The following is a 72,089-nucleotide window of genomic DNA, read 5'->3' on the forward strand; positions in this document are numbered from 1 at the left end:
GCTAGCCAGTGTCTCTATCCCCTGGTATGTAACAGAGTGCTAGACAGTGTTTCTATCCCCTGGTATGTAACAGAGTGCTAGACAGTGTCTCTATCCCCTGGTATGTAACAGAGTGCTAGACAGTGTATCTATCCCCTGGTATGTAACAGAGTGCTAGACAGTGTCTCTATCACCTGGCATGTAACAGAGTGCCAGACAGTGTCTCTATCCCCTGGTATGTAACAGAGTGCCAGACAGTGTCTCTATCCCCTGGTATGTAACAGAGTGCTAGACAGTGTTTCTATCCCCTGGTATGTAACAGAGTGCTAGACAGTGTCTCTATCCCCTGGTATGTAACAGAGTGCTAGACAGTGTATCTATCCGCTGGTATGTAACAGAGTGCCAGACAGTGTCTGTATCCCCTGGTATGTAACAGAGTGCCAGACAGTGTCTCTATCCCCTTGAATGTAACATAGTGCCAGACAGTGTCTCTATCGCTGGTATGTAACAGAGTGCCGCACAGTGTCTCTATCCCTGGTATGTAACAGAGTGCCGGACAGTGTCTCTATCACCTGGCATGTAAAAGAGTGCCGGACAGTGTCTCTATCCCTGGTATTTAACAGAGTGCCGGACAGTGTCTCTATCCCTGGTATGTAACAGAGTGCCGGACAGTGTCTCTATCCCTGGTATGTAACAGAGTGCCGGACAGTGTCTCTTTACATGGTATGTAACAGAGTGCCGGAGAGTGTCTATCCCTGGTATGTAACAGAGTGCGGGACAGTGTCTCTATCCCTGGTATGTAACAGAGTGCCGGACAGTGTCTCTATCCCCTGGTATGTAACAGAGTGCCGGACAGTGTCTCTATCCCTGGTATGTAACAGAGTGCCGGACAGTGTCTCTATCCCCTGGTATGTAACAGAGTGCCGGACAGTGTCTCTATCCCCTGGTATGTAACAGAGTGCCAGACAGTGTTTCTTTCCCTGGTATGTAACAGAGTGCTAGACAGTGTCTATATCCCTGGTATGTAACAGAGTGCTAGACAGTGTCTCTATCCCCTGGTATGTAACAGAGTGCTAGACAGTGTTTCTATCCCCTGGCATGTAACAGAGTGCTAGCCAGTGTTTCTATCCCTGGTATGTAACAGAGTGCTAGCCAGTGTCTCTATCCCCTGGTATGTAACAGAGTGCTAGACAGTGTTTCTATCCCCTGGTATGTAACAGAGTGCTAGACAGTGTCTCTATCCCCTGGTATGTAACAGAGTGCTAGACAGTGTATCTATCCCCTGGTATGTAACAGACTGCTAGACAGTGTTTCTATCCCTGGTATGTAACAGAGTGCTAGCCAGTGTCTCTATCCCCTGGTATGTAACAGAGTGCTAGACAGTGTTTCTATCCCCTGGTATGTAACAGAGTGCTAGACAGTGTCTCTATCCCCTGGTATGTAACAGAGTGCTAGACAGTGTATCTATCCGCTGGTATGTAACAGAGTGCTAGACAGTGTCTCTATCACCTGGCATGTAACAGAGTGCCAGACAGTGTCTGTATCCCCTGGTATGTAACAGAGTGCCAGACAGTGTCTCTATCCCCTTGAATGTAACATAGTGCCAGACAGTGTCTCTATCGCTGGTATGTAACAGAGTGCCGCACAGTGTCTCTATCCCTGGTATGTAACATAGTGCCGGACAGTGTCTCTATCCCTGGTATGTAACAGAGTGCCGGACAGTGTCTCTATCCCTGGTATGTAACAGAGTGCCGGACAGTGTCTGTGTCCCCTGGCATGTAACAGAGTGCTAGACATTGTCTCTATCACCTGGCATGTAACAGAGTGCTAGACAGTGTCTCTATCACCTGGCATGAAACAGAGTGCCGGACAGTGTCTCTATCCCTGGTATGTAACAGAGTGCCGGACAGTGTCTCTATCCCCTGGTATGTAACAGAGTGCTAGACAGTGTTTCTATCCCCTGGTATGTAACAGAGTGCTAGACAGTGTTTCTATCCCCTGGCATGTAACAGAGTGCTAGACAGTGTTTCTATCCCTGGTATGTAACAGAGTGCTAGCCAGTATCTCTATCCCCTGGTATGTAACAGAGTGCTAGACAGTGTTTCTATCCCCTGATATGTAACAGAGTGCTAGACAGTGTCTCCATCCCCTGGTATGTAACAGAGTGCTAGACAGTGTATCTATCCCATGGTATGTAACAGAGTGCTAGACAGTGTTTCTATCCCTGGTATGTAACAGAGTGCTAGCCAGTGTCTCTATCCCCTGGTATGTGACAGAGTGCTAGACAGTGTTTCTATCCCCTGGTATGTAACAGAGTGCCAGACAGTGTCTCTATCCCCTGGCATGTAACAGAGTGCTAGACAGTGTTTCTTTCCCTGGTATGTAACAGAGTGCTAGACAGTGTCTCTATCACCTGGCATGTAAGGGAGTGCCGGACAGTGTCTCTATCCCTGGTGTGTGACAGAGTGCTAGACAGTGTTTCTATCCCCTGGTATGTAACAGAGTGCTAGACAGTGTCTCTATCCCCTGGTATGTAACAGAGTGCTAGACAGTGTATCTATCCCCTGGTATGTAACAGAGTGCTAGACAGTGTCTCTATCACCTTGCATGTAACAGAGTGCCAGACAGTGTCTGTATCCCCTGGTATGTAACAGAGTGCCAGACAGTGTCTCTATCCCCTTGAATGTAACATAGTGCCAGACAGTGTGTCTATCCCTGGTATGTAACAGAGTGCCGCACAGTGTCTCTATCCCTGGTATGTAACAGAGTGCCGGACAGTGTCTCTATCACCTGGCATGTAAAAGAGTGCCGGACAGTGTCTCTATCCCTGGTATTTAACAGAGTGCCGGACAGTGTCTCTATCCCTGGTATGTAACAGAGTGCCGGACAGTGTCTCTATCCCTGGTATGTAACAGAGTGCCGGACAGTGTCTCTTTACATGGTATGTAACAGAGTGCCGGAGAGTGTCTATCCCTGGTATGTAACAGAGTGCGGGACAGTGTCTCTATCCCTGGTATGTAACAGAGTGCCGGACAGTGTCTCTATCCCCTGGTATGTAACAGAGTGCCGGACAGTGTCTCTATCCCTGGTATGTAACAGAGTGCAGGACAGTGTCTCTATCCCCTGGTATGTAACAGAGTGCCGGACAGTGTCTCTATCCCCTGGTATGTAACAGAGTGCCGGACAGTGTCTCTATCCCCTGGTATGTAACAGAGTGCTAGACAGTGTTTCTTTCCCTGGTATGTAACAGAGTGCTAGACAGTGTCTATATCCCTGGTATGTAACAGAGTGCTAGACAGTGTCTCTATCCCCTGGTATGTAACAGAGTGCTAGACAGTGTCTCTATCCCCTGGTATGTAACAGAGTGCTAGACAGTGTCTCTATCACCTGGCATGTAAGGGAGTGCCGGACAGTGTCTCTATCCCTGGTGTGTGACAGAGTGCTAGACAGTGTTTCTATCCCCTGGTATGTAACAGAGTGCTAGACAGTGTCTCTATCACCTGGCATGTAACAGAGTGCCAGACAGTGTCTGTATCCCGTGGTATGTAACAGAGTGCTAGACAGTGTCTCTATCACCTGGCATGTAACAGATTGCTAGACAGTGTCTCTATCACCTGGCATGTAACAGAGTGCCGGACAGTGTTTCTATCCCTGGTATGTAACAGAGTGCCGGACAGTGTCTCTATCCCCTGGCATGTAACATAGTGCTAGACAGTGTCTCTATCCCCTGGCATGTAACAGAGTGCTAGACAGTGTTTCTATCCCTGGTATGTAACAGAGTGCCGGACAGTGTCTCTATCCCCTGGCATGTAACAGAGTGCTAGAAAGTGTCTCTATCCCCTTGAATGTAACATAGTGCCAGACAGTGTGTCTATCCCTGGTATGTAACAGAGTGCCGCACAGTGTCTCTATCCCTGGTATGTAACAGAGTGCCGGACAGTGTCTCTATCACCTGGCATGTAAAAGAGTGCCGGACAGTGTCTCTATCCCTGGTATTTAACAGAGTGCCGGACAGTGTCTCTATCCCTGGTATGTAACAGAGTGCCGGACAGTGTCTCTATCCCTGGTATGTAACAGAGTGCCGGACAGTGTCTCTTTACATGGTATGTAACAGAGTGCCGGAGAGTGTCTATCCCTGGTATGTAACAGAGTGCGGGACAGTGTCTCTATCCCTGGTATGTAACAGAGTGCCGGACAGTGTCTCTATCCCCTGGTATGTAACAGAGTGCCGGACAGTGTCTCTATCCCTGGTATGTAACAGAGTGCAGGACAGTGTCTCTATCCCCTGGTATGTAACAGAGTGCCGGACAGTGTCTCTATCCCCTGGTATGTAACAGAGTGCCGGACAGTGTCTCTATCCCCTGGTATGTAACAGAGTGCTAGACAGTGTTTCTTTCCCTGGTATGTAACAGAGTGCTAGACAGTGTCTATATCCCTGGTATGTAACAGAGTGCTAGACAGTGTCTCTATCCCCTGGTATGTAACAGAGTGCTAGACAGTGTCTCTATCCCCTGGTATGTAACAGAGTGCTAGACAGTGTCTCTATCCCCTGGTATGTAACAGAGTGCTAGACAGTGTCTCTATCACCTGGCATGTAAGGGAGTGCCGGACAGTGTCTCTATCCCTGGTGTGTGACAGAGTGCTAGACAGTGTTTCTATCCCCTGGTATGTAACAGAGTGCTAGACAGTGTCTCTATCACCTGGCATGTAACAGAGTGCCAGACAGTGTCTGTATCCCGTGGTATGTAACAGAGTGCTAGACAGTGTCTCTATCACCTGGCATGTAACAGATTGCTAGACAGTGTCTCTATCACCTGGCATGTAACAGAGTGCCGGACAGTGTTTCTATCCCTGGTATGTAACAGAGTGCCGGACAGTGTCTCTATCCCCTGGCATGTAACATAGTGCTAGACAGTGTCTCTATCCCCTGGCATGTAACAGAGTGCTAGACAGTGTTTCTATCCCTGGTATGTAACAGAGTGCCGGACAGTGTCTCTATCCCCTGGCATGTAACAGAGTGCTAGAAAGTGTCTCTATCCCCTGGCATGTAACAGAGTGCTAGACAGTGTTTCTTTCCCTGGTATGTAACAGAGTGCTAGACAGTGTCTATGTCCCTGGTATGTAACAGAGTGCTAGACAGTGTCTCTATCCCCTGGTATGTAACAGAGTGCTAGACAGTGTCTCTATCCCCTGGTATGTAACAGAGTGCTAGACAGTGTATCTATCCCCTGGTATGTAACAGAGTGCTATAGAGTGACTCTATCCCCTGGCATGTAACAGAGTGCTAGACAGTGTTTCTTTCCCTGGTATGTAACAGAGTGCTAGACAGTGTCTCTATCACCTGGCATGTAAGGGAGTGCCGGACAGTGTCTCTATCCCTGGTGTGTGACAGAGTGCTAGACAGTGTTTCTATCCCCTGGTATGTAACAGAGTGCTAGACAGTGTCTCTATCCCCTGGCATGTAACAGAGTGCCGGACAGTGTCTCTATCCCCTGGTATGTAACAGAGTGACGGACAGTGTCTGTATCCCCTGGTATGTAACAGAGTGCTAGACATTGTCTCTATCACCTGGCATGTAACAGAGTGCTAGACAGTGTCTCTATCACCTGGCATGTAACAGAGTGCCGGACAGTGTCTCTATCCCTGGTATGTAACAGAGTGCCGGACAGTGTCTCTATCCCCTGGTATGTAACAGAGTGCTAGACAGTGTTTCTATCCCCTGGTATGTAACAGAGTGCTAGACAGTGTTTCTATCCCCTGGCATGTAACAGACTGCTAGACAGTGTTTCTATCCCTGGTATGTAACAGAGTGCTAGCCAGTGTCTCTATCCCCTGGTATGTAACAGAGTGCTAGACAGTGTTTCTATCCCCTGGTATGTAACAGAGTGCTAGACAGTGTCTCTATCCCCTGGTATGTAACAGAGTGCTAGACAGTGTATCTATCCCCTGGTATGTAACAGAGTGCTAGACAGTGTCTCTATCACCTGGCATGTAACAGAGTGCCAGACAGTGTCTGTATCCCCTGGTATGTAACAGAGTGCCAGACAGTGTCTCTATCCACTTGAATGTAACATAGTGCCAGACAGTGTCTCTATCGCTGGTATGTAACAGAGTGCCGCACAGTGTCTCTATCCCTGGTATGTAACAGAGTGCCGGACAGTGTCTCTATCACCTGGCATGTAAAAGAGTGCCGGACAGTGTCTCTATCCCTGGTATTTAACAGAGTGCCGGACAGTGTCTCTATCCCTGGTATGTAACAGAGTGCCGGACAGTGTCTCTATCCCTGGTATGTAACAGAGTGATGGACAGTGTCTCTTTACATGGTATGTAACAGAGTGCCGGAGAGTGTCTATCCCTGGTATGTAACAGAGTGCGGGACAGTGTCTCTATCCCTGGTATGTAACAGAGTGCCGGACAGTGTCTCTATCCCCTGGTATGTAACAGAGTGCCGGACAGTGTCTCTATCCCTGGTATGTAACAGAGTGCCGGACAGTGTCTCTATCCCCTGGTATGTAACAGAGTGCCGGACAGTGTCTCTATCCCCTGGTATGTAACAGAGTGCCAGACAGTGTTTCTTTCCCTGGTATGTAACAGAGTGCTAGACAGTGTCTATATCCTGGTATGTAACAGAGTGCTAGACAGTGTCTCTATCCCCTGGTATGTAACAGAGTGCTAGACAGTGTTTCTATCCCCTGGCATGTAACAGAGTGCTAGCCAGTGTTTCTATCCCTGGTATGTTACAGAGTGCTAGCCAGTGTCTCTATCCCCTGGTATGTAACAGAGTGCTAGACAGTGTTTCTATCCCCTGGTATGTAACAGAGTGCTAGACAGTGTCTCTATCCCCTGGTATGTAACAGAGTGCTAGACAGTGTATCTATCCCCTGGTATGTAACAGAGTGCTAGACAGTGTTTCTATCCCCTGGTATGTAACAGAGTGCTAGCCAGTGTCTCTATCCCCTGGTATGTAACAGAGTGCTAGACAGTGTTTCTATCCCCTGGTATGTAACAGAGTGCTAGACAGTGTCTCTATCCCCTGGTATGTAACAGAGTGCTAGACAGTGTATCTATCCGCTGGTATGTAACAGAGTGCTAGACAGTGTCTCTATCACCTGGCATGTAACAGAGTGCCAGACAGTGTCTGTATCCCCTGGTATGTAACAGAGTGCCAGACAGTTTCTCTATCCCCTTGAATGTAACATAGTGCCAGACAGTGTCTCTATCGCTGGTATGTAACAGAGTGCCGCACAGTGTCTCTATCCCTGGTATGTAACATAGTGCCGGACAGTGTCTCTATCCCTGGTATGTAACAGAGTGCCGGACAGTGTCTCTATCCCTGGTATGTAACAGAGTGCCGGACAGTGTCTCTATCCCTGGTATGTAACAGAGTGCCGGACAGTGTCTCTTTACATGGTATGTAACAGAGTGCCGGAGAGTGTCTATCCCTGGTATGTAACAGAGTGCGGGACAGTGTCTCTATCCCTGGTATGTAACAGAGTGCCGGACAGTGTCTCTATCCCCTGGTATGTAACAGAGTGCCGGACAGTGTCTCTATCCCCTGGCATGTAACAGAGTGCCAGACAGTGTCTCTATCCCTGGTGTGTGACAGAGTGCTAGACATTGTTTCTATCCCCTGGTATGTAACCGAGTGCTAGACAGTGTATCTATCCCCTGGTATGTAACAGAGTGCTAGACAGTGTCTCTATCACCTGGCATGTAACAGAGTGCCAGACAGTGTCTGTATCCCGTGGTATGTAACAGAGTGCTAGACAGTGTCTCTATCACCTGGCATGTAACAGAGTGCTAGACAGTGTCTCTATCACCTGGTATGTAACAGAGTGCTATAGAGTGTCTCTATCCCCTTGCATGTAACAGAGTGCTAGACAGTGTTTCTTTCCCTGGTATGTAACAGAGTGCTAGACAGTGTCTCTATCACCTGGCATGTAAGGGAGTGCCGGACAGTGTCTCTATCCCTGGTGTGTGACAGAGTGCTAAACAGTGTTTCTATCCCCTGGTATGTAACAGAGTGCTAGACAGTGTCTCTATCCCCTGGCATGTAACAGAGTGCCGGACAGTGTCTCTATCCCCTGGTATGTAACAGAGTGACGGACAGTGTCTGTGTCCCCTGGTATGTAACAGAGTGCTAGACATTGTCTCTATCACCTGGCATGTAACAGAGTGCTAGACAGTGTCTCTATCACCTGGCATGAAACAGAGTGCCGGACAGTTTCTCTATCCCTGGTATGTAACAGAGTGCCGGACAGTGTCTCTATCCCCTGGTATGTAACAGAGTGCTAGACAGTGTTTCTATCCCCTGGTATGTAACAGAGTGCTAGACAGTGTTTCTATCCCCTGGCATGTAACAGAGTGCTAGACAGTGTTTCTATCCCTGGTATGTAACAGAGTGCTAGCCAGTATCTCTATCCCCTGGTATGTAACAGAGTGCTAGCCAGTGTCTCTATCCCCTGGTATGTGACAGAGTGCTAGACAGTGTTTCTATCCCCTGGTATGTAACAGAGTGCCAGACAGTGTCTCTATCCCCTGGCATGTAACAGAGTGCTAGACAGTGTTTCTTTCCCTGGTATGTAACAGAGTGCTAGCCAGTGTCTCTATCACCTGGCATGTAAGGGAGTGACGGACAGTGTCTCTATCCCTGGTGTGTGACAGAGTGCTAGACAGTGTTTCTATCCCCTGGTATGTAACAGAGTGCTAGACAGTGTCTCTATCCCCTGGTATGTAACAGAGTGCTAGACAGTGTATCTATCCCCTGGTATGTAACAGAGTGCTAGACAGTGTCTCTATCACCTGGCATGTAACAGAGTGCCAGACAGTGTCTGTATCCCCTGGTATGTAACAGAGTGCCAGACAGTGTCTCTATCCCCTTGAATGTAACATAGTGCCAGACAGTGTGTCTATCCCTGGTATGTAACAGAGTGCCGCACAGTGTCTCTATCCCTGGTATGTAACAGAGTGCCGGACAGTGTCTCTATCACCTGCCTTGTAAAAGAGTGCCGGACAGTGTCTCTATCCCTGGTATTTAACAGAGTGCCGGACAGTGTCTCTATCCCTGGTATGTAACAGAGTGCCGGACAGTGTCTCTATCCCTGGTATGTAACAGAGTGCCGGACAGTGTCTCTTTACATGGTATGTAACAGAGTGCCGGAGAGTGTCTATCCCTGGTATGTAACAGAGTGCGGGACAGTGTCTCTATCCCTGGTATGTAACAGAGTGCCGGACAGTGTCTCTATCCCCTGGTATGTAACAGAGTGCCGGACAGTGTCTCTATCCCTGGTATGTAACAGAGTGCAGGACAGTGTCTCTATCCCCTGGTATGTAACAGAGTGCCGGACAGTGTCTCTATCCCCTGGTATGTAACAGAGTGCCGGACAGTGTCTCTATCCCCTGGTATGTAACAGAGTGCTAGACAGTGTTTCTTTCCCTGGTATGTAACAGAGTGCTAGACAGTGTCTATATCCCTGGTATGTAACAGAGTGCTAGACAGTGTCTCTATCCCCTGGTATGTAACAGAGTGCTAGACAGTGTCTCTATCCCCTGGTATGTAACAGAGTGCTAGACAGTGTCTCTATCCCCTGGTATGTAACAGAGTGCTAGACAGTGTCTCTATCACCTGGCATGTAAGGGAGTGCCGGACAGTGTCTCTATCCCTGGTGTGTGACAGAGTGCTAGACAGTGTTTCTATCCCCTGGTATGTAACAGAGTGCTAGACAGTGTCTCTATCACCTGGCATGTAACAGAGTGCCAGACAGTGTCTGTATCCCGTGGTATGTAACAGAGTGCTAGACAGTGTCTCTATCACCTGGCATGTAACAGAGTGCTAGACAGTGTCTCTATCACCTGGCATGTAACAGAGTGCCGGACAGTGTTTCTATCCCTGGTATGTAACAGAGTGCCGGACAGTGTCTCTATCCCCTGGCATGTAACATAGTGCTAGACAGTGTCTCTATCCCCTGGCATGTAACAGAGTGCTAGACAGTGTTTCTATCCCTGGTATGTAACAGAGTGCCGGACAGTGTCTCTATCCCCTGGCATGTAACAGAGTGCTAGACAGTGTCTCTATCCCTGGCATGTAACAGAGTGCTAGACAGTGTCTCTATCCCTGGTATGTAACAGAGTGCTAGAAAGTGTCTCTATCCCCTGGCATGTAACAGAGTGCTAGACAGTGTTTCTTTCCCTGGTATGTAACAGAGTGCTAGACAGTGTCTATGTCCCTGGTATGTAACAGAGTGCTAGACAGTGTCTCTATCCCCTGGTATGTAACAGAGTGCTAGACAGTGTCTCTATCCCCTGGTATGTAACAGAGTGCTAGACAGTGTATCTATCCCCTGGTATGTAACAGAGTGCTATAGAGTGACTCTATCCCCTGGCATGTAACAGAGTGCTAGACAGTGTTTCTTTCCCTGGTATGTAACAGAGTGCTAGACAGTGTCTCTATCACCTGGCATGTAAGGGAGTGCCGGACAGTGTCTCTATCCCTGGTGTGTGACAGAGTGCTAGAAAGTGTTTCTATCCCCTGGTATGTAACAGAGTGCTAGACAGTGTCTCTATCCCCTGGCATGTAACAGAGTGCCGGACAGTGTCTCTATCCCCTGGTATGTAACAGAGTGACGGACAGTGTCTGTATCCCCTGGTATGTAACAGAGTGCTAGACATTGTCTCTATCACCTGGCATGTATCAGAGTGCTAGACAGTGTCTCTATCACCTGGCATGTAACAGAGTGCCGGACAGTGTCTCTATCCCTGGTATGTAACAGAGTGCCGGACAGTGTCTCTATCCCCTGGTATGTAACAGAGTGCTAGACAGTGTTTCTATCCCCTGGTATGTAACAGAGTGCTAGACAGTGTTTCTATCCCCTGGCATGTAACAGAGTGCTAGCCAGTGTTTCTATCCCTTGTATGTAACAGAGTGCTAGCCAGTGTCTCTATCCCCTGGTATGTAACAGAGTGCTAGACAGTGTTTCTATCCCCTGGTATGTAACAGAGTGCTAGACAGTGTCTCTATCCCCTGGTATGTAACAGAGTGCTAGACAGTGTATCTATCCCCTGGTATGTAACAGACTGCTAGACAGTGTTTCTATCCCTGGTATGTAACAGAGTGCTAGCCAGTGTCTCTATCCCCTGGTATGTAACAGAGTGCTAGACAGTGTTTCTATCCCCTGGTATGTAACAGAGCGCTAGACAGTGTCTCTATCCCCTGGTATGTAACAGAGTGCTAGACAGTGTATCTATCCCCTGGTATGTAACAGAGTGCTAGACAGTGTCTCTATCACCTGGCATGTAACAGAGTGCCAGACAGTGTCTGTATCCCCTGGTATGTAACAGAGTGCCAGACAGTGTCTCTATCCCCTTGAATGTAACATAGTGCCAGACAGTGTCTCTATCGCTGGTATGTAACAGAGTGCCGCACAGTGTCTCTATCCCTGGTATGTAACAGAGTGCCGGACAGTGTCTCTATCACCTGGCATGTAAAAGAGTGCCGGACAGTGTCTCTATCCCTGGTATTTAACAGAGTGCCGGACAGTGTCTCTATCCCTGGTATGTAACAGAGTGCCGGACAGTGTCTCTATCCCTGGTATGTAACAGAGTGCCGGACAGTGTCTCTTTACATGGTATGTAACAGAGTGCCGGAGAGTGTCTATCCCTGGTATGTAACAGAGTGCGGGACAGTGTCTCTATCCCTGGTATCTAACAGAGTGCCGGACAGTGTCTCTATCCCCTGGTATGTAACAGAGTGCCGGACAGTGTCTCTATCCCTGGTATGTAACAGAGTGCCGGACAGTGTCTCTTTCCCCTGGTATGTAACAGAGTGCCGGACAGTGTCTCTATCCCCTGGTATGTAACAGAGTGCCAGACAGTGTTTCTTTCCCTGGTATGTAACAGAGTGCTAGACAGTGTCTATATCCCTGGTATGTAACAGAGTGCTAGACAGTGTCTCTATCCCCTGGTATGTAACAGAGTGCTAGACAGTGTTTCTATCCCCTGGCATGTAACAGAGTGCTAGCCAGTGTTTCTATCCCTGGTATGTAACAGAGTGCTAGCCAGTGTCTCTATCCCCTGGTATGTAACAGAGTGCTAGACAGTGTTTCTATCCCCTGGTATGTAACAGAGTGCTAGACAGTGTCTCTATCCCCTGGTATGTAACAGAGTGCTAGACAGTGTATCTATCCCCTGGTATGTAACAGACTGCTAGACAGTGTTTCTATCCCTGGTATGTAACAGAGTGCTAGCCAGTGTCTCTATCCCCTGGTATGTAACAGACTGCTAGAAAGTGTTTCTATCCCCTGGTATGTAACAGAGTGCTAGACAGTGTCTCTATCCCCTGGTATGTAACAGAGTGCTAGACAGTGTATCTATCCGCTGGTATGTAACAGAGTGCTAGACAGTGTCTCTATCACCTGGCATGTAACAGAGTGCCAGACAGTGTCTGTATCCCCTGGTATGTAACAGAGTGCCAGACAGTGTCTCTATCCCCTTGAATTTAACATAGTGCCAGACAGTGTCTCTATCGCTGGTATGTAACAGAGTGCCGCACAGTGTCTCTATCCCTGGTATGTAACATAGTGCCGGACAGTGTCTCTATCCCTGGTATGTAACAGAGTGCCGGACAGTGTCTCTATCCCTGGTATGTAACAGAGTGCCGGACAGTGTCTCTATCCCTGGTATGTAACAGAGTGCCGGACAGTGTCTCTTTACATGGTATGTAACAGAGTGCCGGAGAGTGTCTATCCCTGGTATGTAACAGAGTGCGGGACAGTGTCTCTATCCCTGGTATGTAACAGAGTGCCGGACAGTGTCTCTATCCCCTGGTATGTAACAGAGTGCCGGACAGTGTCTCTATCCCTGGTATGTAACAGAGTGCCGGACAGTGTCTCTATCCCCTGGTATGTAACAGAGTGCCGGACAGTGTCTCTATCCCCTGGTATGTAACAGAGTGCCAGACAGTGTTTCTTTCCCTGGTATGTAACAGAGTGCTAGACAGTGTCTATATCCCTGGTATGTACAGAGTGCTAGACAGTGTCTCTATCCCCTGGTATGTAACAGAGTGCTAGACAGTGTCTCTATCCCCTGGTATGTAACAGAGTGCTAGACAGTGTATCTATCCCCTGGTATGTAACAGAGTGCTATAGAGTGTCTCTATCCCCTTGCAAGTAACAGAGTGCTAGACAGTGTTTCTATCCCTGGTATGTAACAGAGTGCTAGACAGTGTCTCTATCACCTGGCATGTAAGGGAGTGCCGGACAGTGTCTCTATCCCTGGTGTGTGACAGAGTGCTAGACAGTGTTTCTATCCCCTCGTATGTAACAGAGTGCTAGACAGTGTCTCTATCCCCTGGTATGTAACAGAGTGCTAGACAGTGTCTCTATCCCCTGGCATGTAACAGAGTGCCGGACAGTGTCTCTATCCCCTGGTATGTAACAGAGTGCCGGACAGTGTCTGTATCCCCTGGTATGTAACAGAGTGCTAGACAGTGTCTCTATCACCTGGCATGTAACAGAGTGCTAGACAGTGTTTCTATCACCTGGCATGTAACAGAGTGCTAGACAGTGTTTCTATCCCTGGTATGTAACAGAGTGCTAGCCAGTGTCTCTATCCCCTGGTATGTAACAGAGTGCTAGACAGTGTTTCTATCCCCTGGTATGTAACAGAGTGCAAGACAGTGTCTCTATCCCCTGGCATGTAACAGAGTGCTAGACAGTGTTTCTATCCCCTCGTATGTAACAGAGTGCTAGACAGTGTCTCTATCCCCTGGTATGTAACAGAGTGCTAGACAGTGTCTCTATCCCCTGGCATGTAACAGAGTGCAGGACAGTGTCTCTATCCCCTGGTATGTAACAGAGTGCCGGACAGTGTCTGTATCCCCTGGTATGTAACAGAGTGCTAGACAGTGTCTCTATCACCTGGCATGTAACAGAGTGCTAGACAGTGTTTCTATCACCTGGCATGTAACAGAGTGCTAGACAGTGTTTCTATCCCTGGTATGTAACAGAGTGCTAGCCAGTGTCTCTATCCCCTGGTATGTAACAGACTGCTAGAAAGTGTTTCTATCCCCTGGTATGTAACAGAGTGCTAGACAGTGTCTCTATCCCCTGGTATGTAACAGAGTGCTAGACAGTGTATCTATCCGCTGGTATGTAACAGAGTGCTAGACAGTGTCTCTATCACCTGGCATGTAAGGGAGTGCCGGACAGTGTCTCTATCCCTGGTGTGTGACAGAGTGCTAGACAGTGTTTCTATCCCCTGGTATGTAACAGAGTGCTAGACAGTGTCTCTATCACCTGGCATGTAACAGAGTGCCAGACAGTGTCTGTATCCCGTGGTATGTAACAGAGTGCTAGACAGTGTCTCTATCACCTGGCATGTAACAGAGTGCTAGACAGTGTCTCTATCACCTGGCATGTAACAGAGTGCCGGACAGTGTTTCTATCCCTGGTATGTAACAGAGTGCCGGACAGTGTCTCTATCCCCTGGCATGTAACATAGTGCTAGACAGTGTCTCTATCCCCTGGCATGTAACAGAGTGCTAGACAGTGTTTCTATCCCTGGTATGTAACAGAGTGCCGGACAGTGTCTCTATCCCCTGGCATGTAACAGAGTGCTAGACAGTGTCTCTATCCCTGGCATGTAACAGAGTGCTAGACAGTGTCTCTATCCCTGGTATGTAACAGAGTGCTAGAAAGTGTCTCTATCCCCTGGCATGTAACAGAGTGCTAGACAGTGTTTCTTTCCCTGGTATGTAACAGAGTGCTAGACAGTGTCTATGTCCCTGGTATGTAACAGAGTGCTAGACAGTGTCTCTATCCCCTGGTATGTAACAGAGTGCTAGACAGTGTCTCTATCCCCTGGTATGTAACAGAGTGCTAGACAGTGTATCTATCCCCTGGTATGTAACAGAGTGCTATAGAGTGACTCTATCCCCTGGCATGTAACAGAGTGCTAGACAGTGTTTCTTTCCCTGGTATGTAACAGAGTGCTAGACAGTGTCTCTATCACCTGGCATGTAAGGGAGTGCCGGACAGTGTCTCTATCCCTGGTGTGTGACAGAGTGCTAGAAAGTGTTTCTATCCCCTGGTATGTAACAGAGTGCTAGACAGTGTCTCTATCCCCTGGCATGTAACAGAGTGCCGGACAGTGTCTCTATCCCCTGGTATGTAACAGAGTGACGGACAGTGTCTGTATCCCCTGGTATGTAACAGAGTGCTAGACATTGTCTCTATCACCTGGCATGTATCAGAGTGCTAGACAGTGTCTCTATCACCTGGCATGTAACAGAGTGCCGGACAGTGTCTCTATCCCTGGTATGTAACAGAGTGCCGGACAGTGTCTCTATCCCCTGGTATGTAACAGAGTGCTAGACAGTGTTTCTATCCCCTGGTATGTAACAGAGTGCTAGACAGTGTTTCTATCCCCTGGCATGTAACAGAGTGCTAGCCAGTGTTTCTATCCCTTGTATGTAACAGAGTGCTAGCCAGTGTCTCTATCCCCTGGTATGTAACAGAGTGCTAGACAGTGTTTCTATCCCCTGGTATGTAACAGAGTGCTAGACAGTGTCTCTATCCCCTGGTATGTAACAGAGTGCTAGACAGTGTATCTATCCCCTGGTATGTAACAGACTGCTAGACAGTGTTTCTATCCCTGGTATGTAACAGAGTGCTAGCCAGTGTCTCTATCCCCTGGTATGTAACAGAGTGCTAGACAGTGTTTCTATCCCCTGGTATGTAACAGAGTGCTAGACAGTGTCTCTATCCCCTGGTATGTAACAGAGTGCTAGACAGTGTATCTATCCCCTGGTATGTAACAGAGTGCTAGACAGTGTCTCTATCACCTGGCATGTAACAGAGTGCCAGACAGTGTCTGTATCCCCTGGTATGTAACAGAGTGCCAGACAGTGTCTCTATCCCCTTGAATGTAACATAGTGCCAGACAGTGTCTCTATCGCTGGTATGTAACAGAGTGCCGCACAGTGTCTCTATCCCTGGTATGTAACAGAGTGCCGGACAGTGTCTCTATCACCTGGCATGTAAAAGAGTGCCGGACAGTGTCTCTATCCCTGGTATTTAACAGAGTGCCGGACAGTGTCTCTATCCCTGGTATGTAACAGAGTGCCGGACAGTGTCTCTATCCCTGGTATGTAACAGAGTGCCGGACAGTGTCTCTTTACATGGTATGTAACAGAGTGCCGGAGAGTGTCTATCCCTGGTATGTAACAGAGTGCGGGACAGTGTCTCTATCCCTGGTATCTAACAGAGTGCCGGACAGTGTCTCTATCCCCTGGTATGTAACAGAGTGCCGGACAGTGTCTCTATCCCTGGTATGTAACAGAGTGCCGGACAGTGTCTCTTTCCCCTGGTATGTAACAGAGTGCCGGACAGTGTCTCTATCCCCTGGTATGTAACAGAGTGCCAGACAGTGTTTCTTTCCCTGGTATGTAACAGAGTGCTAGACAGTGTCTATATCCCTGGTATGTAACAGAGTGCTAGACAGTGTCTCTATCCCCTGGTATGTAACAGAGTGCTAGACAGTGTTTCTATCCCCTGGCATGTAACAGAGTGCTAGCCAGTGTTTCTATCCCTGGTATGTAACAGAGTGCTAGCCAGTGTCTCTATCCCCTGGTATGTAACAGAGTGCTAGACAGTGTTTCTATCCCCTGGTATGTAACAGAGTGCTAGACAGTGTCTCTATCCCCTGGTATGTAACAGAGTGCTAGACAGTGTATCTATCCCCTGGTATGTAACAGACTGCTAGACAGTGTTTCTATCCCTGGTATGTAACAGAGTGCTAGCCAGTGTCTCTATCCCCTGGTATGTAACAGACTGCTAGAAAGTGTTTCTATCCCCTGGTATGTAACAGAGTGCTAGACAGTGTCTCTATCCCCTGGTATGTAACAGAGTGCTAGACAGTGTATCTATCCGCTGGTATGTAACAGAGTGCTAGACAGTGTCTCTATCACCTGGCATGTAACAGAGTGCCAGACAGTGTCTGTATCCCCTGGTATGTAACAGAGTGCCAGACAGTGTCTCTATCCCCTTGAATTTAACATAGTGCCAGACAGTGTCTCTATCGCTGGTATGTAACAGAGTGCCGCACAGTGTCTCTATCCCTGGTATGTAACATAGTGCCGGACAGTGTCTCTATCCCTGGTATGTAACAGAGTGCCGGACAGTGTCTCTATCCCTGGTATGTAACAGAGTGCCGGACAGTGTCTCTATCCCTGGTATGTAACAGAGTGCCGGACAGTGTCTCTTTACATGGTATGTAACAGAGTGCCGGAGAGTGTCTATCCCTGGTATGTAACAGAGTGCGGGACAGTGTCTCTATCCCTGGTATGTAACAGAGTGCCGGACAGTGTCTCTATCCCCTGGTATGTAACAGAGTGCCGGACAGTGTCTCTATCCCTGGTATGTAACAGAGTGCCGGACAGTGTCTCTATCCCCTGGTATGTAACAGAGTGCCGGACAGTGTCTCTATCCCCTGGTATGTAACAGAGTGCCAGACAGTGTTTCTTTCCCTGGTATGTAACAGAGTGCTAGACAGTGTCTATATCCCTGGTATGTACAGAGTGCTAGACAGTGTCTCTATCCCCTGGTATGTAACAGAGTGCTAGACAGTGTCTCTATCCCCTGGTATGTCAGAGGCAGCAGTGCCCCGGTAGACGAGGCTGGGCCTACCCCTGCGTCGAGGCTGCGGCCCTGGTATGTAACAGAGTGCTAGACAGTGTCTCTATCACCTGGCATGTAAGGGAGTGCCGGACAGTGTCTCTATCCCTGGTGTGTGACAGAGTGCTAGACAGTGTTTCTATCCCCTCGTATGTAACAGAGTGCTAGACAGTGTCTCTATCCCCTGGTATGTAACAGAGTGCTAGACAGTGTCTCTATCCCCTGGCATGTAACAGAGTGCCGGACAGTGTCTCTATCCCCTGGTATGTAACAGAGTGCCGGACAGTGTCTGTATCCCCTGGTATGTAACAGAGTGCTAGACAGTGTCTCTATCACCTGGCATGTAACAGAGTGCTAGACAGTGTTTCTATCACCTGGCATGTAACAGAGTGCTAGACAGTGTTTCTATCCCTGGTATGTAACAGAGTGCTAGCCAGTGTCTCTATCCCCTGGTATGTAACAGAGTGCTAGACAGTGTTTCTATCCCCTGGTATGTAACAGAGTGCAAGACAGTGTCTCTATCCCCTGGCATGTAACAGAGTGCTAGACAGTGTTTCTATCCCCTCGTATGTAACAGAGTGCTAGACAGTGTCTCTATCCCCTGGTATGTAACAGAGTGCTAGACAGTGTCTCTATCCCCTGGCATGTAACAGAGTGCAGGACAGTGTCTCTATCCCCTGGTATGTAACAGAGTGCCGGACAGTGTCTGTATCCCCTGGTATGTAACAGAGTGCTAGACAGTGTCTCTATCACCTGGCATGTAACAGAGTGCTAGACAGTGTTTCTATCACCTGGCATGTAACAGAGTGCTAGACAGTGTTTCTATCCCTGGTATGTAACAGAGTGCTAGCCAGTGTCTCTATCGCCTGGTATGTAACAGAGTGCTAGACAGTGTTTCTGTCCCCTGGTATGTAACAGAGTGCAAGACAGTGTCTCTATCCCCTGGCATGTAACAGAGTGCTAGACAGTGTTTCTATCCCCTGGTATGTAACAGAGTGCTAGACAGTGTCTCTATCCCCTGGTATGTAACAGAGTGCTAGACAGTGTATCTATCCCCTGGTATGTAACAGAGTGCTAGACAGTGTTTCTATCCCTGATATGTAACAGAGAGCTAGCCAGTGTCTCTATCCCCTGGTATGTAACAGAGTGCTAGACAGTGTTTCTATCCCCTGGTATGTAACAGAGTGCTAGACAGTGTCTCTATCCCCTGGCATGTAACAGAGTGCTAGACAGTGTTTCTTTCCCTGGTATGTAACAGAGTGCTAGACAGTGTCTCTATCACCTGGCATGTAAGGGAGTGCCGGACAGTGTCTCTATCCCTGGTGTGTGACAGAGTGCTAGACAGTGTTTCTATCCCCTGGTATATAACAGAGTGCTAGACAGTGTCTCTATCCCCTGGTATGTAACAGAGTGCTAGACAGTGTATCTATCCCCTGGTATGTAACAGAGTGCTAGACAGTGTCTCTATCACCTGGCATGTAACAGAGTGCCAGACAGTGTCTGTATCCCCTGGTTATTAACAGAGTGCCAGAAAGTGTCTCTATCCCCTTGAATGTAACATAGTGCCAGACAGTGTCTCTATCCCTGGTATGTAACAGAGTGCCGCACAGTGTCTCTATCCCTGGTATGTAACAGAGTGCCGGACAGTGTCTCTATCCCTGGTATGTAACAGAGTGCCGGACAGTGTCTCTTTCCCCTGGTATGTAACAGAGTGCCGGACAGTGTCTCTATCCCCTGGTATGTAACAGAGTGCCAGACAGTGTTTCTTTCCCTGGTATGTAACAGAGTGCTAGACAGTGTCTATATCCCTGGTATGTAACAGAGTGCTAGACAGTGTCTCTATCCCCTGGTATGTAACAGAGTGCTAGACAGTGTTTCTATCCCCTGGCATGTAACAGAGTGCTAGCCAGTGTTTCTATCCCTGGTATGTAACAGAGTGCTAGCCAGTGTCTCTATCCCCTGGTATGTAACAGAGTGCTAGACAGTGTTTCTATCCCCTGGTATGTAACAGAGTGCAAGACAGTGTCTCTATCCCCTGGTATGTAACAGAGTGCTAGACAGTGTATCTATCCCCTGGTATGTAACAGACTGCTAGACAGTGTTTCTATCCCTGGTATGTAACAGAGTGCTAGCCAGTGTCTCTATCCCCTGGTATGTAACAGACTGCTAGAAAGTGTTTCTATCCCCTGGTATGTAACAGAGTGCTAGACAGTGTCTCTATCCCCTGGTATGTAACAGAGTGCTAGACAGTGTATCTATCCGCTGGTATGTAACAGAGTGCTAGACAGTGTCTCTATCACCTGGCATGTAACAGAGTGCCAGACAGTGTCTGTATCCCCTGGTATGTAACAGAGTGCCAGACAGTGTCTCTATCCCCTTGAATGTAACATAGTGCCAGACAGTGTCTCTATCGCTGGTATGTAACAGAGTGCCGCACAGGGTCTCTATCCCTGGTATGTAACATAGTGCCGGACAGTGTCTCTATCCCTGGTATGTAACAGAGTGCCGGACAGTGTCTCTATCCCTGGTATGTAACAGAGTGCCGGACAGTGTCTCTATCCCTGGTATGTAACAGAGTGCCGGACAGTGTCTCTTTACATGGTATGTAACAGAGTGCCGGAGAGTGTCTATCCCTGGTATGTAACAGAGTGCGGGACAGTGTCTCTATCCCTGGTATGTAACAGAGTGCCGGACAGTGTCTCTATCCCCTGGTATGTAACAGAGTGCCGGACAGTGTCTCTATCCCTGGTATGTAACAGAGTGCCGGACAGTGTCTCTATCCCCTGGTATGTAACAGAGTGCCGGACAGTGTCTCTATCCCCTGGTATGTAACAGAGTGCCAGACAGTGTTTCTTTCCCTGGTATGTAACAGAGTGCTAGACAGTGTCTATATCCCTGGTATGTACAGAGTGCTAGACAGTGTCTCTATCCCCTGGTATGTAACAGAGTGCTAGACAGTGTCTCTATCCCCTGGTATGTAACAGAGTGCTAGACAGTGTATCTATCCCCTGGTATGTAACAGAGTGCTATAGAGTGTCTCTATCCCCTTGCAAGTAACAGAGTGCTAGACAGTGTTTCTATCCCTGGTATGTAACAGAGTGCTAGACAGTGTCTCTATCACCTGGCATGTAAGGGAGTGCCGGACAGTGTCTCTATCCCCTGGTATGTAACAGAGTGCTAGACAGTGTCTCTATCCCCTGGTATGTAACAGAGTGCTAGACAGTGTCTCTATCCCCTGGCATGTAACAGAGTGCCGGACAGTGTCTCTATCCCCTGGTATGTAACAGAGTGCCGGACAGTGTCTGTATCCCCTGGTATGTAACAGAGTGCTAGACAGTGTCTCTACCACCTGGCATGTAACAGAGTGCTAGACAGTGTTTCTATCACCTGGCATGTAACAGAGTGCTAGACAGTGTTTCTATCCCTGGTATGTAACAGAGTGCTAGCCAGTGTCTCTATCCCCTGGTATGTAACAGAGTGCTAGACAGTGTTTCTATCCCCTGGTATGTAACAGAGTGCAAGACAGTGTCTCTATCCCCTGGCATGTAACAGAGTGCTAGACAGTGTTTCTATCCCCTCGTATGTAACAGAGTGCTAGACAGTGTCTCTATCCCCTGGTATGTAACAGAGTGCTAGACAGTGTCTCTATCCCCTGGCATGTAACAGAGTGCCGGACAGTGTCTCTATCCCCTGGTATGTAACAGAGTGCCGGACAGTGTCTGTATCCCCTGGTATGTAACAGAGTGCTAGACAGTGTCTCTATCACCTGGCATGTAACAGAGTGCTAGACAGTGTTTCTATCACCTGGCATGTAACAGAGTGCTAGACAGTGTTTCTATCCCTGGTATGTAACAGAGTGCTAGCCAGTGTCTCTATCCCCTGGTATGTAACAGAGTGCTAGACAGTGTTTCTATCCCCTGGTATGTAACAGAGTGCAAGACAGTGTCTCTATCCCCTGGCATGTAACAGAGTGCTAGACAGTGTTTCTATCCCCTGGTATGTAACAGAGTGCTAGACAGTGTCTCTATCCCCTGGTATGTAACAGAGTGCTAGACAGTGTATCTATCCCCTGGTATGTAACAGAGTGCTAGACAGTGTTTCTATCCCTGATATGTAACAGAGAGCTAGCCAGTGTCTCTATCCCCTGGTATGTAACAGAGTGCTAGACAGTGTTTCTATCCCCTGGTATGTAACAGAGTGCTAGACAGTGTCTCTATCCCCTGGCATGTAACAGAGTGCTAGACAGTGTTTCTTTCCCTGGTATGTAACAGAGTGCTAGACAGTGTCTCTATCACCTGGCATGTAAGGGAGTGCCGGACAGTGTCTCTATCCCTGGTGTGTGACAGAGTGCTAGACAGTGTTTCTATCCCCTGGTATATAACAGAGTGCTAGACAGTGTCTCTATCCCCTGGTATGTAACAGAGTGCTAGACAGTGTATCTATCCCCTGGTATGTAACAGAGTGCTAGACAGTGTCTCTATCACCTGGCATGTAACAGAGTGCCAGACAGTGTCTGTATCCCCTGGTTTTTAACAGAGTGCCAGAAAGTGTCTCTATCCCCTTGAATGTAACATAGTGCCAGACAGTGTCTCTATCCCTGGTATGTAACAGAGTGCCGCACAGTGTCTCTATCCCTGGTATGTAACAGAGTGCCGGACAGTGTCTCTATCACCTGGCATGTAAAAGAGTGCCGGACAGTGTCTCTATCACTGGTATTTAACAGAGTGCCGGACAGTGTCTCTATCCCTGGTATGTAACAGAGTGCTGGACAGTGCCTCTTTACATGGTATGTAACAGAGTGCCGGAGAGTGTCTATCCCTGGTATGTAACAGAGTGCGGGACAGTGTCTCTATCCCTGGTATGTAACAGAGTGCCGGACAGTGTCTCTATCCCTGGTATGTAACAGAGTGCCGGACAGTGTCTCTATCCCCTGGTATGTAACAGAGTGCTGGACAGTGTTTCTTTCCCTGGTATGTAACAGAGTGCTAGACAGTGTTTCTTTCCCTGGTATGTAACAGAGTGCTAGACAGTGTCTATATCCCTGGTATGTAACAGAGTGCAAGACAGTGTCTCTATCCCTGGTATGTAACAGAGTGCCGGACAGTGTCTCTATCCCTGGTATGTAACAGAGTGCCGGACAGTGTCTCTATCCCCTGGTATGTAACAGAGTGCCGGACAGTGTCTCTATCCCCTGGTATGTAACAGAGTGCCGGACAGTGTCTCTATCCCCTGGTATGTAACAGAGTGCTAGACAGTGTTTCTTTCCCTGGTATGTAACAGAGTGCTAGACAGTGTCTATATCCCTGGTATGTAACAGAGTGCTAGACAGTGTTTCTATCCCCTGGTATGTAACAGAGTGCTAGAAAGTGTCTCTATCCCCTGGCATGTAACAGATTGCTAGACAGTGTTTCTTTCCCTGGTATGTAACACAGTGCTAGACAGTGTCTCTATCACCTGGCATGTAAGGGAGTGCCGGACAGTGTCTCTATCCCCTGGTATGTAACAGAGTGCTAGACAGTGTTTCTTTCCCTGGTATGTAACAGAGTGCTAGACAGTGTCTATATCCCTGGTATGTAACAGAGTGCTAGACAGTGTTTCTATCCCCTGGTATGTAACAGAGTGCTAGAAAGTGTCTCTATCCCCTGGCATGTAACAGATTGCTAGACAGTGTTTCTTTCCCTGGTATGTAACACAGTGCTAGACAGTGTCTCTATCACCTGGCATGTAAGGGAGTGCCGGACAGTGTCTCTATCCCTGGTGTGTGACAGAGTGCTAGACAGTGTTTCTATCCCCTGGTATGTAACCGAGTGCTAGACAGTGTATCTATCCCCTGCTATGTAACAGAGTGCTAGACAGTGTCTCTATCACCTGGCATGTAACAGAGTGCCAGACAGTGTCTGTATCCCGTGGTATGTAACAGAGTGCTAGACAGTGTCTCTATCACCTGGCATGTAACAGTGTGCTAGACAGTGTCTCTATCACCTGGCATGTAACAGAGTGCCGGACAGTGTTTCTATCCCTGGTATGTAACAGAGTGCCGGACAGTGTCTCTATCCCCTGGCATGTAACAGAGTGCTAGACAGTGTCTCTATCCCTGGCATGTAACAGAGTGCTAGACAGTGTTTCTATCCCTGGTATGTAACAGAGTGCCGGACAGTGTCTCTATCCCCTGGCATGTAACAGAGTGCTAGACAGTGTCTCTATCCCTGGCATGTAACAGAGTGCTAGACAGTGTCTCTATCCCTGGTATGTAACAGAGTGCTAGAAAGTGTCTCTATCCCCTGGTATGTAACAGAGTGCTAGACAGTGTTTCTATCCCCTGGTATGTAACAGAGTGCTAGACAGTGTTTCTATCCCTGGTATGTAACAGAGTGCAAGCCAGTGTCTCTATCCCCTGGTATGTAACAGAGTGCTAGACAGTGTCTCTATCACCTGGCATGTAAGGGAGTGCCGGACAGTGTCTCTATCCCTGGTGTGTGACAGAGTGCTAGACAGTGTTTCTATCCCCTGGTATGTAACCGAGTGCTAGACAGTGTATCTATCCCCTGGTATGTAACAGAGTGCTAGACAGTGTCTCTATCACCTGGCATGTAACAGAGTGCCAGACAGTGTCTGTATCCCGTGGTATGTAACAGAGTGCTAGACAGTGTCTCTATCACCTGGCATGTAACAGAGTGCTAGACAGTGTCTCTATCACCTGGCATGTAACAGAGTGCCGGACAGTGTTTCTATCCCTGGTATGTAACAGAGTGCCGGACAGTGTCTCTATCCCATGGCATGTAACAGAGTGCTAGACAGTGTCTCTATCCCTGGCATGTAACAGAGTGCTAGACAGTGTTTCTATCCCTGGTATGTAACAGAGTGCCGGACAGTGTCTCTATCCCCTGGCATGTAACAGAGTGCTAGACAGTGTCTCTATCCCTGGCATGTAACAGAGTGCTAGACAGTGTCTCTATCCCTGGTATGTAACAGAGTGCTAGAAAGTGTCTCTATCCCCTGGTATGTAACAGAGTGCTAGACAGTGTTTCTATCCCCTGGTATGTAACAGAGTGCTAGACAGTGTTTCTATCCCTGGTATGTAACAGAGTGCAAGCCAGTGTCTCTATCCCCTGGTATGTAACAGAGTGCTAGACAGTGTTTCTATCCCCTGGTATGTAACAGAGTGCTAGACAGTGTCTCAATCCCCTTGCATGTAACAGAGTGCCGGACAGTGTCTCTATCACCTAGTATGTAACAGAGTGCTAGACAGTGTCTCCATCCCTGGAATGTAACAGAGTGCTAGACAGTTTCTCTATCCCTGGTATGTAACAGAGTGCCGGACAGTGTCTCTATCCCTGGTATGTAACAGAGTGCCGGACAGTGTCTCTATCCCTGATATGTAACAGAGTGCCGGACAGTGTCTCTAACCCTGGTATGTAACAGAGTGCCGGACAGTGTCTCTATCCCTGGTATGTAACAGAGTGCCGGACAGTGTCTCTATCCCTGGTATGTAACGGAGTGCCGGACAGTGTCTCTATATCTGGTATGTAACAGAGTGCCGGACAGTGTCTCTATATCTGGTATGTAACAGAGTGCCGGACAGTGTCTCTATCCCTGGTATGTAACAGAGTTCCGGACAGTGTCTCTATATCTGGTATGTAACAGAGTGCCGGAGAGTGTCTCTATCCCTGGAATGTAACACAGTGCCGGACAGTGTCTCTATCCCTGGTATGTAACAGAGTGCCGGACAGTGTCTCTATCCCCTGGTATATAACAGAATGCTAGACAGTGTCTCTATCACCTGGCATGTAACAGAGTGCCGGACAGTGTCTCTATCCCTGGTATGTAACAGAGTGCCGGACAGTGTCTCTATCCCTGGTATGTAACAGAGTGCTAGACAGTGTCTCTATCCCTGGTATGTAAAAGAGTGCCAGACAGTGTCTCTATAACCTGGCATGTAACAGAGTGCCAGACAGTCTCTCTATCCCTTGCGTGTGAGAGAGTGCCAGACAGTGTCTCTATCCCCTGGTATGTAACAGAATGCCAGACAGTGTCTCTATCCCTGGCATTTAACAGAGTGCTAGACAGTGTTTCTATCCCTGGAATGTAATATAGTGCCGGACAGTGTCTCTATATCTGGTATGTAACAGAGTGCCGGACAGTGTCTCTATCCCTGGTATGTAACAGAGTGCCGGACAGTGTCTCTATATCTGGTATGTAACAGAGTGCCGGACAGTGTCTCTATCCCCTGTTATGCAACAGAGTGCCGGACAGTGTCTCTATTCCTTGGCATGTAACAGAGTGCCAGACAGTGTCTCTATCCCTGGTGTGTGACAGAGTGCCAGACAGTGTTTCTATCCCTGGCATGTAACAGAGTGCTAGACAGTGTCTCTATCCCTGGTATGTAACAGAGAGCTAGACAGTGTCTCTATCCCTGGTATGTAACAGAGTGCTAGACAGTGTCTCTATCCCTGGTATGTAAAAGAGTGCCAGACAGTGTCTCTATAACCTGGCATGTAACAGAGTGCCAGACAGTCTCTCTATCCCTGGCGTGTGAGAGAGTGTCAGACAGTGTCTCTATCCCATGGTATGTAACAGAATGCCAGACAGTGTCTCTATCCCTGGCGTTTAACAGAGTGCTAGACAGTGTCTCCCTCGCTGGCATGTAACAGAGTGCCAGACAGTGTTTCTATCCCTGGTATGTAACAGAGTGCTAGACAGTGTCTCTATCCCCTGGCATGTAACAGAGTGCCGGACAGTGTCTCTATCACCTGGCATGTAACAGAGTGCCGGACAGTGTCTCTATCACCTGGCATGTAACAGAGTGCCGGACAGTGTCTCTATCCCCTGGCATGTAACAGAGTGCTAGACAGTGTCTCTATCCCTTGGTATGTAACAGAGTGCCGGACAGTGTCTCCCTCCCCTGGCATGTAACAGAGTGCTAGACAGTGTCTCTATCACCTGGCATGTAACAGAGTGCTAGACAGTGTCTCTATCACCTGGCATGTAACAGAGTGCCGGACAGTGTCTCTATCCCTGGTATGTAACAGAGTGCCGGACAGTGTCTCTATCCCCTGGTATATAACAGAATGCTAGACAGTGTCTCTATCACCTGGCATGTAACAGAGTGCCGGACAGTGTCTCTATCCCTGGTATGTAACAGAGTGCCGGACAGTGTCTCTATCCCTGGTATGTAACAGAGTGCTAGACAGTGTCTCTATCCCTGGTATGTAAAAGAGTGCCAGACAGTGTCTCTATAACCTGGCATGTAACAGAGTGCAAGACAGTCTCTCTATCCCTGGCGTGTGAGAGAGTGCCAGACAGTGTCTCTATCCCCTGGTATGTAACAGAATGCCAGACAGTGTCTCTATCCCTGGCATTTAACAGAGTGCTAGACAGTGTCTCCCTCACTGGCATGTAACAGAGTGCCAGACAGTGTTTCTATCCCTGGTATGTAACAGAGTGCTAGACAGTGTCTCTATCCCCTGGCATGTAACAGAGTGCCGGACAGTGTCTCTATCACCTGGCATGTAACAGAGTGCCGGACAGTGTCTCTATCACCTGGCATGTAACAGAGTGTCGGACAGTGTCTCTATCCCCTGGTATGTAACAGAGTGCCGGACAGTGTCTCTATCCCCTGGTTTGTAACAGAATGCTAGACAGTGTCTCTATCACCTGGCATGTAACAGAGTGCCGGACAGTGTCTCTATCCCTGGTATGTAACAGAGTGCCGGACAGTGTCTCTATATCTGGTATGTAACAGAGTGCCGGACAGTGTCTCTATCCCTGGTATGTAACAGAGTGCCGGACAGTGTCTCTATATCTGGTATGTAACAGAGTGCCGGACAGTGTCTCTATCCCCTGGCATGTAACAGAGTGCCAGACAGTGTCTCTATCCCTGGTGTGTGACAGAGTGCCAGACAGTGTTTCTATCCCTGGCATGTAACAGAGTGCTAGACAGTGTCTCTATCCCTTGTATGTAACAGAGTGCTAGACAGTGTCTCTATCCCTGGTATGTAACAGAGTGCTAGACAGTGTCTCTATCCCTGGTATGTAAAAGAGTGCCAGACAGTGTCTCTATAACCTGGCATGTAACAGAGTGCCAGACAGTCTCTCTATCCCTGGCGTGTGAGAGAGTGCCAGACAGTGTCTCTATCCCCTGGTATGTAACAGAATGCCAGACAGTGTCTCTATCCCTGGCGTTTAACAGAGTGCTAGACAGTGTCTCTATCCCCTGGAATGTAACAGAGTGCCGGACAGTGTCTATATCACCTGGCATGTAACAGAGTGCCAGACAGTGTCTCTATCACCTGGCATGTAACAGAGTGCCGGACAGTGTCTCTATCCCCTGGCATGTAACAGAGTGCTAGACAGTGTCTCTATCCCTTGGTATGTAACAGAGTGCCGGACAGTGTCTCCCTCCCCTGGCATGTAACATAGTGCTAGACAGTGTCTCCATCACCTGGCATGTAACAGAGTGCTAGACAGTGTCTCTATCCCTTGTATGTAACAGAGTGCTAGACAGTGTCTCTATCCCTGGCATGTAACAGAGTGCTAGACAGTGTCTCTATCCCTGGTATGTAACAGAGTGCTAGAAAGTGTCTCTATCCCCTGGTATGTAACAGAGTTCTAGACAGTGTTTCTATCCCCTGGTATGTAACAGAGTGCTAGACAGTGTCTCTATCCCCTGGTATGTAACAGAGTGCTAGACAGTGTTTCTATCCCTGGTATGTAACAGAGTGCTAGCCAGTGTCTCTATCCCCTGGTATGTAACAGAGTGCTAGACAGTGTTTCTATCCCCTGGTATGTAACAGAGTGCTAGACAGTGTCTCAATCCCCTTGCATGTAACAGAGTGCCGGACAGTGTCTATATCCCTGGTATGTAACAGAGTGCTAGACAGTGTCTCTATCCCTGGAATGTAACAGAGTGCCGGACAGTGTCTCTAACCCTGGTATGTAACAGAGTGCCGGACAGTGTCTCTATCCCTGGTATGTAACAGAGTGCCGGACAGTGTCTCTATCCCTGGTATGTAACGGAGTGCCGGACAGTGTCTCTATATCTGGCATGTAACAGAGTGCCGGACAGTGTCTCTAACCCTGGTATGTAACAGAGTGCCGGACAGTTTCTCTATCCCTGGTATGTAACAGAGTGCCGGACAGTGTCTCTATCCCTGGTATGTAACGGAGTGCCGGACAGTGTCTCTATATCTGGTATGTAACAGAGTGCCGGACAGTGTCTCTATATCTGGTATGTAACAGAGTGCCGGACAGTGTCTCTATCCCTGGTATGTAACGGAGTGCCGGACAGTGTCTCTATATCTGGTATGTAACAGAGTGCCGGACAGTATCTCTATATCTGGTATGTAACAGAGTGCCGGACAGTGTCTCTATCCCTGGTATGTAACAGAGTTCCGGAGAGTGTCTCTATATCTGGTATGTAACAGAGTGCCGAAGAGTGTCTCTATCCCTGGAATGTAACAGAGTGCCGGACAGTGTCTCTATCCCCTGGTATGTAACAGAATGCTAGACAGTGTCTCTATCACCTGGCATGTAAGAGAGTGCCGGACAGTGTCTCTATCCCTGGTATGTAACAGAGTGCCTGACAGTGTCTCTATATCTGGTATGTAACAGAGTGCCGGACAGTGTCTCTATCCCCTGTTATGTAACAGAGTGCCGGACAGTGTCTCTATCCCCTGGGATGTAACAGAGTGCTAGACAGTGTCTCTATCACCTGGCATGTAACAGAGTGCTAGACAGTGTCTCTATCACCTGGCATGTAACAGAGTGCCGGACAGTGTCTCTATCCCCTGGTATGTAACAGAATGCTAGACAGTGTCTCTATCACCTGGCATGTAACAGAGTGCCGGACAGTGTCTCTATCCCTGGTATGTAACAGAGTGCCGGACAGTGTCTCTATATCTGGTATGTAACAGAGTGCCGGACAGTGTCTCTATCCCTGGTATGTAACAGAGTGCCGGACAGTGTCTCTATATCTGGTATGTAACAGAGTGCCGGACAGTGTCTCTATCCCCTGGCATGTAACAGAGTGCCAGACAGTGTCTCTATCCCTGGTGTGTGACAGAGTGCCAGACAGTGTTTCTATCCCTGGCATGTAACAGAGTGCTAGACAGTGTCTCTATCCCTTGTATGTAACAGAGTGCTAGACAGTGTCTCTATCCCTGGTATGTAACAGAGTGCTAGACAGTGTCTCTATCCCTGGTATGTAAAAGAGTGCCAGACAGTGTCTCTATAACCTGGCATGTAACAGAGTGCCAGACAGTCTCTCTATCCCTGGCGTGTGAGAGAGTGCCAGACAGTGTCTCTATCCCCTGGTATGTAACAGAATGCCAGACAGTGTCTCTATCCCTGGCGTTTAACAGAGTGCTAGACCGTGTCTCCCTCCCTGGCATGTAACAGAGTGCCAGACAGTGTTTCTATCCCTGGTATGTAACAGAGTGCTAGACAGTGTCTCTATCCCCTGGCACGTAACAGAGTGCCGGACAGTGTCTCTATCCCTGGTATGTAACGGAGTGCCGGACAGTGTCTCTATATCTGGTATGTAACAGAGTGCCGGACAGTATCTCTATATCTGGTATGTAACAGAGTGCCGGACAGTGTCTCTATCCCTGGTATGTAACAGAGTTCCGGACAGTGTCTCTATATCTGGTATGTAACAGAGTGCCGGAGAGTGTCTCTATCCCTGGAACGTAACAGAGTGCCGGACAGTGTCTCTATCCCCTGGTATGTAACAGAATGCTAGACAGTGTCTCTATCACCTGGCATGTAACAGAGTGCCGGACAGTGTCTCTATCCCTGCTATGTAACAGAGTGCCTGACAGTGTCTCTATATCTGGTATGTAACAGAGTGCCGGACAGTGTCTCTATCCCCTGTTATGTAACAGAGTGCCGGACAGTGTCTCTATCCCCTGGGATGTAACAGAGTGCTAGACAGTGTCTCTATCACCTGGCATGTAACAGAGTGCTAGACAGTGTCTCTATCACCTGGCATGTAACAGAGTGCCAGACAGTGTCTCTATCCCTGGTATGTAACAGAGTGCCTGACAGTGTCTCTATATCTGGTATGTAACAGAGTGCCGGACAGTGTCTCTATCCCCTGTTATGTAACAGAGTGCCGGACAGTGTCTCTATCCCCTGGGATGTAACAGAGTGCTAGACAGTGTCTCTATCACCTGGCATGTAACAGAGTGCTAGACAGTGTCTCTATCACCTGGCATGTAACAGAGTGCCGGACAGTGTCTCTATCCCCTGGTATGTAACAGAATGCTAGACAGTGTCTCTATCACCTGGCATGTAACAGAGTGCCGGACAGTGTCTCTATCCCTGGTATGTAACAGAGTGCCGGACAGTGTCTCTATATCTGGTATGTAACAGAGTGCCGGACAGTGTCTCTATCCCTGGTATGTAACAGAGTGCCGGACAGTGTCTCTATATCTGGTATGTAACAGAGTGCCGGACAGTGTCTCTATCCCCTGGCATGTAACAGAGTGCCAGACAGTGTCTCTATCCCTGGTGTGTGACAGAGTGCCAGACAGTGTTTCTATCCCTTGCATGTAACAGAGTGCTAGACAGTGTCTCTATCCCTTGTATGTAACAGAGTGCTAGACAGTGTCTCTATCCCTGGTATGTAACAGAGTGCTAGACAGTGTCTCTATCCCTGGTATGTAAAAGAGTGCCAGACAGTGTCTCTATAACCTGGCATGTAACAGAGTGCCAGACAGTCTCTCTATCCCTGGCGTGTGAGAGAGTGCCAGACAGTGTCTCTATCCCCTGGTATGTAACAGAATGCCAGACAGTGTTTCTATCCCTGGTATGTAACAGAGTGCTAGACAGTGTCTCTATCACCTGGCATGTAAGGGAGTGCCGGACAGTGTCTCTATCCCTGGTGTGTGACAGAGTGCTAGACATTGTTTCTATCCCCTGGTATGTAACCGAGTGCTAGACAGTGTATCTATCCCTTGGTATGTAACAGAGTGCCGGACAGTGTCTCCCTCCCCTGGCATGTAACAGAGTGCTAGACAGTGTCTCTATCACCTGGCATGTAACAGAGTGCTAGACAGTGTCTCTATCACCTGGCATGTAACAGAGTGCCGGACAGTGTCTCTATCCCTGGTATGTAACAGAGTGCCGGACAGTGTCTCTATCCCCTGGTGTGTAACAGAATGCTAGACAGTGTCTCTATCACGTGGCATGTAACAGAGTGCCGGACAGTGTCTCTATCCCTGGTATGTAACAGAGTGCCGGACAGTGTCTCTATATCTGGTATGTAACAGAGTGCCGGACAGTGTCTCTATCCCCTGTTATGTAACAGAGTGCCGGACAGTGTCTCTATCCCCTGGCATGTAACAGAGTGCCAGACAGTGTCTCTATCCCTGGTGTGTGACAGAGTGCCAGACAGTGTTTCTATCCCTGGCATGTAACAGAGTTTAGACAGTGTCTCTATCCCTGGTATGTAAAAGAGTGCCAGACAGTGTCTCTATAACCTGGCATGTAACAGAGTGCCAGACAGTCTCTCTATCCCTGGCGTGTGAGAGAGTGCCAGACAGTGTCTCTATCCCCTGGTATGTAACAGAATGCCAGACAGTGTCTCTATCCCTGGCGTTTAACAGAGTGCTAGACAGTGTCTCCCTCCCTGGCATGTAACAGAGTGCTAGACAGTGTTTCTTTCCCTGGTATGTAACAGACTGCTAGACAGTGTCTCTATCACCTGGCATGTAAGGGAGTGCCGGACAGTGTCTCTATCCCTGGTGTGTGACAGAGTGCTAGACATTGTTTCTATCCCCTGGTATGTAACCGAGTGCTAGACAGTGTCTCTATCACCTGGCATGTAACAGAGTGCCAGACAGTGTCTGTATCCCGTGGTATGTAACAGAGTGCTAGACAGTGTCTCTATCACCTGGTATGTAACAGAGTGCTATAGAGTGTCTCTATCAACTTGCATGTAACAGAGTGCTAGACAGTGTTTCTTTCCCTGGTATGTAACAGAGTGCCGGACAGTGTTTCTATCCCTGGTATGTAACAGAGTGCCGGACAGTGTCTCTATCCCCTGGCATGTAACAGAGTGCTAGACAGTGTCTCTATCCCCTGGCATGTAACAGAGTGCTAGACAGTGTCTCTATCCCCTGGCATGTAACAGAGTGCTAGACAGTGTCTCTATCCCCTGGTATGTAACAGAGTGCTATAGAGTGTCTCTATCCCCTTGCATGTAACAGAGTGCTAGGCAGTGTTTCTTTCCCTGGTATGTAACAGAGTGCTAGACAGTGTCTCTATCACCTGGCATGTAAGGGAGTGCCGGACCGTGTCTCTATCCCTGGTGTGTGACAGAGTGCTAGACAGTGTTTCTATCCCCTGGTATGTAACAGAGTGCTAAACAGTGTCTCTATCCCCTGGTATGTAACAGAGTGCTAGACAGTGTATCTATCCCCTGGTATGTAACAGAGTGCTAGACAGTGTCTCTATCCCCTGGCATGTAACAGAGTGCCGGACAGTGTCTCTATCCCCTGGTATGTAACAGAGTGCCGGACAGTGTCTGTATCCCCTGGTATGTAACAGAGTGCTAGCCAGTGCCTCTATCCCCTGGTATGTAACAGAGTGCTAGACAGTGTTTCTATCCCCTGGTATGTAACAGAGTGCTAGACAGTGTCTCTATCCCCTGGCATGTAACAGAGTGCTAGACAGTGTTTCTATCCCTGGTATGTAACAGAGTGCTAGATAGTGTCTCTATCCCTTGGTATGTAACAGAGTGCCGGACAGTGTCTCCCTCCCCTGGCAGGTAACAGAGTGCTAGACAGTGTCTCTATCACCTGGCATGTAACAGAGTGCTAGACAGTGTCTCTATCACCTGGCATGTAACAGAGTGCCGGACAGTGTCTCTATCCCTGGTATGTAACAGAGTGCCGGACAGTGTCTCTATCCCCTGGTATATAACAGAATGCTAGACAGTGTCTCTATCACCTGGCATGTAACAGAGTGCCGGACAGTGTCTCTATCCCTGGTATGTAACAGAGTGCCGGACAGTGTCTCTATATCTGGTATGTAACAGAGTGCCGGACAGTGTCTTTATCCCTGGTATGTAACAGAGTGCTAGACAGTGTCTCTATCCCTGGTATGTAAAAGAGTGCCAGACAGTGTCTCTATAACCTGGCATGTAACAGAGTGCCAGACAGTCTCTCTATCCCTGGCGTGTGAGAGAGTGCCAGACAGTGTCTCTATCCCCTGGTATGTAACAGAATGCCAGACAGTGTCTCTATCCCTGGCATTTAACAGAGTGCTAGACAGTGTCTCCCTCCCTGGCATGTAACAGAGTGCCAGACAGTGTTTCTATCCCCTGGTATGTAACAGAGTGCCGGACAGTGTCTCTATCCCTGGTATGTAACAGAGTGCTAGATAGTGTCTCTATCCCCTGGTATGTAACAGAGTGCTAGACAGTGTCTCTATCCCCTGGTATGTAACAGAGTGCTAGACAGTGTTTCTATCCCTGGTATGTAACAGAGTGCTAGCCAGTGCCTCTATCCCCTGGTATGTAACAGAGTGCTAGACAGTGTCTCTATCCCTGGTATGTAACAGAGTGCCGGACAGTGTCTCTATCCCCTGGTATGTAACAGAATGCTAGACAGTGTCTCTATCACCTGGCATGTAACAGAGTGCCGGACAGTGTCTCTATCCCTGGTATGTAACAGAGTGCCGGACAGTGTCTCTATATCTGGTATGTAACAGAGTGCCGGACAGTTTCTCTATCCCTGGTATGTAACAGAGTGCTAGACAGTGTCTCTATCCCTGGTATGTAAAAGAGTGCCAGACAGTGTCTCTATCACCTGGCATGTAACAGAGTGCCAGACAGTCTCTCTATCCCTGGCGTATGAGAGAGTGCCAGACAGTGTCTCTATCCCCTGGTATGTAACAGAGTGCTAGACAGTGTCTCTATCCCTTGGTATGTAACAGAGTGCCGGACAGTGTCTCCCTCCCCTGGCATGTAACAGAGTGCTAGACAGTGTCTCTATCACCTGGCATGTAACAGAGTGCTAGACAGTGTCTCTATCACCTGGCATGTAACAGAGTGCCGGACAGTGTCTCTATCCCTGGTATGTAACAGAGTGCCGGACAGTGTCTCTATCCCCTGGTATGTAACAGAATGCTAGACAGTGTCTCTATCACCTGGCATGTAACAGAGTGCCGGACAGTGTCTCTATCCCTGGTATGTAACAGAGTGCCGGACAGTGTCTCTATATCTGGTATGTAACAGAGTGCCGGACAGTGTCTCTATCCCTGGTATGTAACAGAGTGCCGGAGAGTGTCTCTATATCTGGTATGTAACAGAGTGCCGGACAGTGTCTCTATCCCCTGGCATGTAACAGAGTGCCAGACAGTGTCTCTATCCCTGGTGTGTGACAGAGTGCCAGACAGTGTTTCTATCCCTGGCATGTAACAGAGTGCTAGACAGTGTCTCTATCCCTTGTATGTAACAGAGTGCTAGACAGTGTCTCTATCCCTGGTATGTAACAGAGTGCTAGACAGTGTCTCTATCCCTGGTATGTAAAAGAGTGCCAGACAGTCTCTCTATCCCTGGCGTGTGAGAGAGTGCCAGACAGTGTCTCTATCCCCTGGTATGTAACAGAATGCCAGACAGTGTCTCTATCCCTGGCATTTAACAGAGTGCTAGACAGTGTCTCCCTCCCTGGCATGTAACAGAGTGCCAGACAGTGTTTCTATCCCTGGTATGTAACAGAGTGCTAGACAGTGTCTCTATCCCCTGGCATGTAACAGACTGCCGGACAGTGTCTCTATCACCTGGCATGTAACAGAGTGCCGGACAGTGTCTCTATAACCTGGCATGTAACAGAGTGCCGTACAGTGTCTCTATCCCCTGGCATGTAACAGAGTGCTAGACAGTGTCTCTATCCCTTGGTATGTAACAGAGTGCCGGACAGTGTCTCCCTCCCCTGGCATGTAACAGAGTGCTAGACAGTGTCTCTATCACATGGCATGTAACAGAGTGCTAGACAGTGTCTCTATCACCTGGCATGTAACAGAGTGCCGGACAGTGTCTCTATCCCTGGTATGTAACAGAGTGCCGGACAGTGTCTCTATCCCCTGGTATGTAACAGAATGCTAGACAGTGTCTCTATCACCTGGCATGTAACAGAGTGCCGGACAGTGTCTCTATCCCTGGTATGTAACAGAGTGCCGGACAGTGTCTCTATATCTGTTATGTAACAGAGTGCCGGACAGTGTCTCTATCCCCTGTTATGTAACAGAGTGCCGGACAGTGTCTCTATCCCCTGGCATGTAACAGAGTGCCAGACAGTGTCTCTATCCCTGGTGTGTGACAGAGTGCCAGACAGTGTTTCTATCCCTGGCATGTAACAGAGTGCTAGACAGTGTCTCTATCCCTGGTATGTAAAAGAGTGCCAGACAGTGTCTCTATAACCTGGCATGTAACAGAGTGCCAGACAGTCTCTCTATCCCCTGGTATGTAACAGAATGCCAGACAGTGTCTCTATCCCTGGCGTTTAACAGAGTGCTAGACAGTGTCTCCCTCCCTGGCATGTAACAGAGTGCTACACAGTGTCTCTATCCCTTGGCATGTAACAGAGTGCTAGACAGTGTTTCTTTCCCTGGTATGTAACAGAGTGCTAGACAGTGTCTCTATCACCTGGCATGTAAGGGAGTGCCGGACAGTGTCTCTATCCCTGGTGTGTGACAGAGTGCTAGACATTGTTTCTATCCCCTGGTATGTAACCGAGTGCTAGACAGTGTATCTATCTCCTGGTATGTAACAGAGTGCTAGACAGTGTCTCTATCACCTGGCATGTAACAGAGTGCCAGACAGTGTCTGTATCCCGTGGTATGTAACAGAGTGCTAGACAGTGTCTCTATCACCTGGCATGTAACAGAGTGCTAGACAGTGTCTCTATCACCTGGTATGTAACAGAGTGCTATAGAGTGTCTCTATCCCCTTGCATGTAACAGAGTGCTAGACAGTGTTTCTTTCCCTGGTATGTAACAGAGTGCCGGACAGTGTTTCTATCACTGGTATGTAACAGAGTGCCGGACAGTGTCTCTATCCCCTGGCATGTAACAGAGTGCTAGACAGTGTCTCTATCCCCTGGTATGTAACAGAGTGCTATAGAGGGTCTCTATCCCCTTGCATGTAACAGAGTGCTAGACAGTGTTTCTTTCCCTGTTATGTAACAGAGTGCTAGACAGTGTCTCTATCACCTGGCATGTAAGGGAGTGTCGGACCGTGTCTCTATCCCTGGTGTGTGACAGAGTGCTAGACAGTGTTTCTATCCCCTGGTATGTAACAGAGTGCTAGACAGTGTCTCTATCCCCTGGTATGTAACAGAGTGCTAGACAGTGTATCTATCCCCTGGTATGTAACAGAGTGCTAGACAGTGTCTCTATCCCCTGGCATGTAACTTAGTGCCGGACAGTGTCTCTATCCCCTGGTATGTAACAGAGTGCCGGACAGTGTCTGTATCCCCTGGTATGGAACAGAGTGCTAGACAGTGTCTCTATCACCTGGCATGTAACAGAGTGCTAGACAGTGTTTCTATCCCCTGGCATGTAACAGAGTGCTAGACAGTGTTTCTATCCCTGGTATGTAACAGAGTGCTAGCCAGTGTCTCTATCCCCTGGTATGTAACAGAGTGCTAGACAGTGTTTCTATCCCTGGTATGTAACAGAGTGCTAGATAGTGTCTCTATCCCCTGGTATGTAACAGAGTGCTAGACAGTGTCTCTATCCCCTGGTATGTAACAGAGTGCTAGACAGTGTTTCTATCCCTGGTATGTAACAGAGTGCTAGCCAGTGCCTCTATCCCCTGGTATGTAACAGAGTGCTAGACAGTGTTTCTATCCCCTGGTATGTAACAGAGTGCTAGATAGTGTCTCTATCCCCTGGCATGTAACAGAGTGCTAGACAGTGTTTCTTTCCCTGGTATGTAACAGAGTGCTAGACAGTGTCTCTATCACCTGGCATGTAAGGGAGTGCCGGACAGTGTCTCTATCCCTGGTGTGTGACAGAGTGCTAGACAGTGTTTCTATCCCCTGGTATGTAACCGAGTGCTAGACAGTGTATCTATCCCCTGGTATGTAACAGAGTGCTAGACTGTGTCTCTATCACCTGGCATGTAACAGAGTGCCAGACAGTGTCTGTATCCCGTGGTATGTAACAGAGTGCTAGACAGTGTATCTATCACATGGCATGTAACAGAGTGCCGGACAGTGTTTCTATCCCTGGTATGTAACAGAGTGCCGGACAGTGTCTCTATCCCCTGGCATGTAACAGAGTGCTAGACAGTGTCTCTATCCCTCTTATGTAACAGAGTGCTAGACAGTGTCTCTATCACCTGGTATGTAACAGAGTGCTATAGAGTGTCTCTATCCCCTTGCATGTAACAGAGTGCTAGGCAGTGTTTCTTTCCCTGGTATGTAACAGAGTGCCGGACAGTGTTTCTATCCCTGGTATGTAACAGAGTGCCGGACAGTGTCTCTATCCCCTGGCATGTAACAGAGTGCTAGACAGTGTCTCTATCCCCTGGCATGTAACAGAGTGCTAGACAGTGTCTCTATCCCCTGGTATGTAACAGAGTGCTATAGAGTGTCTCTATCCCCTTGCATGTAACAGAGTGCTAGACAGTGTTTCTTTCCCTGGTATGTAACAGAGTGCTAGACAGTGTCTCTATCACCTGGCATGTAAGGGAGTGCCGGACCGTGTCTCTATCCCTGGTGTGTGACAGAGTGCTAGACAGTGTTTCTATCCCCTGGTATGTAACAGAGTGCTAGACAGTGTCTCTATCCCCTGGTATGTAACAGAGTGCTAGACAGTGTATCTATCCCCTGGTATGTAACAGAGTGCTAGACAGTGTCTCTATCCCCTGGCATGTAACAGAGTGCTAGACAGTGTCTCTATCACCTGGCATGTAACAAAGTGCCGGACAGTGTCTCTATCCCTGGTATGTAACAGAGTGCCGGACAGTGTCTCTATCCCCTGGTATGTAACAGAATGCTAGACAGTGTCTCTATCACCTGGCATGTAACAGAGTGCCGGACAGTGTCTCTATCCCTGGTATGTAACAGAGTGCCGGACAGTGTCTCTATATCTGGTATGTAACAGAGTGCCGGACAGTGTCTCTATCCCTGGTATGTAAAAGAGTGCCGGACAGTGTCTCTATATCTGGTATGTAACAGAGTGCCGGACAGTGTCTCTATCCCCTGGCATGTAACAGAGTGCCAGACAGTGTCTCTATCCCTGGTGTGTGACAGAGTGCTAGACATTGTTTCTATCCCCTGGTATGTAACCGAGTGCTAGACAGTGTATCTTTCCCCTGGTATGTAACAGAGTGCTAGACAGTGTCTCTATCACCTGGCATGTAACAGAGTGCCAGACAGTGTCTGTATCCCGTGGTATGTAACAGAGTGCTAGACAGTGTCTCTATCACCTGGCATGTAACAGAGTGCTAGACAGTGTCTCTATCACCTGGTATGTAACAGAGTGCTATAGAGTGTCTCTATCCCCTTGCATGTAACAGAGTGCTAGACAGTGTTTCTTTCCCTGGTATGTAACAGAGTGCCGGACAGTGTTTCTATCCCTGGTATGTAACAGAGTGCCGGACAGTGTCTCTATCCCCTGGCATGTAACAGAGTGCTAGACAGTGTCTCTATCCCCTGGCATGTAACAGAGTGCTAGACAGTGTCTCTATCCCCTGGTATGTAACAGAGTGCAATAGAGTGTCTCTATCCCCTTGCATGTAACAGAGTGCTAGACAGTGTTTCTTTCCCTGGTATGTAACAGAGTGCTAGACAGTGTCTCTATCACCTGGCATGTAAGGGAGTGCCGGACCGTGTCTCTATCCTTGGTGTGTCACAGAGTGCTAGACAGTGTTTCTATCCCCTGGTATGTAACAGAGTGCTAGACAGTGTCTCTATCCCCTGGTATGTAACAGAGTGCTAGACAGTGTCTCTATCCCCTGGCATGTAACAGAGTGCTAGACAGTGTCTCTATCACCTGGCATGTAACAGAGTGCCGGACAGTGTCTCTATCCCTGGTATGTAACAGAGTGCCGGACAGTGTCTCTATCCCCTGGTATGTAACAGAATGCTAGACAGTGTCTCTATCACCTGGCATGTAACAGAGTGCCGGACAGTGTCTCTATCCCTGGTATGTAACAGAGTGCCGGACAGTGTCTCTATATCTGGTATGTAACAGAGTGCCGGACAGTGTCTCTATCCCTGGTATGTAACAGAGTGCCGGACAGTGTCTCTATATCTGGTATGTAACAGAGTGCCGGACAGTGTCTCTATCCCCTGGCATGTAACAGAGTGCCAGACAGTGTCTCTATCCCTGGTGTGTGACAGAGTGCCAGACAGTGTTTCTATCCCTGGCATGTAACAGAGTGCTAGACAGTGTCTCTATCCCTTGTATGTAACAGAGTGCTAGACAGTGTCTCTATCCCTGGTATGTAAAAGAGTGCCAGACAGTGTCTCTATAACCTGGCATGTAACAGAGTGCCAGACAGTCTCTCTATCCCTGGCGTGTGAGAGAGTGCCAGACAGTGTCTCTATCCCCTGGTATGTAACAGAATGCCAGACAGTGTCTCTATCCCTGGCGTTTAACAGAGTGCTAGACAGTGTCTCCCTCCCTGGCATGTAACAGAGTGCTAGACAGTGTCTCTATCCCCTGGCATGTAACAGACTGCCGGATAGTGTCTCTATCACCTGGCATGTAACAGAGTGCCGGACAGTGTCTCTTACACCTGGCATGTAACAGAGTGCCGGACAGTGTCTCTATCCCCTGGCATGTAACAGAGTGCTAGACAGTGTCTCTATCCTTTGGTATGTAACAGAGTGCCGGACAGTGTCTCCCTCCCCTGGCATGTAACAGAGTGCTAGACAGTGTCTCTATCACCTGGCATGTAACAGAGTGCTAGACAGTGTCTCTATCACCTGGCATGTAACAGAGTGCCGGACAGTGTCTCTATCCCTGGTATGTAACAGAGTGCCGGACAGTGTCTCTATCCCCTGGTATGTAACAGAATGCTAGACAGTGTCTCTATCACCTGGCATGTAACAGAGTGCCGGACAGTGTCTCTATCCCTGGTATGTAACAGAGTGCCGGACAGTGTCTCTATATGTGGTATGTAACAGAGTGCCGGACAGTGTCTCTATCGCCTGTTATGTAACAGAGTGCCGGACAGTGTCTCTATCCCCTGGCATGTAACAGAGTGCCAGACAGTGTCTCTATCCCTGGTGTGTGACAGAGTGCCAGACAGTGTTTCTATCCCTGGCATGTAACAGAGTGCTAGACAGTGTCTCTATCCCTGGTATGTAAAAGAGTGCCAGACAGTGTCTCTATAACCTGGCATGTAACAGAGTGCCAGACAGTCTCTCTATCCATGGCGTGTGAGAGAGTGCCAGACAGTGTCTCTATCCCCTGGTATGTAACAGAATGCCAGACAGTGTCTCTATCCCTGGCGTTTAACAGAGTGCTAGACAGTGTCTCCCTCCCTGGCATGTAACAGAGTGCTACACAGTGTCTCTATCCCCTGGCATGTAACAGAGTGCTAGACAGTGTTTCTTTCCCTGGTATGTAACAGAGTGCTAGACAGTGTCTCTATCACCTGGCATGTAAGGGAGTGCCGGACAGTGTCTCTATCCCTGGTGTGTGACAGAGTGATAGACATTGTTTCTATCCCCTGGTATGTAACCGAGTGCTAGACAGTGTATCTATCCCCTGGTATGTAACAGAGTGCTAGACAGTGTCTCTATCACCTGGCATGTAACAGAGTGCCAGACAGTGTCTGTATCCCGTGGTATGTAACAGAGTGCTAGACAGTGTCTCTATCACCTGGCATGTAACAGAGTGCTAGACAGTGTCTCTATCACCTGGTATGTAACAGAGTGCTATAGAGTGTCTCTATCCCCTTGCATGTAACAGAGTGCTAGACAGTGTTTCTTTCCCTGGTATGTAACAGAGTGCCGGACAGTGTTTCTATCCCTGGTATGTAACAGAGTGCCGGACAGTGTCTCTATCCCCTGGCATGTAACAGAGTGCTAGACAGTGTCTCTATCCCCTGGCATGTAACAGAGTGCTAGACAGTGTCTCTATCCCCTGGTATGTAACAGAGTGCTATAGAGTTTCTCTATCCCCTTGCATGTAACAGAGTGCTAGACAGTGTTTCTTTCCCTGGTATGTAACAGAGTGCTAGACAGTGTCTCTATCACCTGGCATGTAAGGGAGTGCCGGACCGTGTCTCTATCCCTGGTGTGTGACAGAGTGCTAGACAGTGTTTCTATCCCCTGGTATGTAACAGAGTGCTAGACAGTGTCTCTATCCCCTGATATGTAACAGAGTGCTAGACAGTGTATCTATCCCCTGGTATGTAACAGAGTGCTAGACAGTGTCTCTATCACCTGGCATGTAACAGAGTGCTAGACAGTGTCTCTATCACCTGGTATGTAACAGAGTGCTATAGAGTGTCTCTATTCCCTTGCATGTAACAGAGTGCTAGACAGTGTTTCTTTCCCTGGTATGTAACAGAGTGCCGGACAGTGTTTCTATCCCTGGTATGTAACAGAGTGCCGGACAGTGTCTCTATCACCTGGCATGTAAGGGAGTGCCGGACCGTGTCTCTATCCCTGGTGTGTGACAGAGTGCTAGACAGTGTTTCTATCCCTTGGTATGTAACAGAGTGCTAGACAGTGTCTCTATCCCCTGGTATGTAACAGAGTGCTAGACAGTGTATCTATCCCCTGGTATGTAACAGAGTGCTAGACAGTGTCTCTATCCCCTGGCATGTAACAGAGTGCCGGACAGTGTCTCTATCCCTGGTATGTAACAGAGTGCCGGACAGTGTCTGTATCCCCTGGTATGTAACAGAGTGCTAGACAGTGTCTCTATCACCTGGCATGTAACAGAGTGCTAGACAGTGTTTCTATCCTCTGGCATGTAACAGAGTGCTAGACAGTGTTTCTATCCCTGGTATGTAACAGAGTGCTAGCCAGTGTCTCTATCCCCTGGTATGTAACAGAGTGCTAGACAGTGTTTCTATCCCTGGTATGTAACAGAGTGCTAGATAGTGTCTCTATCCCCTGGTATGTAACAGAGTGCTAGACAGTGTCTCTTTCCCCTGGTATGTAACAGAGTGCTAGACAGTGTTTCTATCCCTGGTATGTAACAGAGTGCTAGACAGTGCCTCTATCCCCTGGTATGTAACAGAGTGCTAGACAGTGTTTCTATCCCCTGGTATGTAACAGAGTGCTAGACAGTGTCTCTATCCCCTGGCATGTAACAGAGTGCTAGACAGTGTTTCTTTCCCTGGTATGTAACAGAGTGCTAGACAGTGTCTCTATCACCTGGCATGTAAGGGAGTGCCGGACAGTGTCTCTATCCCTGGTGTGTGACAGAGTGCTAGACAGTGTTTCTATCCCCTGGTATGTAACCGAGTAATAGACAGTGTATCTATCCCCTGGTATGTAACAGAGTGCTAGACTGTGTCTCTATCACCTGGCATGTAACAGAGTGCCAGACAGTGTCTGTATCCCGTGGTATGTAACAGAGTGCTAGACAGTGTCTCTATCACCTGGCATGTAACAGAGTGCTAGACAGTGTCTCTATCACCTGGCATGTAACAGAGTGCCGGACAGTGTTTCTATCCCTGGTATGTAACAGAGTGCCGGACAGTGTCTCTATCCCCTGGCATGTAACAGAGTGCTAGACAGTGTCTCTATCCCTGGTATGTAACAGAGTGCTAGACAGTGTTTCTATCCCAGGTATGTAACAGAGTGCCGGACAGTGTCTCTATCCCCTGGCATGTAACAGAGTGCTAGACAGTGTCTCTATCCCTGGTATGTAACAGAGTGCTAGAATGTGTCTCTATCCCTGGTATGTAACAGAGTGCTAGACAGTGTTTCTATCCCCTGGTATGTAACAGAGTGCTAGACAGTGTCTCTATCCCCTGGTATGTAACAGAGTGCTAGACAGTGTTTCTATCCCTGGTATGTAACAGAGTGCTAGCCAGTGTCTCTATCCCCTGGTATGTAACAGAGTGCTAGACAGTGTTTCTATCCCCTGGTATGTAACAGAGTGCTAGACAGTGTCTCAATCCCCTGGTATGTAACAGAGTGCTATAGAGTGTCTCTATTCCCTTGCATGTAACAGAGTGCTAGACAGTGTTTCTTTCCCTGGTATGTAACAGAGTGCCGGACAGTGTTTCTATCCCTGGTATGTAACAGAGTGCCGGACAGTGTCTCTATCCCCTGGCATGTAACAGAGTGCTAGACAGTGTCTCTATCCCCTGGCATGTAACAGAGTGCTAGACAGTGTCTCTATCCCCTGGTATGTAACAGAGTGCTATAGAGTGTCTCTATCCCCTTGCATGTAACAGAGTGCTAGACAGTGTTTCTTTCCCTGGTATGTAACAGAGTGCTAGACAGTGTCTCTATCACCTGGCATGTAAGGGAGTGCCGGACCGTGTCTCTATCCCTGGTGTGTGACAGAGTGCTAGACAGTGTTTCTATCCCTTGGTATGTAACAGAGTGCTAGACAGTGTCTCTATCCCCTGGTATGTAACAGAGTGCTAGACAGTGTATCTATCCCCTGGTATGTAACAGAGTGCTAGACAGTGTCTCTATCCCCTGGCATGTAACAGAGTGCCGGACAGTGTCTCTATCCCCTGGTATGTAACAGAGTGCCGGACAGTGTCTGTATCCCCTGGTATGTAACAGAGTGCTAGACAGTGTCTCTATCACCTGGCATGTAACAGAGTGCTAGACAGTGTTTCTATCCCCTGGCATGTAACAGAGTGCTAGACAGTGTTTCTATCCCTGGTATGTAACAGAGTGCTAGCCAGTGTCTCTATCCCCTGGTATGTAACAGAGTGCTAGACAGTGTTTCTATCCCTGGTATGTAACAGAGTGCTAGATAGTGTCTCTATCCCCTGGTATGTAACAGAGTGCTAGACAGTGTCTCTTTCCCCTGGTATGTAACAGAGTGCTAGACAGTGTTTCTATCCCTGGTATGTAACAGAGTGCTAGACAGTGCCTCTATCCCCTGGTATGTAACAGAGTGCTAGACAGTGTTTCTATCCCCTGGTATGTAACAGAGTGCTAGACAGTGTCTCTATCCCCTGGCATGTAACAGAGTGCTAGACAGTGTTTCTTTCCCTGGTATGTAGAGTGCTAGACAGTGTCTCTATCACCTGGCATGTAAGGGAGTGCCGGACAGTGTCTCTATCCCTGGTGTGTGACAGAGTGCTAGACAGTGTTTCTATCCCCTGGTATGTAACCGAGTAATAGACAGTGTATCTATCCCCTGGTATGTAACAGAGTGCTAGACTGTGTCTCTATCACCTGGCATGTAACAGAGTGCCAGACAGTGTCTGTATCCCGTGGTATGTAACAGAGTGCTAGACAGTGTCTCTATCACCTGGCATGTAACAGAGTGCTAGACAGTGTCTCTATCACCTGGCATGTAACAGAGTGCCGGACAGTGTTTCTATCCCTGGTATGTAACAGAGTGCCGGACAGTGTCTCTATCCCCTGGCATGTAACAGAGTGCTAGACAGTGTCTCTATCCCTGGTATGTAACAGAGTGCTAGACATTGTTTCTATCCCAGGTATGTAACAGAGTGCCGGACAGTGTCTCTATCCCCTGCCATGTAACAGAGTGCCAGACAGTGTCTCTATCCCTGGCATGTAACAGAGTGCTAGACAGTGTCTCTATCCCTGGTATGTAACAGAGTGCTAGAATGTGTCTCTATCCCTGGTATGTAACAGAGTGCTAGACAGTGTTTCTATCCCCTGGTATGTAACAGAGTGCTAGACAGTGTCTCTATCCCCTGGTATGTAACAGAGTGCTAGACAGTGTTTCTATCCCTGGTATGTAACAGAGTGCTAGCCAGTGTCTCTATCCCCTGGTATGTAACAGAGTGCTAGACAGTGTTTCTATCCCCTGGTATGTAACAGAGTGCTAGACAGTGTCTCAATCCCCTTGCATGTAACAGAGTGCCGGACAGTGTCTCTATCACCTGGTATGTAACAGTGTGCTAGACAGTGTCTCTATCCCTGGAATGTAACAGAGTGCTAGACAGTGTCTCTATCCCTGGTATGTAACAGAGTGCCGGACAGTGTCTCTATCCCTGGTATGTAACAGAGTGCCGGACAGTGTCTCTATCCCTGATATGTAACAGAGTGCCGGACAGTGTCTCTAACCCTGGTATGTAACAGAGTGCCGGACAGTGTCTCTATCCCTGGTATGTAACAGAGTGCCGGACAGTGTCTCTATCCCTGGTATGTAACGGAGTGCCGGACAGTGTCTCTATATCTGGTATGTAACAGAGTGCCGGACAGTGTCTCTATATCTGGTATGTAACAGAGTGCCGGACAGTGTCTCTATCCCTGGTATGTAACAGAGTTCCCGACAGTGTCTCTATATCTGGTATGTAACAGAGTGCTAGATAGTGTCTCTATCCCCTGGTATGTAACAGAGTGCTAGACAGTGTCTCTATCCCCTGGTATGTAACAGAGTGCTAGACAGTGTTTCTATCCCTGGTATGTAACAGAGTGCTAGCCAGTGCCTCTATCCCCTGGTATGTAACAGAGTGCTAGACAGTGTTTCTATCCCCTGGTATGTAACAGAGTGCTAGACAGTGTCTCTATCCCCTGGCATGTAACAGAGTGCTAGACAGTGTTTCTTTCCCTGGTATGTAACAGAGTGCTAGACAGTGTCTCTATCACCTGGCATGTAAGGGAGTGCCGGACAGTGTCTCTATCCCTGGTGTGTGACAGAGTGCTAGACAGTGTTTCTATCCCCTGGTATGTAACCGAGTGCTAGACAGTGTATCTATCCCCTGGTATGTAACAGAGTGCTAGACTGTGTCTCTATCACCTGGCATGTAACAGAGTGCCAGACAGTGTCTGTATCCCGTGGTATGTAACAGAGTGCTGGACAGTGTCTCTATCACCTGGCATGTAACAGAGTGCTAGACAGTGTCTCTATCACCTGGCATGTAACAGAGTGCCGGACAGTGTTTCTATCCCTGGTATGTAACAGAGTGCCGGACAGTGTCTCTATCCCCTGGCATGTAACAGAGTGCTAGACAGTGTCTCTATCCCTGGTATGTAACAGAGTGCTAGACAGTGTTTCTATCCCAGGTATGTAACAGAGTGCCGGACAGTGTCTCTATCCCTGGCATGTAACAGAGTGCTAGACAGTGTCTCTATCCCTGGTATGTAACAGAGTGCTAGAAAGTGTCTCTATCCCTGGTATGTAACAGAGTGCTAGACAGTGTTTCTATCCCCTGGTATGTAACAGAGTGCTAGACAGTGTCTCTATCCCCTGGTATGTAACAGAGGGCTAGACAGTGTTTCTATCCCTGGTATGTAACAGAGTGCTAGCCAGTGTCTCTATCCCCTGGTATGTAACAGAGTGCTAGACAGTGTTTCTATCCCCTGGTATGTAACAGAGTGCTAGACAGTGTCTCAATCCCCTTGCATGTAACAGAGTGCCGGACAGTGTCTCTATCACCTGGTATGTAACAGTGTGCTAGACAGTGTCTCTATCCCTGGAATGTAACAGAGTGCTAGACAGTGTCTCTATCCCTGGTATGTAACAGAGTGCCGGACAGTGTCTCTATCCCTGGTATGTAACAGAGTGCCGGACAGTGTCTCTATCCCTGATATGTAACAGAGTGCCGGACAGTGTCTCTAACCCTGGTATGTAACAGAGTGCCGGACAGTGTCTCTATCCCTGGTATGTAACAGAGTGCCGGACAGTGTCTCTATCCATGGTATGTAACGGAGTGCCGGACAGTGTCTCTATATCTGGTATGTAACAGAGTGCCGGACAGTGTCTCTATATCTGGTATGTAACAGAGTGCCGGACAGTGTCTCTATCCCTGGTATGTAACAGAGTTCCGGACAGTGTCTCTATATCTGGTATGTAACAGAGTGCCGGAGAGTGTCTCTATCCCTGGAATGTAACAGAGTGCCGGACAGTGTCTCTATATCTGGTATGTAACAGAGTGCCGGACAGTGTCTCTATCACTGGTATGTAACAGAGTGCCGGACAGTGTCTCTATATCTGGTATGTAACAGAGTGCCGGACAGTGTCTCTATCCCCTGTTATGTAACAGAGTGCCGGACAGTGTCTCTATACCCTGGCATGTAACAGAGTGCCAGACAGTGTCTCTATCCCTGGTGTGTGACAGAGTGCCAGACAGTGTTTCTATCCCTGGCATGTAACAGAGTGCTAGACAGTGTCTCTATCCCTGGTATGTAACAGAGTGCTAGACAGTGTCTCTATCCCTGGTATGTAACAGAGTGCTAGACAGTGTCTCTATCCCTGGTATGTAAAAGAGTGCCAGACAGTGTCTCTATAACCTGGCATGTAACAGAGTGCCAGACAGTCTCTCTATCCCTGGCGTGTGAGAGAGTGCCAGACAGTGTCTCTATCCCCTGGTATGTAACAGAATGCCAGACAGTGACTCTATCCCTGGCATTTAACAGAGTGCTAGACAGTGTCTCCCTCCCTGGCATGTAACAGAGTGCCAGACAGTGTTTCTATCCCTGGTATGTAACAGAGTGCTAGACAGTGTCTCTATCCCCTGGCATGTAACAGAGTGCCGGACAGTGTCTCTATCACCTGGCATGTAACAGAGTGCCGGACAGTGTCTCTATCACCTGGCATGTAACAGAGTGCCGGACAGTGTCTCTATCCCCTGGCATGTAACAGAGTGCTAGACAGTGTCTCTATCCCTTGGTATGTAACAGAGTGCCGGACAGTGTCTCCCTCCCCTGGCATGTAACAGAGTGCTAGACAGTGTCTCTATCACCTGGCACGTAACAGAGTGCTAGACAGTGTCTCTATCACCTGGCATGTAACAGAGTGCCGGACAGTGTCTCTATCCCTGGTATGTAACAGAGTGCCGGACAGTGTCTCTATCCCCTAGTACGTAACAGAATGCTAGACAGTGTCTCTATCACCTGGCATGTAACAGAGTGCCGGACAGTGTCTCTATCCCTGGTATGTAACAGAGTGCCGGACAGTGTCTCTATATCTGGTATGTAACAGAGTGCCGGACAGTGTCTCTATCCCTTGTATGTAACAGAGTGCCGGACAGTGTCTCTATATCTGGTATGTAACAGAGTGCCGGACAGTGTCTCTATCCCCTGTTATGTAACAGAGTGCCGGACAGTGTCTCTATCCCCACGCATGTAACAGAGTGCCAGACAGTGTCTCTATCGCTGGTGTGTGACAGAGTGCCAGACAGTGTTTCTATCCCTGGCATGTAACAGAGTGCTAGACAGTGTCTCTATCCCTTGTATGTAACAGAGTGCTAGAGAGTGTCTCTATCCCTGGTATGTAACAGAGTGCTAGACAGTGTCTCTATCCCTGGTATGTAAAAGGGTGCCAGACAGTGTCTCTATAACCTGGCATGTAACAGAGTGCCAGACAGTCTCTCTATCCCTGGCGTGTGAGAGAGTGCCAGACAGTGTCTCTATCCCCTGGTATGTAACAGAATGCCAGACAGTGTCTCTATCCCTGGCGTTTAACAGAGTGCTAGACAGTGTCTCCCTCCCTGGCATGTAACAGAGTGCTACACAGTGTCTCTATCCCCTGGCATGTAACAGAGTGCTAGACAGTGTTTCTTTCCCTGGTATGTAACAGAGTGCTAGACAGTGTCTCTATCACCTGGCATGTAAGGGAGTGCCGGACAGTGTCTCTATCCCTGGTGTGTGACAGAGTGCTAGACATTGTTTCTATCCCCTGGTATGTAACCGAGTGCTAGACAGTGTTTCTATCCCCTGGTATGTAACAGAGTGCTAGACAGTGTCTCTATCACCTGGCATGTAACAGAGTGCCGGACAGTGTCTCTATCACCTGGCATGTAACAGAGTGCCGGACAGTGTCTCTATCCATGGTATGTAACGGAGTGCCGGACAGTGTCTCTATATCTGGTATGTAACAGAGTGCCGGACAGTGTCTCTATATCTGGTATGTAACAGAGTGCCGGACAGTGTCTCTATCCCTGGTATGTAACAGAGTTCCGGACAGTGTCTCTATATCTGGTATGTAACAGAGTGCCGGAGAGTGTCTCTATCCCTGGAATGTAACAGAGTGCCGGACAGTGTCTCTATATCTGGTATGTAACAGAGTGCCGGACAGTGTCTCTATCACTGGTATGTAACAGAGTGCCGGACAGTGTCTCTATATCTGGTATGTAACAGAGTGCCGGACAGTGTCTCTATACCCTGGCATGTAACAGAGTGCCAGACAGTGTCTCTATCCCTGGTGTGTGACAGAGTGCCAGACAGTGTTTCTATCCCTGGCATGTAACAGAGTGCTAGACAGTGTCTCTATCCCTGGTATGTAACAGAGTGCTAGACAGTGTCTCTATCCCTGGTATGTAACAGAGTGCTAGACAGTGTCTCTATCCCTGGTATGTAAAAGAGTGCCAGACAGTGTCTCTATAACCTGGCATGTAACAGAGTGCCAGACAGTCTCTCTATCCCTGGCGTGTGAGAGAGTGCCAGACAGTGTCTCTATCCCCTGGTATGTAACAGAATGCCAGACAGTGACTCTATCCCTGGCGTTTAACAGAGTGATAGACAGTGTCTCCCTCCCTGGCATGTAACAGAGTGCCAGACAGTGTTTCTATCCCTGGTATGTAACAGAGTGCTAGACAGTGTCTCTATCCCCTGGCATGTAACAGAGTGCCGGACAGTGTCTCTATCACCTGGCATGTAACAGAGTGCCGGACAGTGTCTCTATCACCTGGCATGTAACAGAGTGCCGGACAGTGTCTCTATCCCCTGGCATGTAACAGAGTGCTAGACAGTGTCTCTATCCCTTGGTATGTAACAGAGTGCCGGACAGTGTCTCCCTCCCCTGGCATGTAACAGAGTGCTAGACAGTGTCTCTATCACCTGGCACGTAACAGAGTGCTAGACAGTGTCTCTATCACCTGGCATGTAACAGAGTGCCGGACAGTGTCTCTATCCCTGGTATGTAACAGAGTGCCGGACAGTGTCTCTATCCCCTAGTATGTAACAGAATGCTAGACACTGTCTCTATCACCTGGCATGTAACAGAGTGCCGGACAGTGTCTCTATCCCTGGTATGTAACAGAGTGCCGGACAGTGTCTCTATATCTGGTATGTAACAGAGTGCCGGACAGTGTCTCTATCCCTTGTATGTAACAGAGTGCCGGACAGTGTCTCTATATCTGGTATGTAACAGAGTGCCGGACAGTGTCTCTATCCCCTGTTATGTAACAGAGTGCCGGACAGTGTCTCTATCCCCACGCATGTAACAGAGTGCCAGACAGTGTCTCTATCGCTGGTGTGTGACAGAGTGCCAGACAGTGTTTCTATCCCTGGCATGTAACAGAGTGCTAGACAGTGTCTCTATCCCTTCTATGTAACAGAGTGCTAGAGAGTGTCTCTATCCCTGGTATGTAACAGAGTGCTAGACAGTGTCTCTATCCCTGGTATGTAAAAGGGTGCCAGACAGTGTCTCTATAACCTGGCATGTAACAGAGTGCCAGACAGTCTCTCTATCCCTGGCGTGTGAGACAGTGCCAGACAGTGTCTCTATCCCCTGGTATGTAACAGAATGCCAGACAGTGTCTCTATCCCTGGCGTTTAACAGAGTGCTAGACAGTGTCTCCCTCCCTGGCATGTAACAGAGTGCTACACAGTGTCTCTATCCCCTGGCATGTAACAGAGTGCTAGACAGTGTTTCTTTCCCTGGTATGTAACAGAGTGCTAGACAGTGTCTCTATCACCTGGCATGTAAGGGAGTGCCGGACAGTGTCTCTATCCCTGGTGTGTGACAGAGTGCTAGACATTGTTTCTATCCCCTGGTATGTAACCGAGTGCTAGACAGTGTTTCTATCCCCTGGTATGTAACAGAGTGCTAGACAGTGTCTCTATCACCTGGCATGTAACAGAGTGCCGGACAGTGTCTCTATCACCTGGCATGTAACAGAGTGCCGGACAGTGTCTCTATCCCCTGGCATGTAACAGAGTGCTAGACAGTGTCTCTATCCCTTGGTATGTAACAGAGTGCCGGACAGTGTCTCCCTCCCCTGGCATGTAACAGAGTGCCAGACAGTGTCTCTATCCCCTTGCATGTAACAGTGTGCCGGACAGTGTCTCTATCACCTGGTATGTAACAGAGTGCTAGACAGTGTCTCTATCACTGGAATGTAACAGAGTGCTAGACAGTGTCTCTATCCCCTGGTATGTAACAGAGTGCTAGACAGTGTTTCTATCCCCTGGTATGTAACAGAGTGCTAGACAGTGTCTCTATCCCCTTGCATGTAACAGTGTGCCGGACAGTGTCTCTATCACCTGGTATGTAACAGACTGCTAGACAGTGTCTCTATCACTGGAATGTAACAGAGTGCTAGACAGTGTCTCTATCCCTGGTATGTAACAGAGTGCCGGACAGTGTCTCTATCCCTGGTATGTAACAGAGTGCCGGACAGTGTCTCTATCCCTGATATGTAACAGAGTGCCGGACAGTGTCTCTAACCCTGGTATGTAACAGAGTGCCGGACAGTGTCTCTATCCCCTGGCATGTAACAGAGTGCTAGACAGTGTCTCTATCCCTGGCATGTAACAGAGTGCCGGACAGTGTCTCTATCACCTGGCATGTAACAGAGTGCCGGACAGTGTCTCTATCCCCTGGCATGTAACAGAGTGCTAGACAGTGTCTCTATCCCTTGGTATGTAACAGAGTGCCGGACAGTGTCTCCCTCCCCTGGCATGTAACAGAGTGCCAGACAGTGTCTCTATCCCCTTGCATGTAACAGTGTGCCGGACAGTGTCTCTATCACCTGGTATGTAACAGAGTGCTAGACAGTGTCTCTATCACTGGAATGTAACAGAGTGCTAGACAGTGTCTCTATCCCCTGGTATGTAACAGAGTGCTAGACAGTGTTTCTATCCCCTGGTATGTAACAGAGTGCTAGACAGTGTCTCTATCCCCTTGCATGTAACAGTGTGCCGGACAGTGTCTCTATCACCTGGTATGTAACAGACTGCTAGACAGTGTCTCTATCACTGGAATGTAACAGAGTGCTAGACAGTGTCTCTATCCCTGGTATGTAACAGAGTGCCGGACAGTGTCTCTATCCCTGGTATGTAACAGAGTGCCGGACAGTGTCTCTATCCCTGATATGTAACAGAGTGCCGGACAGTGTCTCTAACCCTGGTATGTAACAGAGTGCCGGACAGTGTCTCTATCCCCTGGCATGTAACAGAGTGCTAGACAGTGTCTCTATCCCTTGGTATGTAACAGAGTGCCGGACAGTGTCTCTATCCCCTGGCATGTAACAGAGTGCTAGACAGTGTCTCTATCACCTGGCATGTAACAGAGTGCTAGACAGTGTCTCTATCACCTGGCATGTAACAGAGTGACGAACAGTGTCTCTATCCCTGGTATGTAACAGAGTGCCGGACAGTGTCTCTATCCCCTGGTATATAACAGAATGCTAGACAGTGTCTCTATCACCTGGCATGTAACAGAGTGCCGGACAGTGTCTCTATCCCTGGTATGTAACAGAGTGCCGGACAGTGTCTCTATATCTGTTATGTAACAGAGTGCCGGACAGTGTCTCTATCCCTGGTATGTAACAGAGTGCGGACAGTGTCTCTATATGTGGTATGTAACAGAGTGCCGGACAGTGTCTCTATCCCCTGTTATGTAACAGAGTGCCGGACAGTGTCTCTATCCCCTGGCATGTAACAGAGTGCCAGACAGTGTCTCTATCCCTGGTGTGTGACAGAGTGCCAGACAGTGTTTCTATCCCTGGCATGTAACAGAGGGCTAGACAGTGTCTCTATCCCTGGTATGTAACAGAGTGCTAGACAGTGTCTCTATCCCTGGTATGTAACAGAGTGCCAGACAGTGTCTCTATAACCTGGCATGTAACAGAGTGCCAGACAGTCTCTCTATCCCTGGCGTGTGAGAGAGTGCCAGACAGTGTCTCTATCCCCTGGTATGTAACAGAATGCCAGACAGTGTCTCTATCCCTGGCGTTTAACAGAGTGCCAGACAGTGTTTCTATCCCTGGTATGTAACAGAGTGCTAGACAGTGTCTCTATCCCCTGGCATGTAACAGAGTGCCGGACAGTGTCTCTATCACCTGGCATGTAACAGAGTGCCGGACAGTGTCTCTATCACCTGGCATGTAACAGAGTGCAAGACAGTGTCTCTATCCCCTGGCATGTAACAGAGTGCTAGACAGTGTCTCTATCCCCTGGTATGTAACAGAGTGCTAGACAGTGTTTCTATCCCTGGTATGTAACAGAGTGCTAGACAGTGTCTCTATCCCTGGTATGTAACAGAGTGCTAGACAGTGTCTCTATCCCCTGGTATGTAACAGAGTGCTAGACAGTGTTTCTATCCCTGGTATGTAACAGAGTGCTAGACAGTGTCTCTATCCCCTGATATGTAACAGAGTGCTAGACAGTGTTTCTATCCCCTGGTATGTAACAGAGTGCAAAACAGTGTCTCTATCCCCTGGTATGTAACAGAGTGCTAGACAGTGTATCTATCCCTGGTATGTAACAGAGTGCTAGACAGTGTCTCTATCCCCTGGTATGTAACAGAGTGCTAGACAGTGTTTCTATCCCCTGGTATGTAACAGAGTGCCGGACAGTGTCTCTATCCCTGGTATGTAACAGAGTGCTAGACAGTCTCTCTATCCCTGGCATGTAACAGAGTGCTAGACAGTGTCTCTATCCCTGGCATGTAACAGAGTGCCGGACAGTGTCTCTATCACCTGGTATGTAACAGAGTGCTAGACAGTTTCTCTATCCCTGGTATGTAACAGAGTGCTAGACAGTGTTTCTATCCCCTGGTATGTAACAGAGTGCCGGACAGTGTCTCTATCCCTGGTATGTAACAGAGTGCTAGACAGTCTCTCTATCCCTGTCATGTAACAGAGTGCTAGACAGTGTCTCTATCCCAGGCATGTAACAGAGTGTCGGACAGTGTCTCTATCCCTGGTATGTAACAGAGTGCCGGACAGTGTCTCTTTACATGGTATGTAACAGAGTGCAGGACAGTGTCTATATCCCTGGTATGTAACAGGGTGCCGGACAGTTTCTCTATCACCTGGCATGTAACAGAGTGCAGGTACATTGTCTCTATCCCTGGTATGTAACAGAGTGCCAGACAGTGTCTCTATCCCCTGGCATGTAACAGAGTGCCGTACATTGTCTCTATCCCTGGTATGTAACAGAGTGCCGGACAGTGTTTCTATCCCTGGTATGTAACAGAGTGCCGGACAGTGTCTCTATCCCTGGCATGTAACAGAGTGCTAGACAGTGTTTCTATCCCTGGCATGTAACAGAGTGCTAGACAGTGTCTCTATCACCTGGCATGTAACAGAGTGCCGGACAGTGTCTCTATCCCTGGTATGTAACAGAGTGCCGGACAGTGTTTCTATCCCTGGTATGTAACAGAGTGCCGGACAGTGTTTCTATCCCCTGGTATGTAACAGAGTGCCAGACAGTGTCTCTATCCCCTGGTATGTAACAGAGTGCCAGACAGTGTCTCTATCCCTGGCGTACATCAGAGTGCCAGACAATGTTTCTATTCCTGGCATGTAACAGAGTGCTAGACAGTGTCTCTATCCCTGGTATGTAAGAGAGTGCTAGACAGTGTCTCTATCCCCTGGTATGTAACAGAGTGCTAGACAGTGTTTCTATCCCCTGGTATGTAACAGAGTGCCAGACAGTGCTTCTATCCCTGGCATGTAACAGAGTGCCAGACAGTGTCTCTATCCCTGGTGTGTGACAGAGTGCCGGACAGTGTCTCTATCCCTGGTATGTAACAGAGTGCCGGACAGTGTCTCTATCCCTGGTATGTAACAGAGTGCTAGAAAGTGTTTCTATACCCTGGTATGTAACAGAGTGCTAAACAGTGTCTCTATCCACTGGTATGTAACAGAGTGCCAGACAGTGGCTCTATCCCTGGTATTTAACAGAGTGCCGGACAGTGTCTCTATCCCTGGTATGTAACAGAGTGCTAGACAGTGTTTCTATCCCTGGTATGTAACAGAGTGCCAGACAGTGTCTCTATCCCTGGTGTGTGACAGAGTGCCGGACAGTGGCTCTATCCCTGGCATATAACAGAGTGCCGGACAGTGTCTCTATCCCTGGTATGTAACAGAGTGCTAGACAGTGTTTCTATCCCCGGTATGTAACAGAGTGCCAGACAGTGTCTCTGTCCCCTGGTATGTAACAGAGTGCCAGACAGTGTCTCTATCCCTGGTATTTAACAGAGTGCCAGACAGTGTCTCTATCCCTGGTATGTAACAGAGTGCCAGACAGTGTCTCTATCCCCTGGTATGTAACAGAGTGCTAGACAGTGTCTCTATCCCTGGTATGTAACAGAGTGCCGGACAGTGTCTCTATCCCTGGTATGTAACAGAGTGCTAGACAGTGTCTCTATCCCCTGGTATGTAACAGAGTGCCGGACAGTGTTTCTATCCCCTGGTATGTAACAGAGTGCCAGACAGTGTCTCTATCCCCTGGTATGTAACAGAGTGCCAGACAGTGTCTCTATCCCTGGCGTACATCAGAGTGCCAGACAATGTTTCTATTCCTGGCATGTAACAGAGTGCTAGACAGTGTCTCTATCCCTGGTATGTAAGAGAGTGCTAGACAGTGTCTCTATCCCCTGGTATGTAACAGAGTGCTAGACAGTGTTTCTATCCCCTGGTATGTAACAGAGTGCCAGACAGTGCTTCTATCCCTGGCATGTAACAGAGTGCCAGACAGTGTCTCTATCCCTGGTGTGTGACAGAGTGCCGGACAGTGTCTCTATCCCTGGTATGTAACAGAGTGCCGGACAGTGTCTCTATCCCTGGTATGTAACAGAGTGCTAGAAAGTGTTTCTATACCCTGGTATGTAACAGAGTGCTAAACAGTGTCTCTATCCACTGGTATGTAACAGAGTGCCAGACAGTGGCTCTATCCCTGGTATTTAACAGAGTGCCGGACAGTGTCTCTATCCCTGGTATGTAACAGAGTGCTAGACAGTGTTTCTATCCCTGGTATGTAACAGAGTGCCAGACAGTGTCTCTATCCCTGGTGTGTGACAGAGTGCCGGACAGTGGCTCTATCCCTGGCATATAACAGAGTGCCGGACAGTGTCTCTATCCCTGGTATGTAACAGAGTGCTAGACAGTGTTTCTATCCCCGGTATGTAACAGAGTGCCAGACAGTGTCTCTGTCCCCTGGTATGTAACAGAGTGCCAGACAGTGTCTCTATCCCTGGTATTTAACAGAGTGCCAGACAGTGTCTCTATCCCTGGTATGTAACAGAGTGCCAGACAGTGTCTCTATCCCCTGGTATGTAACAGAGTGCTAGACAGTGTCTCTATCCCTGGTATGTAACAGAGTGCCGGACAGTGTCTCTATCCCTGGTATGTAACAGAGTGCTAGACAGTGTCTCTATCCCCTGGTATGTAACAGAGTGCTAGACAGTGTTTCTATCCCCTGGTATGTAACAGAGTGCCGGACAGTGTTTCTATCCCTGGTATGTAACAGAGTGCTAGACAGTGTTTCTATCCCTGGTATGTAACAGAGTGCTAGACAGTGTTTCTATCCCCGGTATGTAACAGAGTGCCAGACAGTGTCTCTATCCCCTGGTATGTAACAGAGTGCCAGACAGTGTCTCTATCCCTGGTATGTAACAGAGTGCCGGACAGTGTCTCTATCCCTGGTATGTAACAGAGTGCTAGACAGTGTTTCTATACCCTGGTATGTAACAGAGTGCTAAACAGTGTCTCTATCCACTGGTATGTAACAGAGTGCCAGACAGTGGCTCTATCCCTGGTATTTAACAGAGTGCCGGACAGTGTCTCTATCCCTGGTATGTAACAGAGTGCTAGACAGTGTTTCTATCCCTGGTATGTAACAGAGTGCCAGACAGTGTCTCTGTCCCCTGGTATGTAACAGAGTGCCAGACAGTGTCTCTATCCCTGGTATGTAACAGAGTGCCAGACAGTGTCTCTATCCCTGGTATGTAACAGAGTGCCAGACAGTGTCTCTATCCCCTGGTATGTAACAGAGTGCCAGACAGTGTCTCTATCCCCTGGTATGTAACAGAGTGCCAAACAGTGGCTCAATCCCTGGTATGTAACAGAGTGCTAGACAGTGTTTCTATCCCCTGGTATGTAACAGAGTGCTAGACAGTGTTTCTATCCCTGGTATGTAACAGAGTGCTAGACAGTGTCTCTATCCCCTGGTATGTAACAGAGTGCCGGACAGTGTCTCTATCCCTGGTATGTAACAGAGTGCTAGACAGTGTCTCTATCCCTGGTATGTAACAGAGTGCCATACAGTGTCTCTATCCCCTGGTATGTAACAGAGTGCCGGACAGTGTCTCTATCCCTGGTATTTAACAGAGTGCTAGACAGTGTCTCTATCCCTGGTATGTAACAGAGTACCAGACATTGTTTCTATCCCCTGGTATGTAACAGAGTGCCAGACAGTGTCTCTATCCCCTGGTATGTAACAGAGTGCCAGACAGTGGCTCTATCCCTGGTGTGTGACAGAGTGCCAGACAGTGGCTCTATCCCTGGTGTGTGACAGAGTTCCGGACAGTAGCTCTGTCCCTGGCGTGTGACAGAGTGCCAGACAGTGGCTTTATCCCTGGCGTGTGATAGAGTGCCAGACAGTGGCTCTATCCCTTGTGTTGGCTAGTCTGTGTCTGTGGCTGAACAGCTTTCCATAGGAAAGCAATTAGAGGCAGAAAAGTGCCAAGACAGGCTGGGCTTGGTCTGGAGTGTTGGGTCCGCTCCCTGGTCTCAGGGGACATGATGCACACACAAGTTCAGGCAGGGCCAAGCCTGTGTCTTTACACACCAATCAAAACAGCAATGTGCAGCCTGTAGCTAGACAGCTTAAAACACTGGATTCTTTCTGTCAGCCTAAGAAAGAAAATGGCCTCTTGCTGCTCCCCAGCCTCCATCCAGCTGCTGTTGGTAATGAAGATCAGTTATTACATCATCTGTTTTCTGGGGTTGTAACATACAGATGGTTCTCAGAGGATATAACACTTGGTAATATAACATCTAGACAACAAACACTGTTGTGATCTGCAACCTGAGTTGTGAGAATGGATTTGGCGCTCCTCTGGGACTGTGATGATATGGGATTTTTTATTATATAATGGAACTGTAGGATGCTAGAAGAAGCTTACTCTTAGTTTAGGAACCAATCGATTCCAAACTTGTGCATTGCAGAAAAGTGAACTCCTAGCACACTATTCCAGGAAGAGGAACACATATTGAGAAACAGTTTAATTACTGGAAACTCCTTCATGGACCAAAGACACATGTAAGCCCAAAGCACCTTTTTGATACATGAAAATGCTTTTATATAAAACTACATGCAAACTCAGTACAGAACACGTAATAAACCTCTTCCGTTAAAGCAAAGAGGCACTGAGTTTGAAGGTAGGCCGTGAAATACATCCACAGGTACACCTCCAATTACTCAAACGATGTCATTTAGTCTATCAGAAGCTTCTAAAGCCATTACATCATTTTCTGGAATTTTCCAAGCTGTTTAAAGGCACAGTCAACTTAGTGTATGTAAACTTCTGACCCACAGTGAATTGTAAGTGAAATAGTCTGTCTGTAAACAATTGTTGGAAAATTGACTTGTGTCATGCACAAAGTAGATGTCCTAACCGACTTGCCAAATCTATAGTTTGTTAACAAGAAATTTGTGGGGTGGTTGAAAAACGAGTTTTAATGACTACAACATAAGTGTATGAAAACTTTCGCCTTCAACTTTATGTATGGGGTGGCAGCGTAGCCTAGTGGGTAGAGCTTTGGACTAGTAACGAAAAGGTTGCAAGTTCAAATCCCTGTGCTGAGAAGGTACAAATCTGTTGTTTTGCCCATGAACAAGGCAGTTAACCCACTGTTCCTAGGCTGTCATTGAAAATAAGAATTTGTTCTTAACTGACTTGCCTAGTTAAATAAAGGTAAAAAAGAAATATACAGTACCAGTCAAAAGTATGGACACACCTACTCATTCAAGGGTTTGTCTTTAAGTTTCCTATTTAATTCATTGTAGAGTAACAGTGAAGACAACAACAAAATGAAATAACACATATGGAATCATGTAGTAACCAAAAAATTGTTCAACAAATCAAAATATATTTTAGGTATAAGATTCTTCAAAGTTGCCACCCTTTGCCTTGATAACATATTTGCACACTCTTGGCATTCTCTCAACCAGCTTCTCCTGGAATGCTTTTCCAAAAGTCTTGATGGAGTTCTGACATATGCTGAGCAGTTGTTGCATGCTTATCCTTCACTCTTCACGGGTGATTGTGGAGGCCAGGTCATCTGATGTAGCACTCCATCCCTCTCGTTCTTGGTCAAAGATCCCTTACACAACCTGGAGGTGTGTTGGGTCATTGTCCTGTTGAAAAACAAATTATAGTCCCACTAAGCGCAAACCAGATGGGATGGCGTATCACTGCAGAATGCTGTGGTAGCCATGCCTTGAATTCAAAATAAATCACAGACAGTGTCATCAGCAAAATACCATAATACCTCCACCTCCACGCTTCACGGTGGGAACCACACATGCGGAGATCATCCGTTCACCTACTCTGCTTTGCACAAAGACATGGTGGTTGGAACAAAAATTCTCAGTTTTGGATTCATCAGACCAATGGAGAGATTTCCATCGGTCTAATGTCCATTGCTTGTATTTCTTGGCCCAAACAAGTCTCTTTTTATTATTGGTGTCCTTTAATAGTGGTTTCTTTGCAGCAATTTGACCACAAATGCCTGATTCACACAGTCTCCTCTGAACAGTTGATGTTGAGATGTGTCTGTTACTTGAACTCTGTGAAGCATTATATTTGGGCTGCAATTTGTGAGGCCTATTAGCTGCTTATGTTTCTGTGTCTTTTGGTTTTGTCTGTCTATCCCGCACCTGTTTCGTGTCTGTCATTAGTGGGGGGTTATTTAGTGTGTATTTTCAGTTTGGGTTCTCGTGCGGGATTGTTTATTGTCCACTCAGGACAGTTGTGTGTTTGGCCTGTTTCGCTGGCCTGTGTACGATTTATTGCCGGGCTGCGCCCCGTGCGCTTTTCTTCGTGTTTTCTTTTGGGAATGTGTTTCCCGGGCGGACCTATTTAAGCGCCCTGTGCCTTTCGGCTATTGTGTTTTGTTTACCGTGGCATTAAAACACTGTTGCTCCGGGCCTCTGTCTCCTGCGCCTGATTCCGCATCTCCACTGGTCCTACAATTCCGTGACAGTCGTTTCTCTTTTTACTCTTTGTACAAATAAAGAAAAACCCTGGAATGAGTAGGTGTGTCCAAACTTTTGACTGGTTTTGTTGGTTACAGAAGTCCCATCTCTCTCCCCATGTATAATACTAACATACATATATATATATTTTTAATTTAACCTTTATTTAACTAGGCAAGTCAGTTAAGAACAAATTCTTATTTTCAATGACAGCCTACACCAACCAAACCTGGACAACGCTGGGCCAATTGTGCATCGCCCTATGGGACTCCCAATCACGGCTCGTTATGATACAGCCTTTAATCGAACCAGGGTGTCTGTAGTGACACCTCAAGCACAGAGATGCATTGCCTTAGACTGCTGCGCCACTCGGGAGCCCGAGTGGATAATATGCAAGGCAAAGAACAATGGCTGTAGTAATTAAGACTTGAAGCAGCCTCACGGTATCATTGTAGACTACGTCAACAATTCAAATAATACTCCAAAGTGCATCAGCCATTATTTAAGCTTGAAGGTGTGGATACTTTCGAGATCCTGGGGCTGAAATAGAGCTGACTAGCTGCTGCACAGTGGCGTATCTATGTATCCAGGAAAGCACTATGTTAATTATCCCCTTTGTCTCCACTGAGAGGAGAGCCCACCAGAAGCATGTTAATTATAGATCATCTGGGCTAAGGCCTCTGGCTCTGGATGGAGACGTGGTGGTAAAACCATAGTGAATAAATTAGATCACTGATATGTATAACTTGCTGCCCGATGGGGTAATAAAGGATTGCCATGCCCAATGGTTCCACTCCGCCCACTGAATACGCTGGGCTCCCAGTTGCAGCCAGTCGCTGTTTAGCTGTTTCAAATGGCCATCCCAGCCCAGCCCAGCCTAAAGTTACCCTGCCCAAGCAGAGGGGGAGGGAATCCAATTATGAGCAAAGAGACTCTGGCTTAAACCCTCTCTGTCACATTTCCCTGAAACTCTATAACCATGCTTGGGTATGCTTTCCAAACTGACTTCCTTGAGATGTCTGGGTAGAGGGGCCCCAAGAGTACATTGTGATTCTGACAGTCAAGTGGAATAAGATTTTCTTGCATCAGGCTTGTAATGGATTGTGCTTTTTCCCCCCAGAATAATCTACTCTGAATTATTATTTAAGCATAGTGAACACTCGCAGATATGGAAATATTACCTTGTTTGACTCCGGAAATCTATTGAAAGATCAAACGTCCCTTGAAAAAAGCAAATAGAAAATGTTGAGCACATTGGCACTAGCCATCCATCTAAATTTTCAGAATTTATTGAAAGGAATAAAATGCTTAATGCTATTAGCTCAGCAATTGTTCCTCCACCGTAAGAAATCACTCTAACTCTGCACCAGGTTATGAAAAGGCAAGATGAATGAACCCTTTCAGGTCTGGTAACAGTATCCTACAGTTCAAGCTTAGATTGGTGAGAGTCATTTGCCTTTGTAGCATATCTTCAAAAGGGAACAGACCATCTTTGAAGGAGTGAATAAGGTCCAAGGTTAGAGGTGAAAGACCTAAAGGCATTAGCTGACCACTGTTTATTGTTCTATGTATGGCCCATGAGAGCAGAGAGGCCGGCTCTGCCTTCAACTTGTAGAGCTCATGGTGAAGTATGGCCTGTGTTACATGTATGGCATAAGTAAAGTGGAATGTGGCGTTGTCGTAACAGTCTCCAATGATGAAGAAGGAGTGACTGTTATAGTGACAACACTTTAGAACATACTGAAGCATTGATGAACACACCAGAGAGGCTTTTAGGCATCCAAGTGCAGGTCTAAACATTTTCTCATAGAACTCATTGAAAGATGAGAGGACGTGACGTTCTGCTGTGAAGAATAGATCCCTGAGAATCATTTTCTCCTGGGAATTGTCTTCAATTGTTTTGTCTCCAATGAAATTTCTCCACACAGAAAGAGGTTTTAGCACCACTGAAATGAGATGTGAAAGGGATCATTTACTATCTATAAGTTAAGCATGATTCACTTTAGATATTTTTTTTCAAATATGCCTTATGTTTTAGTTTTCGCCTAAATCTTCATCCCTGAATGATCACTGCTGCTCGAAGCAATGCACCCAAATTACTATTTAGTCCAATAATTACAATGGCATTAAACTAAAACAGGATGATAATGTCCTCTGCATGATACCACCTTGCAGTAGTTTGGTGCAGACATTATTTTGCAAAAATGCAAGAAAAATTTGATCTCAATGCATCAAGGTAGCAACAGCTCAAATCGAAACATAATCGAGGTAATCCTCATTTGACCCCCTCAGTCAGCAACCTTAATGTATTTCTGTCCAAGGTGATTGAATATGGCCTCTTGATATGGTTTACCAACACAGTGGTGACCACAGGCCTTTTGTAAAATGTGTTCTTGTGTAGAAATCTGTTAAATTCTGCAAAACAATTCTAGCTGATAATACATTTTAAAAACTCAAGGACTTTGTGTTCCTCGCTTCACTCAGTGTTTTAAAAGAACACTAGTTAAACATTTTAGACATCCCCTGATACCAATTAGAAAACTTAGCAAGCTGTTCAGGTACCATTACATTTCCGAGAAGGACCCTGAACTGAAAGATCTATTGATATTCACTGAGAAATCCAAACAATGTTAAAAAAAGACCAAGACATACTGTAGGGATCATCAACTACATTCAGCCAACGGAATTTTTTTTTATTGAGCAGATGGTCAGGGGGCCGGAGGATAATTACTAATCATTTGTATACTGCAAATTGACCACAAGAAACCCAAACAGATACATTTGACTAAAACATATTCATTTCAAACCTTGTATACAATCACATATAGCTCTCTCGTAGAGTATGTGTGGGAATACTTTGGAACAGATTTCCAAAATTAAAATAAATTGGAGCTGATTTGCTGGTGTTTTGAGGCTTTTATTTTTTATAAAATAAAAAAAACAGTTGGGGAATCCTGACATAACACAAAATTGTCAGATTTCTCAAATTCTATTTTGTGACATTATAACATGCTTGTGACGATCGTCGTAAGGAGTAGACCAAGGTGCAGTGTGTTGAGTGCTCATGATAAATATTTATTTAAACTCAGAACACTAAAGCAAAACAACAAATAACGGAAACCGACCGTCACGTTCTGCAGGCTTTACAGAGCTGTGCAAAAACAAGATCCCACAACACCAGGTGGACATAACCCCTACTTAAGTATGATCTCCAATTAGAGACAACGAGGACCTGCTGCCTCTAATTGGAGATCATCCCAAACAAAACCAACATAGAAATACCAAAACTAGAATATGAACATAGAAATACAAAACATATAAAAACACCCCCTTTCACGCCCTGACCTACTCTAACATAGAAAATAACATCTTACTATGGTCAGGACATGACAATGCTTACCGGTACTGTAATTTTAATGCATATAACGTACTGTAATTTCTGATTGTTTACCTCGTGACTAACACAGAACATACTGCATTGCTATCCCTCAGTTTTAATGTTATGACATGAAAGTATTACTAATGATATACTCATTTTATTGATTTTAACTGTGGTGCAGCGAATGGCTACATTTATATTGCACTCTTCTATAACGGAATTGGTGTTGAAAACCATAGACTGCTGGTTAAGGCACTATACAATGAAAAACCATATTACTGTAAATCCCAGAGGTAATGACAATTTCCAGGTGTTCAACAGCAGAACTCTGGCTTTATGTTATTTTGATATGATAGAGACAGATTCCCTGATTAATGGGCTTTGTTCAGGGGTGAGATTATGAATTCTCAGGAGACAGATTCTAAAAAAGTGAGACATGTACTGAACCCCAGCCAGACTGTTCTAATGTTAGGTTAACGTATACAAGTGTGTGTGTGGGGGTGGTTTCTGACAACCACACATGCTTTGAGATACAATATTCAATCTCAAGCTTGTCAGGGCCTCAAGTCAAGCAGAAACATAGAAGAGGAGAGGCATAAATGCCTCCATGACGACAGCAACATGAGCCATAGCATATCCCATTGAATCGAGTGAATAGCAGTCAATAGTTAACTTTACACCCTGCAAACAAAAATGAGTCGTTAGGACATCCCCGGAACGTGAAAAAAGTTTGCCTAAAATCGTCAGGACGTTGTGTCATGGTACCAGAGGTTTTTGTCTAGTTCCCTCTTTGTTTCAGGGACGTCCCCAAAAACATTTATGGGATACTCCAAAAACATGGTGTCATGGTCCCCAGAGTTTTTCTTTTAGTTCTTTTAGATGTTTTTAGGATGTTTTTAGGATTTTCCATAATGGACTTTGTGTGACATTCCCTACATTTTCTAGGATGTCATTGAGGACCAGTTCATGATTTTTTTAGGACATTCTCAGGACATTCAGTGTATCTGTCATCAGGACGTCGCCTGACGGTCCCAAAGGAGTGTTCTTAAATATATATATATATTTCAGCCACCTACCCGGGAACACTAACCCTCCCTTCATACACATCCCCCCTTGTTACTGTTGCTGAGCCCATTAAGGCCTTGATTGGTGAACCACTTTTCCATTCCCAGCTCTTTGTCTGGGATAGGGCCACCCACAGACACACAAACAATGCTTTTAACATACTGTGTTTTAAACTTACATATTTGACACACTTTGACATACATGATTACATTGTGCATGTTCATTTAAACAGTAATTATGTCCTCACCTGGGATTTAAACTTACAACATCTTGGTTCACAGCAATTAACCTGTATTGATTTCACCTGTATCTAGAAAATCTTTTGGATCAAAGCTTGAAGTAAACATATCACTAGAGATAGGTTTGACTTGAACATTTACTGGACCAAAAATGGGTGTTTTATTTTTGGAGTACCACGTGATCACAAACAAGAGAGTCACTTTCAAAACTTTAATCCCTAAGCCCATTATACCTGCAGTGCCATCATGATGCAAGAGCTCTAAAGGTTATCAGCTGATTGCAACAGACAGAGGATTGGTGAAACTCAGAAATCAATAGAAGATGTTTATTCAATTTGCATAGATTTAAGGGGAAGTAAATTCACCTACAATCAAGAGTATTTTTTTTCTGAGTAGACATAATATCCATGTTTCAATTATGAAAAGTTCATATTGTTACAGACAAACTTTTGACAAAAAATACGAGACACCTGTCACGTCCTAACCATAGAGAGCTCGTATTTTTCTATGGTAGAGTAGGTCAGGGCGTGACTGGGGGGCTTTGTCTAGTTTATTTATTTCTATGTTTGGTTCTAGTTTCTTTTTTCTATGTTGGGGTTTTTGTCTAGTTTAAATTTTCTATGTTGTGTTCTAGGTTCTTTTTTCTATGTTGGGGTTTTTGTCTAGTTTACATTTTCTATGTTGTGTTCTAGGTAATTTTTTCTAGGTTGGGGTTTTCGTATGATTCCCAATTAGAAGCAGCTGGTCATCGTTGTCTCTAATTGGGGATCATATTTAAGTTGTTGTTTTTCCCACTAGTTTTGTGGGAGATTATTTTGAGTTTATGCATGTAGCACCGCTTCGTCACGGTTTGTTGTGGTTTTTATAGTTTATTTGTCTGTCTTGCATAGTTTCACATAGAAATAAAGATGTGAATGATACGCACGCTGCACCTTGGTCTCTTTCATACGACAGCTGTGACAACACTGATGAACAGTAGACCAGCCAGTTTCAAGCTTGTATGTTTCTTCATAGTGTTTAACCGCACAGTTGCAGGATTGTTTGATTCATTTATTGATTAAATTATTAATTTATTTGTTTAATTTGATACACTAATTTAAAGATAGATAATAATGGTTGTCGCACTATTTCAGTATCATCTCAACAGGTAACAATCCATATGCAGCAGGGCTGGTATAAATTCTGGTTCAATTCAAGAGGTTCTAATTGAAAATAAAGATCTTGGTGTGGAACTGACAGAGTCCACAGTTTCCCAGAGAAGCAGCAAATGCCACCTTGTCCTCTTCACAGCAAAGGACAGAATGTGCCTTCGGAAAAGTATTCAGACCCCTTGACATTTTCCATATTTTGTTACGTTACAGCCTTATTCTAAAATAGATTAGCCTTTTTTTTTGTCGAGGCACAGATCTGAGGAAGGGTACCAAAACATTTCTGCAGCAATTGAAGGTCCCCAAGAACACAATGGCCTCCATCATTTTAAATGGAAGAAGTTTAGAACTACCAAGACTCTTCCTAGAGCTGGCCGCCAAGCCAAACTGAGTAATCGGGGGAGAAGGACCTTGGTCAGAAAGGTGACCAAGAATCCGATGGTCACTCTGACAGAGCTCCATAGTTTCTCTGTGGAGATGGAGAACCTTCCAGAAGAACAACAATCTCTGCAGCACTCCACCAATCAGGCATTAATTGATCCTGTGAGTTTGGATAATATTGTGGTAGATTTTAATGGGGTGATCAGCAGTTCAAATAATAACAAAGTGTGTAACATCAGTATTTTGGCAAAAAACAATGTTTACAAACATTGGAGTAAAATAAGCAAATATTTAGGGTTTTGCTAATGCTAGTCAGAACTCTGAAATTTCCAACATGCTAGAAAGATGGTACCGGAGTTTCCCACTTGGGAAATATCAAATGCAACCAATAGGAAGCTCTATGCAATGGACTGACGTTCATTTTAACTCTAATCAGAGTTTCCGAAAGAGTTGAACTAAGCTCATTAGGCATTCATAAATTCCCAATTTAAAGAAGGATCTACTACAATGTAATCCTCTGGAGTTTGGGCTGTGATAAAATGTGTTGAGATAAAGATATACTGAGATACTGTATCAACCTACAAGCTCTCACAATCTCACGTCAGAATTAGACATTCATCCATGTTTCTGAAATATAACAGGTTAAGTTTAAGCATTAACTAGATATTCTTAAGTTTAGGCATTAACTGAATGGTTAAGGTAAGGTTTAAGGTTTGGGATAGGCTTAAAAATGAAATATCAAAAACAGCTTGCTATCGTTGGGCTCGAACATGCAACCTTTGTCCCTTTGGAACCAGAAGAAGACGCTTACACCCTTCCGCCATACCCATCACCCTAGCAAAACCAAAAGGTAACAGTCGGAGTCGGAGTTCCCAGTTCCAACTTCTCAGTTGTTTTGAACGCAGCATTAATGCTCAGAGGGAGGCGTCAGGGTATTCACTTGAGTCAGGAACCAAAACTCCTCCGTAGTGACTCGTGAATGCATTCAGTCACATGACTCCATCATCTGTCGATTTCACATACCGGCATGTCAACTGATCCACGATCAAAGTCAAACGGATTGGGAAGTAGCTCCCAAAGTGCTCTTCCAAGCGTTCGAGGTGAGCAGTCATCCCTCGTGTGGGACACTTACTGATGCTATTTTCTGTAAGAAACATCGAATACCGCATTCCTTTTCTCTATATGACGTTTCTAGTCAGACTCTTCTTTCGCTTTTGAAACACTCTATCTCCAATAAGAATTATTTCCTCTGAATCTACTGATTTGGTCACTCATCTGTAGAAGGTTTTTTGTTTTTCCCCTGTATGCTTGTGTTCAGTTTGTTCACTTTCCCAAATATGTCTGTTACATATAGGCATGGAAACACATTTTCTTTTCATTACACAGAAAGTCAACCAAGTCTGTTTCTTTACATCCATTGTAAATGACAACGGTTCCTTTCTCAATGTGAAACATCTTTCCAACACGTCCCCTCGATAACCATCAAGCCTCGGTGTGAAATAGAACATTGTCATGCTCTGATCCCATATCTCCACGTAGTTTTGTGAACAGGGGTGCACGCAGTGGATGTGGTTTGATGTAGTTTACAATCGAAGTCACCTGCTGCAGTATATTCTAGAGTTCTGTGCTCAGCTCTTTTCCTGCCAGTTGCTCTCGGTGCATCATACAATGTGTCCATATGGCAGAGGAAGACACATTCATAACTAGAGTGCAGAGGTCTGCCCGCCGTCCCACCACAGATGGAGCCCCATCTGTGCAAAAGCCCATCATTGGATCCCATAGAATCGTTTTTTTTGTCAATATAGCCACACAGCACACTGAACATCCTCTGTGCCTTTTCATGCTCGGGTATCAAGAGACAGAACAACATGTCTTTGTGAATAACATCCCCCCGACATGTATAGTGAACAAAAGTCAATGCCTGGGCATCTTAGCCCTCACAGCTAAAGTCCATTTGGAGAGAATAAGCTGGAGAGTTATGGAATCGTTCAGTCCTCTTGATTGATAGCAATATAATACATTATTTGTTTAACAGCGTTATCTGACAAAGGTATTGATGGGAATTTCTCTGCCTCTCCCTTCCCTGTCCCCTCACATTGTTTTCACCATATCAATTGCTGCCAGTAATATCAGTCTGCAATAGTGTGTGGTTTCATAGCGTAGCGGGCCTAGCCATTCACTGTGGGAATGATTCAAGTGCAAAATGTGGCACTTTCCTATGATCTAAGGAAACTCTCTGGTTGAATTTTCATTTAGACTTTTAAGGTTAAACACATTACAATGATTTTCATATACGATATTATAGATGATATTATATAATATACGATATTAATATTCGTATAAATATTATTTTATACGATATTATATAATATACAATATTATTTTTTTATTATATTATATAATATTTAATTTTTTACTATTTTCTACATTGTAGAATAATAGTGAAGAAATCAAAACTACATTTGTTTAACATGTAGTAACCAAAAAAGGGTTAACAAGCAAATCAAAATATATTTTATATTTAGATTAATTTACTTTGATGACAGCTTTGCACACTCTTGGCATGCTCTCAAACAACTTAATGAGGAATGCTTTTCCAACAGCCTTGAAGGAGTTCCCACATATGCTGAGCACTTGTTGGCTGATTTTCCTTCACTCTGTGGTCCAACTCATCCCAAACCATCTCAAATGGGATGAGTTTGGGTGATTGTGGAGGCCAGGTCATCTGATGCAGCTCTCCATCACTCCCCTTGGTCAAATAGGCCTCACTGTCACGTTCTGACCTGTAAAGGTGTCATTTGTTAGTGTTTAGTTTGGTCAGGACGTGGCAGGGGGTATTTGTTTTATGGGGTTCATGGTGGTTGTGTGTATGTGTCCATGTAGAGAGGGGTATTTGATTTATTAGTCCAGGGTTTTGGTTACTGTTCTATGTTAGTTTATTTCTATGTTCTGTCTAGTCATTTGTATTTCTATGTTTAGTTAATTGGTGTTGGGGCCTTCAGTTGGAGGCAGCTGTCTATCATTGCCTCTGATTGAAGGTCCTATAATTAGGGGTGTGTTTGTATTGTGGGTAGTTGTATTCTGTTTTGTGTTCTTCACCTGACAGAACTGTTAGTGTGGTTTTCGTAATTGTATACGTGTTTCATTTTTGTTTCACCTTCTTCAGTATTAAAAAGAAGATGAGTATACACTTCCCTGTTGCGTCTTGGTCCTCCACACACGACACTCGTTACACTCACACAGCATGGAGGTGTGTGTTTGGGTCATTGTCCTGTTGAAAACAAATGATAGGATGGCGTAATGCTGTGGTTGTCACTCCAGCTCTCCCTCTCTGGCGCCAGGCTGCCCTAAATTTCGCAAACCTGTTAGCATCATTATGCGCAGCAATGCTCATTGGACACACCTGGACTCTTTCTCATTGTTTATTTCCCAGTCTATAATTTTCTGTCCTGTTTCATGTCTGTTATTTATTAAATGTTCTCCCTGTACCTGCTTCCTGTCTCCAGCGTTGATTCTCAAAGAGGTATTCTATATTGAATTCTAAATAAGTCACAGACATCGTCACCAGCAAAGCATCCCCACACCATCACACCTCCTCCATGCTTCACGGTGGGAACCACGCATGTGGAGATAATCCGTTCACCTACTCTGCGTCTCACAAAGACAAGGTGGTTGGAACCAAAAATCCCAAATTTGGACTCATCAGACCTAAGGACAGACTTCCACCGGTCTAATGTCCATTGCTAGTGTTTCTTGGGCCAAGCAAGTCTCTTCTTATTATTGGTGTCCTTTAGAAGTGGTTTCTTTGCAGCAATTTGACCATGAAGGCCTGATTCACGCAGTGTCCTCTGAACAGTTGATGTTGAGATGTGTCTGTTTCTTGAACTCTATGAAGAAATTATTTGGCTGCCGTTTCTGAGGCTGGTAACTCTAATGAACTTATCCTCTGCAGCAGAGGTAACTCTGGGTCTTCCATTCCTGTGGCGGTCCTCATGAGAGCCAGTTTCATCATAGCTCTTGATGGTTTTTGCGATTGCACTTGAGACTTTCAAAGTTCTTGACATTTTCCGTATTGACTGACCTTCATGTCTTAAAGTAATGATGGACTGTCATTTCTCTTTGCTTATTTTAGCTGTTCTTGCCATAATATGGACTTGGTCTTTAACCAAATAGTGCTGTCTTCTGTATACCACCCCTACCTTGTTACAACACAACTGATGGGCTCAAACTCAATAAGGATAGAAATTCCACAAATTAACTTTTCACAAGGCACACCTTCTAATTGAAATGCATTGCAGGTGACTACCTCGTGAAGCTGGTTGAGAGACTGCCAAGAGTGTGCAAAGCTGTCATCAAGGTAAAGGGTGGCTACTTTGAAGAATCTCAAATATAAAATATATTTTGATTTGTTTAACACGTTTTTGGTCACTACATGATTCCATATGTGTTATTTCATAGTTTTGATGTCGTCACTATTATTCTACATTGTAGAAAATAGTAAAAATAAAGAAACCCTTAAGAGTATGTGTGTCCAAACTTCTGACTGGTTCTGTATATTGTTATAATATATATATATATTTTTTTCTTCAGGACTTTGGCTAATTTTGCGGGTAATATTTAATATAGCTGCCAGTTAAGGTCTTGTGAGGCGTCTGTTTCTCAAACTAGACACTCTAATGTACTCTTGCTCAGATGTACACCGGGGCCACACACTCCTCTTTCTATTCTGGTTAGAGCCAGTTTGCGCTGTTCTGTGAAGGGCATAGTACACAGCATTGTACTAGATCTTCAGTTTCTTGGCAATTTCTTGCATGGAATAGCCTTCATTTCTCAGAACAGGAATAGACTGAGTTTCAGAAGAAAGTTATTTGTTTCTGGCCATTTTGAGCCTGTAATCGAACCCACAAATGCTGATGCTCCAGATACTCAAC

This window comes from Salmo salar, chromosome 09 (assembly GCF_965601325.2).
Source record: "Salmo salar chromosome 09, fSalSal1, whole genome shotgun sequence".
NCBI lineage: Eukaryota > Metazoa > Chordata > Actinopteri > Salmoniformes > Salmonidae > Salmo > Salmo salar.